We start from the raw sequence: 66,427 nt of genomic DNA on the forward strand, positions 1-66,427 counted from the left end.
TCTTCTTTACTAAATCATCTGGATTACAGTTTTCACTAAATGGACACTAAAGTCAACTTTATTTACACAGTGCTTTTACAATGACGATTGTTTCAAAGCAGCTTCACAGTGTCAAACAGGACAATACTGCAACAAAATTTGATTGGGCTGTACAGTCGCTCTGAAGAAAACAGAGATGTTATCAGCTTATTTTAATTTATCATATTGTGACAATGTGGGCAGATCAGAAATAAAGTTGATGCAGTTCATTTAGTAATTAATTTTATTTCGATATTTAGTTGTAAACTTTTGTTTACATTTTAGTGTCCCCAACTGAGCAAGCCAAGCCAAAGGCGACAGTGGCAAGGAACCAAAACTTCATCAGGGCAAACTAAAAAATAAACTACTATGGTAGAATACCACAGATAGGGGGATCCAAATCCTCTCTAGAGACCAGGATGTCCTAGAGCAGGGGTCTTCAACTAAAATTGCTTGGGGTCCAGTAAATAAACCTTCCTCACTGGCCGAGGTCCGGACAATTATATACCTAAAACATGAATTGATGTCTTTTTGCCAGACTAAAGAAATTAGTGTAGATTTAAAAAAAAAGTGTCTTTATTGAACAAAATATAGTATGTTCTTATATAGATAAACATGCCTTTTCATATTGTAAGAGCAATAGTTAATCCTTTGATAAATGTATCTCATTTTGAGGTTGTTCTGTTTAAGTTGCATTGGTACAAAATATCTAATTCAACCAGTAGCCATGTCTGACAAAAAATGATGAATGAAAAAATGCCTTCATCTCTAAATCTGTACTGAAAATACATTAATTTCAACATTACTAGCCACTAAAGTGCTTTTTCTGCTGAACTGAGATAAACAGTAACAATCAATGAACACAAACTCTCCTGGTTAAAAAACAAAACAGAAATCTCTTATATATAGCCTATATATAACAGAAATAATTTTATGTTCATTCACATGTATAGTCTCTACCTAACTAAATGTAGGCTATCTTCAGCACAGCTCTCTCTGTGCTTCAAATTGCAATGGTAAAAAATCATTAGAAATATTATCCAGAAACACAAACAGGTAAAAATAAAGTGCCACCAGTGTTGGAAAAATGAAAAAAGTGCAAGAAACATTTTATCTCTTTAGTTCAACTGTTCCTTTAAATCCAGAAAAACGTAAATAACCTGAAATAACGTTTCGAAAGGCTGAGCTGAGAAAGACGGAATGGTGTGCAAACTCACCCGTTAACATGGGAGCCGAAATAAAAACGGACACGCCACGAGCTGCATGATTTATTAAATGTATATTATATTTCCCTCAAATCATCCATGTACATACATACTTATTTCACCCTGTGCTAAGGTACACCCATCGTACAGTTCTTCTGTCAGAAGTCGATTCAAAACTGAGCTCGCGCATATGTGTGCGTCTGGTGTGAGATACCTGAGACGCACGCGGAGCTGAGCTTCGCGTCTGGTGTGTGCGACCCCTTTAACTGTCAACGCAACCGTGGCAGCATAAGAAAAAACGGTTCTACTGAGCTGCCTGATATAAATGTGATTATTTGTTTTAATTTTTAATTTTTTAAATTGCATTTGGCATTTAGTTATTTCATTACGTCAAAAGGCTTCGCGGTCCGGATGGATGCATCTCGCGGTCCGGATCCGGACCGGAGTCCGCCAGTTGGCGACCCCTGTCCTAGAGAAATGGGCTACATTGACTAAGAGCTGTCTCAACATGTCATTGTATGCTTGACTGGCACTAGTTTCTGCGGTGACTTTCATCATGTTTCAGTTTACTTTTTACATGGCATGAGAAAGTGACATAAACCCAGCAAAGTGGGAGTGTGAAACTGGTTTCCAGAAATACGATATGAATATGATTTCAAACCACATATGAAAGTAGATCAAATAGGATTTGTTAAAATCACGCTTCATGTGATTATTTGATATATTTCTTTTACTAATATGATCAGATTCCAATCAAATATGCACAATAATCACATTTGGACTGACAAAATTAAACTTTATATACCATGTTAAGACAAGTATCCATTTAGTTGTATAGTTTCATTATGTTCTTTTTATTACTAGTCAAAATAATCACTTCATACTCTTTTTAATAGCATGTATATATATTTCCATCCTAAGTGCAGCCCAAGTGAGCCACAAACTGCCTCAGCTGAAATATAAATACATAAATATATTTTTGTTTGGTACTAAAACATGTCTAAAAGTGCAAAAGGTTTCTATGAGGGTTTGGTTTATAGGTAGAGTAGTTAATGTATGGGGAATGCAATATGTTATTATAAAAAAAGTTTTCCAGAGCCCTTAAAGTCGAGGATCTGTCCTCATTTAGGCGGTGTGTTTGGAGATGGTAATCTGCAGTCAGTCAGTCAGCAGAGGGCGCTGCTCCGTCCGGCCGTCAGCACTGCAGTGACGTCAAACACATCCAGAGAGGAAAACACTCATGTGAACAGAGCAAAACCTGACAGACAGTATATGGTTCGTCAAAGTTCCTGTTTTTGATACCGGCTGTCTAGACAGTTATTGTGTCTGTGTGTGTGTGTTTGTGTGTGATCTGAGAAAGCTCTTATGATCGCTGACAGCTCACTTCACTATATAAACACTAATAAGATAAGAGCAGATTTTGGTATGTGGCGATATGATCCAGGAGCACTGGATGAGGAGAAGCTTTCCTTCAGAATATTACACTCTCCAAATCTCCTCATCTCGCCAAATAAGGTTACACTTTATTTTAAGGTGTAATTATACATTTAAGTACTGATTAATATTAAGTAACTGTGTGAACTTACTATAGGGTTAGGGTTAAATTTGTTGTAGGGTTAGTTGCATGTAATTATGCTTTTTAGTTTATACTACAGAAACTGCATGTAACGTGTAACAAGGACACTGTGAATGAAGTTACCCCAAATAATTACTGAGGTACATTGATGGTAATATCATTATTCTTTGATACGCGCCATGGTACTAAATAGCTTTTCACATTGTGCCTAATTCTGTCATCATTTACTCTTCCTCAAGTTGTTTGAAACCTGTGTGAATTTCTTTCTTCAGCTGAACACAAGGGAAGATATTTTGAAGAATGTCAGTAACCAAACAGTTAACTGGAGCCATTGACTTCCATAGTAGGAGAAAAAAATACTATTAAAGTCAATGGCATTACTGACATTCTTCAGAATATCTTCCCTTGTGTTCAACTGAAGAAAGAAATTCATACAGGTTTCAAACAACTTGAGGAAGAGTAAAGGATGACAGAGTTTACATTTTAAAGTGAATTATCCCTTTAACCCTGGGTATGGAAAAGTTGCACTTTAGAAGCAGGTTTAGCCCCATATTTAACCCGGGGTTATGAAACCCTGCACCAGAGCAGAATTAGAGACGCTTTTGAAGCGTGAACCCCACATTGCAGTGCCAAACGTATACAGTGTGAATCAATGCTGTGCAATCATATCACGCCTAAATGCTTAGCCACCGACAGCCAATCACGCTCCTCGTATTCACAAGCTTTGGACAGGCATGGAAACACTGCGTGTAAAACAGTAGTTTCAGCGTTTAAGGGGAAAATTGTTGGGGGAAAATGCCAAATGTTGAAAACGACAATTTTAATTGAAAGGGTAGGTTATTTTATTATAAAAATCTGTTCAGTAGGCTACAAACTTGATGGCACAGTTGGCGTTAGGCATATGCCGATATCAATTTTTCATGTTGCGATTAATTGCTGAAGTTTTAACACGACATACAATATTATCACAATATTGAAATAAGTTGCAAAAAAAAAGTGTTACCATAGCATAACAGCTTTAAGAACTATTTTTTTTAAGAACAAAAATAACTGAATGTTTAAATAGAATAATGCACCAAAAATATATACAGCTCTGGAAAAAAAAAAGAGACATAATAAACAAAATAACAATAAGAAACAATGAGAAATCATGTTAAGTGGTCTCTTGATTTTTTTCAGAGCTGTAAAAGTACAATTTCCAGATTAAAGTGCAAAAGAATTAGGCTATAAAGAACAACAGGTAGGCTAACAAATAAGGTCTCATTATTTAATGCTTTAATTAAGATTGAGCAACATCTACATTTGTTACAGAAAGTATAATGTTTTTGTTAATGTTAGTTAAGAAATACTGATCATTGTTAGTTTTATCTTAGGTCCATTAAAAAAGTTATTTTGATTTTGATTTTAATGTAACTAAGAAATCAACATTACTTAGAATGGTTAATTCTTTATAAGTATATTTCATTGTCAGTTTGGTAATAATGAATTAACATGTTCACTAATGAAGTCGTATCTCAAAGTTTTACTGAACAATAACAAATAATTAGAACAGTTCTAATTATTAGGGTATGTTGTAGTCCAGATTAAAACTTAAAAATGTTCAAGTTTGAAAATAAATAGCCTTTTAAGTCTTTAAGTATTAAGTATTTGGTGCTGTGATGAACAAAATTGAGGCCCAATCTGCCTACTTATACTACGTCCTAAAAGTATGTACTCTTTTTGTGAAGAAAAAGTACATACTTTTGAGTGTGTAGCAGAAGAGTATGCAAGCTTCGGGACTACTTTGCCATCTTTAACGGACTCTGTCGCTTAGTTACGTGCATCCCGTCACCGTTTATCTGCTGTCAATCATCGTCAGATTCGTCACAGTTCAAATCCTCCACATTCAGTTTAATCTCCTGCCGTATCGGAGAGAAATTGAGCTGCTCGTTGATCTGCCATGTGTGTGTCTTTAATGCAGAGTCTCTCTCCTCCTGTGTTTGCAGTTGAAATATAACGATGCATTTAAAAGTTAATGGCCAAACATGTCATTACAAAAGTTCACAATGCTGCTGCAGGTGAAATATAATGTGGACAACACTGAATAAATATATTTTTGTCAGGTTAAATATTGATAGGGTCACTCAAACCCCTTTATCTAAACTTCTCTACTTAACCGTCGAACTCGCACATCCGTCATGTTTGTAGTTTTTTAACGCTTTTTATCCGCGTTTGTAGTTCCAATCGAATCCTCGTCCAACTCGCAATGGGTTGTGGGCAATATCAGCCGTTTGAGTGCCCATCGATCCATACTACGAATTCGGACCAGAAATAGTAAACCATCCGGGAATCTTTGGCATACTCTTTTCAACATACTACGATTTGGGACATACTAATTCTATTTTCGAATACTATTTAGGATGGATAGTATGCGAATTGAGACGCAGGGCAAGATTACAAAAAACGGATGGCTGTTTAAAAAACTAACTACACGCGGTTTTTGTTTGTTTGCGGGTTTCCGGGGTAAGCGCTGCATTCTGCAGTTCATCAGCGCCCTCTGCTGTCACTGAGCGGCACTTCAGCAGCGCGTCTCCTTCACTCGTTCATGAGCTTCTCATTTACATCTGAGCGCGTGCCCCTTTGAATACAGCGGTGTTGAGCATTTATACAGTTGATGGGCAAAGTATTCTTGAGTGCATTATAAAAAAATTATTAATTATTAATAAATTATTATTTACAATAATTGAATGTGCCCACAATATCGTGCATATTCATTATCATGATAAATCGCATTATCGAAAATCAGCACATGTCTAGTTTGCGTTATATAATATGTGGATGTGCAGTGCTGGGGTTATGTGCATGTGTGTTGTGTTTGTCCAGTCAGTGACACTCCTGAGGTTTGGCAATGTACAACAATGTGGAAAGTCCGTTTATGATTACCTAGGATTAAATGTTATCCCTGGCTAAATTATGAGCAGTGGAATGGGAAGAAAGAGAACCCAGGTTTCTGTCAACTAAAAACAGAAAATCTGTGTGATCGGGGGCCGGTGTTATCTGTACACGAAAAAACGCGAAGGAAAAACGTTTTCATTTTGTGTACATCGTTGTTGTGTAGACGTACCTTTGGAATGACCCAGGGTTAAAGGTGCTGTATGTAAGATTGACAGCTAGTTATTGAGATGGGTACTGCAGTCCATTTTCCTTACGCCTCTTCCACAGACTTGATGCTCACACAGGTTCCCTCTTTAAAGACATGCGGCATTATTGAGCACAGTTGACCACACTGTGAGTTGATCAGTTGATTTATCTGCGATTTAATGTGATTTTTAGATTTTTTGCTAGATGCGGAGGCTTTTGAGGTCTGGTAGAATCTGTGATCTCTGACCCAGTTTGTTTTCTAGGCTCCATTGAGGCGATACCCTGTGTTTACGCTGTGTTTTCCACCACCTGGCAACCCTTGGTGTTGAAATACTATTGGGTGAACTGGCGGCGAGTGGTATCAAACAGACCAAAACAAAGACAGACATTCTGACACGGAGCACACATTTCAATGGAGAATAACTCTGAACTATTTCCTAAATATCTGCAAATATATGATGGTATTTTTATGCTTCAGTACAGTCAAAAACGTACATACTGTACCTTTAACTAGTTCTGCTGTAAAAACCCTAATAACTCATCCCGCAACATTACATATAGGGCTGGGCAATATGGCCCAAAAATATTATCACAATATAATTTCCCATATCAGTCGATATCGATAAATATCACGATAAATGTAAAATCTTTATTTCTTTAGTTTAAAGGCATATTTTTGCTCCTGAGTGAAAGATGTAGGAAACAGACAGCTAACTGTGGTTTAAACTATCCTTTATCGTCAAAACATGACAAACACTTCCCAAACAGGTGACCAATTTATTAAAACTGAGGTAGATTGTAACGAAACTGCTCTGAGACAGAAGGTTGGAGATCCAAACGCAGTATTTATTGAAGGGTAATCCAAAGTCGTAGTCCATAGAACAGGCAAAAGGTCATAACAGGAAATCAGTCCGAAAAGGCAAACAAAACAGAAGGAACAGGCAAAAGGGTAATCCACGGAGAAGGCAAGAAATCAAAGACCAAGATACATGAAAAGAGGGAAACGCTCAGAAATGCAGTTGTGACACTAAATAAGACTTCGCCATGAATGACAGAGTGAACAAGGTATATATAGGCAGAGGTAATGAGGTGATGAGACACAGGTGTAAACAATGAGTGCTAATGAGTCCAAGGATTATGGGTAATGTAGTTTGTGATGGAGTGACAGTCCGGGGTGGAGTGCCCTCTGGTGGTGATCACAGGCACTCACACTGGTGAATTGAGACATAGATTTATTTATTAAAATATTAATTGTGGTCAGCATTTTTGTACTCTACACTGTATATCAATAATATCAGTACTTATTGTGGAAGTAGTAAACGCAATCTCTCTACATCATATTTCTTAGCAATGAGGTGATAACTTCACTGTAATTACACCAACAAGCTTCACTATACCTCTCTCTCTCTCTCTCTCTCTCTCTCTCTCTCTCTCTCTCTCTCTCTCTCGCGCGCGCGCGCCGCGCAACACACACCTCAGCGACAGTGGGCTGGTCGCGAGAGGAGGGAGAGAGCAAAGTTCAGTATTTGTGGATCTCCAGTAAGGGCTGTCTAGTCTATTTTATTCATTTTAAACATCGGATGACATTATTTCTCTTTTGATACAGGCGATGCCGAGTTATTAATACATCACCAAAGACGATGTACAAGTCCGATGTTTTAGTGATTATAGTTTGGAACAGTTAGCGTTAGCTTGTTGTCAGTCACCCACCGCACCTAACTAGGTAATAAGCCTGTGTGTGAATGAAGGTAATGTAGATCTACCGCTGTGCTGGGCTCAATGTTATATGGAAGAACATCGAAGAAGCACGATCATTTAATAATTAAATACCGTGTGGTGAACGTGAACCTATGATAAGCAGTCCACGCACGTACGTCGCTGTTTTATGTCGGATGGGATCGCCAAAATATCTCCAAACCACTGAAGTTGAGCGAACTAACTTGTCAGCGATATCTGTGTCCTCTGAGCTGGTTGTGGGCTCTGAGTTTTCGTCACTATCGCTCATTTTTCTCGCTCCACTTCACTCCGATCCTCCTGTCAGCCACTGACTGTAAACAGCAGCACGTGCAGCGCCCAGAAGCCCGGTCTGCAGTACGCATGCGCAGCATACCACGTAAGCATTATATCGAGAATTTATCAAACTCTTGTTATCGTTTTATCAATTAATTATATCGTGATAATTATCGTTATCGTTTTATCGCCCAGGCCTAATTACATATATGTAAAATATAGACTCCCTGACATACTTAAGACGAAAAGAGAGGATAAACAATGTGTCTTGTTCCCATAATCCCAACACTAATCCTTTGAGATGATCATGATGAGATTATCATCTGATATAGACCGAGTGCTTTGCTTTGTTGTCCTCAGTCTTCAGCATCTGGTCCTGTAAATCAGCAGGAATAAAGCGATGTAAGAATAAAGAGTGTGTTTGAGGGCTTGTCATGTCTGTGTTTGGGTCCTTTGTGCTGCGAGCGGCTCAGATGCGGCAGGCTGACGTGTTCGGCTGCGGCACCAGGCTTCGCTCGGCACTGAGACGCCTGCAGACACGAACCCACGGCGGCTCGAGAAACGGATAAATATGATCAACCTTTCACTAAATATTACATCAGGGGAAGGGAGTTTCCTCAGAGAGGTTGTGCTTACTGTAGAAGAGCAGAGTTGGGTGTGTGGCACACTCCTCTCACAAACCCATAGAAGAATCTACTGTATATATATAATTTAATAATTTATTTGGTAAAAAAAAATGATGATTGTTTAGGATTTTTTAGTTTTCATTAGAATTAAGCTCTAAATGCTCTACTGTAATATGTGAAGTTTGTTTTTGTTTTGTGTGAGTGCATGTGTGTGCTTCAACGTGGGTGTGAGTGAGTGTGTGTCAAAATGTCCTCACAAATATGGCAATATCTGAAATCCTTGTCCTTGTGGGGGCACTTTTTTGTCCCTGTGAGGAAAACAGCTTATGAATCAGACTTCAGATTTAATATTTTTATTTTTTTACAAGGTTTTCTGTGCCGGATAGTACGTGTGATGGATAGGTTTAGTGTAAGGGGAGACAATATACAATTTGTACAGTATAATAAACATTATGTCTATAATAAGTCCCCATAAAACATGGAAACCCAACATGTATGTGTATATGTGTACGGTAGCATGTGTGTGTGTGTGTGTGTGTGTGTGTGTGTCCAGGCTTTGCAGATTGGGGACACATGGCTTTTTAAAGTCACTGGACAGATGTTGTTTGAAGCCTCTAGCAAGACAACATCACTCTTGAAGAAAGATGAGAGAGAGAGAGAGAGAGAGAGAGAGAGAGAGAGAGAGAGAGAGAGAGAGAGAGAGAGAGAGAGACTACTGTATATACAATAGAGAAATACAATACTCATGAGGAACAGCGACAAATGGACAGAAACACAACCTTTGTAAATCTTCTCTGCTTTTCTCCTTTTCTCTAGCTTGCGTCCTTATCTCGTTAATAAACCTGCCATTGTTTGCTTTTGTTTCTCTTTTGTAAGTCACTTTGGATAAAAGCGTCTGCTGTAATGAATGGAGGAAAAACTATTCATACATAGTTGTTAATTTGATCAGATATTCTCTAATGTCTTGAATGATTCTAAGATGGTCTTATATGACTGACAGCTGGGGGTGTGGCTATGTAAATGAGAAGCAGTGGAGGAAGAAGATATGCATTTGTTGAAGGTGTGGCTATGCAAATGAGCTTTCACAGTGCCATGAGATGCATGTGCTGGAGGTGTGGCTATGCAAATGAGCTTTCACAATGGCATGAGATGCATGTGTTGGAGGTGTGGCTATGCAAATGAGCTTTCACAATGGCATGAGATGCATGTGCTGGAGGTGTGGCTATGCAAATAAGCTTTCACAATGGCATGAGATGCATGTGCTGGAGGTGTGGCTATGCAAATGAACTTCATGGAGATGCAGACAGACAGTGGGTCATGTGCCTTCTTCCCCATCTCTCTCTCTCTCTCTCTCTCTCTCTTTCTCTTTCTCTCTCTCTCTCTCTCTCTCTCTCTCTCTCTCTCTCTCTCTCTCTCTCTCTCTCTTTCTCTCTAAACACTGACCGTTTGCTCTCCATCAGTAAAAATGGCAACAAACTCTGAAGTCATCTGCGATTCTGAGGTATGTCTGCAGTCTGTGCACTTGAATTTGTGTCTGTTGACTTTGCATTTACAGTGACGGAGGATCTTAGTAAAGAGTCTGAAATTGGGAATAACACGAGCTGTTTGCTGACCACAGCAACAGAAGCCGGCAGACGTGAATGTGAGGATGTTTGGGTTTGATTTCATTAGATGTGGATTTTAGTCCAATCTGGCAACTGATCAGCGTTTGTGTGAACTAAACTGCTTTTGTGGAAAATGCACGATTATCTGAATGATTTTATTGATGATCAGCTGATATGTTTTTATTTATTTATGCATTTATACTTGATGGCCAATATAAACATATTTCAATCCAAGTTACAAACATTATATTTAAATTGGTTAAATGTGCAAAAATATATTTACAAGCAGAAAAATGTACAGTTTCAAACATGAATGCACATTATTTTTGATATTTTTGCTTGGGTTTATGTTGTGTATTAATTTGATATTGTGCATCTGTTTGAGACTTTCACTGGAGACACACACACACACACACACACACACACACACACACACACACACACACACACAAAGAGCTCCGCTGTGCTGATTCACACAACAGCTCCATTGACACACTCAGCTGCTGTCACACACACACTCACACCTACAGCTCACTGCAAATATATCAGGCAGCACTCTTGCTGAAGTACAGGTTGTGTGAAGCACATCATACTGAACAGGTCGCTGCAGCCGTAGATGCTTCAGTAGTTTTCTTGGCCTGTCCGTGTGTGTGGAGGTCCGACTCACACCCCTTTCAGCCCGACTCTGACCTCCCAATGTGACCTGAAAGACAGTTCAGGTGGCTCTCACCCTAGATAGAAACCCGCCATCGAAACAATGTTAAATCAATGTTAATCTGTCAGTGTTAACTGCATTGAATCAACATCATGTTTGCACCTGCAATTAATGTTGAAAAGTTGAAATTTCATCCAAAAATCAATGCTAATGGCATTGAATCAGTGTTACAATGTGATGTTAGTTCAACATCATGCTTACACTCTCAGAAAATGAAACACAACAGCTACAACTGACTTGAAGCCACACAAGCTGAAATCAACTGAAGATAAAAAGAAGACAGTGCATATCTCAATCTCAGTTATTTTTGATAATTAACAGAGATTTAGATGTCGATGTTTTATTGTACCTTTTTGGTCACCATTTTGGTGATCAGTGTTTCCTTTTGTTGGGCAGTTTGACTCTTGGCTTATGTGAGTTTGTGGTCTTTGTAACAGAGTTTACCAAAACACATAGGCCTAATTTGGTGCAAAGAAAGCCAGAAACACAGCACATCAGGTGATATATAGTTTTACGCATCTTAAAGTAGAATAATTCAATAATCTTATCCCTGACCTAAATCTATTTGTTATTAATAGATGATATTTACCTACAATGCTGTCTTGCCACAGATCAGACATTCTGAATTTTGATTTTTAAAATACATTACAGGAAGTTACATTTTTTTAGACGCACACACACGAAGAATCAGCATATGAGTCTCAACAATAGTGACATACTTCATGCTGAAAAGAGTAACACTGATTCAGTGTCATTACCATTGATTTTTGGATGACGTTTCCACATTTTTTCAAAATTAATGCTCAAACATGATGTTGATTCTATGCAGAAACATTGAATGTTGAAACGTTAACATTGATCTAACATTGTTTTGGTGGTTCCTTGCTCTCTGGGATGCTATTGGCTGACATGAGGAAAAAGTCACAGTGTTGCATTCTTCAGGAGGTCAACTTCATTAAAGGGAAACACTCAGTTTCAGTCAATCTCATGTCAATCTTGAGTACCTATAGAGTAGTATAGCATCCTTCATATCTCCGAAAAGTCTTTAGTTTTGTCATATTTATAAAAGAAATATGGGCTGTACCGAGTCTTTCCGGAAAAAAACGAGCGCCTGGAGGCGTATCGAGTGGGCGGAGCTAAAGAATGACGCGCGCAAAGCGGAGACGTCCTTTAGCGTGGAAAAGAAAACGCTACCCTAAATAAACCATGGCTATCGATCAGATTCAGCTAATACAGATATGATCCAGAATCAGATCCGGAGGCTGAAATAAATTGAACAGGAGCAACAGCAGCAGCAGGACGTCCGTCTCTGTGGTATGGACTGTATTTAGTGGCCTGTCAACATTTGTGTATGTTTACTCGCAGTTTATGAGGACATGATTCGGTTTATGGACTATTGTATGCGACTAAACCTTAGCAGTAGCAAGCAAAACGGTTTTGCACGTCAGACTAGTGTAACGTTATACAGAGAACAACAATGGAGTAACCGTTAGTCAGACATTTGAATGACGAAGCACGCTTTGTGATAACGCTAGGTTGATATTTGGGTGGTTTTACAATAACGTTAAACAAACTGACACCTATAGTGGTCAGCTAAACAAATGTATTTAAACACACACCATAGATCGTATGCTCCATTGATAAATTAACTAACGTTATACACGATCGTGTCATTTACTGATGTTTACTTGCGCGACGATAGCCAACAGCATAGATATTTGAAGCAGATTTACTCACCGGCTGCTTCTAAAGCACGACCGTGAACCTTTATCGTCACCGCTCCGTCAAAAACACACTTCTTTGGTAAGTTAACTGTTGATTTTGTGAAGTCCTGACAGCAGTGACCATGGAGATCCACTTTTGCGACACGACTGAAGCGTGATGTGAAGCTTCCTGTCATTTCTGCGTTCAAATCTGTTCAAATGCAGCGCTGCCTTCCCAGAATGCTGTGCTGAAGCGTTGAAGTCGCTTGACGTCACCCATAGGAATAAAGTGGAGCGCGGCGTGGACTATAACGACAGAAGTGTTCACGGACGACTGGATCTGCAGCTGAGCGAGTGTTTATGGGCGTGCATGTCCTCTCTCGCTCTAGTCACGCGCGCGCGCACCCTACCGGGAGAAGAGCCCGTACGGCCCATACAAGGACCTTCCGCTCTATTAACGTCAAGCCGACCCATACTCGAAAAAAACTCTCCGAAACTTGTGAGAAACCGGAAGGAGTATTTTTAACACAGAAATACTCCATCAAACGTCCAACATTAGTTTTTGAAACTTTGTCTATGTTTAGGATGGGAATCCAAGTCTCACAGTGTAAAAAGCTCAGTATGCATGAAACAGCATTTCACCCCCACCCCCACCCCCCCTTTAAACTACCAGAAAATATTTAATCCGCAAAAACGTTCAAACAGCAGCTTGGACGCGGTGTGTAAGCCTGATCTTGATTGTTTGAGATGTGAGAGCAGGACTGTGTGTAGCACCTCCAGTGAGCTCGTGCTGAACTGCAGCTCTCAGACAATCACAGCAAACGGTGTGAACTTGCAGCTTAGTATTGTTGTGTTGCTCACTGTCTATCATTTATTAAACAGTTTAGCAATTAGCCGAACAATTTCAGCCTTGAACCTGTTTCCCTGTGGGCTGGTTCAGTAGCATTATTGTGGCGGTTTGTGTGTGATATCTGTGTGTGCCGTTCAGCTGGATTCACACTCTGTGAGATGAGCGGAGATGTTCATGCGTGGCTGAGGGGATCTGACCACAGTGACCTGACAGACAAGCGCCGGAATGACCTGTTTTCTGCACCTCTAATAAAATATACGTCTACTCTTTTATTCAGATGACACTTCACTTCATTTGCCTTTGAAACGGAAGCAAAAGAAAGGTTTTAAATCCTTGCTTGCCTGCATGTCTGTGACATTAGATCTCAGATCTCTTTAAACTTAAATGAGATCAAGACTGAAGTTATTGGTTTTGGGTTGCTAATCTAATTTAAGGTAGTGTATTAAACCATCTGTGGACAAAGATGGGTTGTATGTTATTCCTACTTTAAAGGAATAGTTCATCCAAAAAAAGAATATTCTGTCATAATTTACTTATCCTCTAGTTGTTCCAAACCTGAATTTATATCTTTCTTCGGCTGAACACGCAGATATTTTGAAGAATGTTGATATCCAGACAGATGATGGGACCCTGTGGACTTGCCAATTATCAACATTTTTCAAAATATCTTCTTTTGTGTTCGGCAGAAGAAAGGTATTTATCCATATTTGGAACAGCTTGAGGATGAGTAAATGATGATAACATTTTCATTTTTGAGCGAACTATCCCCAAACTATCACCAAACTTCCCATTTAAGTTTGACAAATAATTCAAATACAACAGTGGCTAAGTCTTGTCTTTCTTTTAAGGACTCTAGTTTTAAATTATTATTATTATAAAAACAATATATGCCTTATTGGAATGTATTGTTTTATATGTCTTTAAACCATTAAGTAGACTACAGATATTACTTACTAAATTTGGTAAAAATTGTTGGTAAATCTTTTTCTCAACTAGTTTAAAAGTTGTCAACTTAATAGAAAAAACTGCAAAATCATTATTTGACACAAAATACTTTCCGCTTTAATATTGCGGCACATTGTGGATTTCTACATGGTGTGAAAACCAAAAACTCTTCATAGCAGACTGCACAGACTTCTACAATCTTAAATCTGAATCTTTTGTTTCTTAGTCACAGAAATTAACTTCTGAAGGGGGTAGTGAGATCTGGGGCATGCTCTGAAATTCCTTAATCTTGGTCTTTAAATCGTTCTCAGCTGCGACTGAGTTCTGTTAAGACTTTAATACCGATTATAATCACACACTTGACTTTACCTCATGCCAGCGGCTGGCCTCTTACCACAGCCCAATTTTCACCATGAGTAAGAAGCTGAAGTGAGTAGTAATCAAATTCATAATTTACAATCATTCTAGAAACTTGTTTACTTGGTTCTACACATCAGGTTCAAGTTCATCAATGTAAATGAAACCAAAGGCCATTGCTTATCCTTTGGCTCATAAATGAACTCACTGCATGTGAATGACATTTAGATTTTTTTGTGAACTAGTCCTTTGAAATAAGACAGTGTGTGTGCAATCTCATAAAAGTGTTGTGCGTGATCTACTGACAGTGAGCAAATTAAAGCAGCCGGATCATTTCTATAATGGCCAACACAATCTCCCAAGAACAGCACAAATTATCATGTTTTAAGACATGTTTTTAGTTTTTTGTAGGTGGGTAAATAATGGCACAAACACCAGTAAACTGACGAGTGCAAATCTTCTAAATCACCTCACATGATTCATTTAAAGGGGTGGTGTCATGCGATTTGACTTTTTTAACTTTAGTTAGTGTGTAATGTTGCTGCTTGAGCATAAACAGTATCTGCAAAGTTACAGCGCTGAAAGTTCAATGCAAACGGAGATAACGTCTTTTAAAGTTACGGCAGTTTATTGCCTACAAAACCGGCCGGTTTGGACTACAACGAGCTTCTTCCTGGGCTGGTGTCATCATAAACCCTCGCTAGTCTGATGTGACTTCTGCCCGTAATGGTAAGGGGCGTGGCGTTTCCGGCAACCTGTGCTTGGCACTTCAGCCAATAAAAATACAGGAAACTACATTTGGCCATCTACACTCTAAAAATGGCTGGGTTAAAAACAACCCAATTGGCAACCCAGCGCTGGGTAAATATTGGACAGAACACATGCTGGGTTAAATTAACCCAGTGGCATTTTAACCCAGCAGGCTGGGCTGTTGAGAAAACCCAAAATGTAGTCAATTTTTTAACATTAATGGATTTGCTATTCTGGGTTATTCTTGCTGGGTTGTTCTTAAAAAAAATCTCCTGTGCATTGGCCTACTGTAAAACTAGACAATCATGAAAGAGCAAATGAAGAATGCATGTTTAGACTGTTAAAACAATCATTTTTATTGCTTGACAAATAGTACAATCCACAAATGTGTTAAAGTTGGCAACAATGACAACTACAAACCTAATATATTCTGTCAGTTTATTCACTTTTATATCGAACTTTTATTTTGACTGTGTTCTGTGTTCATGATATGACACGCGCCCCCGTCATTCACACAGAGACGCAAAACATGGAAGAGTAACGTTAATATTTAAATAGTATTTAATACACAGACACTGGTATATATTCGGCTACAGTCTGGAGCCCTGCGTGACGCGACCGAACGCAGCTGCGGGACCGAATATAGTCTACTTGTGAGTCGATGCTATATAGATACTATCGTCACATTTTGAACATTTCAGTATGTACTTGGTACCGAAGTACCGGTAATTCTGACATCCCTACATAAAACCATGTTTAATTCTCGTAAGGGGATCATGGTTCTGTGTAATCACAAACTGTATTAATCTATCGTCTCACATGCCTAACGTTACCTAAACTAACACGAGTCAGTTACATTGCATCGGATTCTGAGATAAAACTTTTGTCGTCTTAACGTCATGTAAGCTTAAGAATTGTTGCTGCGAAGAAAAAAAAAAACTGTAATTATTCTAATTAAAATGATTATTAATGAAAACATATGAACTTATCTTAAAACATCTGCAACCTTTTGCATTGTCCTTTCAAAATGACAGTTTGGGAGCGAATTTAAACGAATCAAGGCGGGAAGCACGTGAAACAACCAAGCGCTGGGTAGAATCAACCAAGCATTGCGATTGCGACCCAGCAGGTTTAACCCAACGACTGGAAATTTGAAACTACCCAATGGTGTTTAAAATGTGATCAAATAAACCAACAAAAATTACCCAACAGTCTTAACCCAGCATTTTGGGTTAAAAAATAACACAACATTATTTAGAGTGTAACCAATCTAAGACCATTGCGTTTTTTGGAGGGATGGGCTTCAGAAGCAGGAAGCAAACGAGCCGTTCAAAGGACAGTGGAGACAGCGGTGTGGAATAAAGGGAGAATAGAAGAAAAATATGGCGTTTAAAAAAAAGAAGTATTAAGATGTGTTATACTGCCCTCCATAAACACAACCAAGCCTAGAGAAATACCACGGAACCACCCCTTTAAAAACTCTCCTCCCATAAATGTTGCCTCTGAAAGGGAAACTCCTACAAATGCAAATGCAATAAAGTCAGTTGCAAAAATAACCCTGTCCACGCCTTTTCAGCGCTAATTTACTACTGTGTGTCTTTATTAAATCCTGGCAGTCGTTTGTAACGGCAAAAGAGAGTTTTCCCTGGCGTAAGCTGTTAGTAAATCTGGCCCATTGTTTCAAACAATTACAGAATTTGGAGAGTGTGTCTTTGTACATGGCTTGAGGAATTATAATCTCATCCTTCACGTTCTCAAAAATGAGCTCCCTGCGATAGGCACACACAAAAAATCCCATCATTCACTGCAAGGCATGTTATTGATCTGTGGAGCCCGCTAAATGAGCAGTTCCCCCAACATCAGAACATGAAGCACTGTGAAACTCATGAAGATGACCGCAGTGTGCTGTAGCAGCCGTGTGGATCTGGTGTCCTGGGTCAGGTTTAGTGCTGTGCGATGGCCTGTGTGTCGATAGCGCTGCGGTGGAGGCTGCTGCTGATTGGTGCCCTGGGGCCGCGGGGCAGCTCGATGCAGTGAAGGGCACCGCGTCCCTGGCTGTCAGGATATAAAAGCCTCGGCTGATGAGTGGCCCACCGGGTCTTGAGTGGGAAGGGGAATGAGGAGCTGGGTCCGACAAGGCAAGAAGTTTAGATTGTTTCATCCTGCCAGAGGCGTTTCAGGTGAGATTTGTGTGCGTGTTGGGATGAATGTGGAATACGGGCATCATTATCTTTTGGGCTCACTGTCCTTCATTTATTTGACTTTATTTCATTTGTGCTGGAGTGGATGTCTTATTCTGCTTAGTCTTTTCCACTAGAACAATCTGAGAACATATTTAATGAATAAGACGATGTTGCTGATGTTGCCAGCTCCGCGTTGTTTAAATATCAAACGCACTGGCTCATCTGTTCCCCCATGGGTGTGCTGGTCTGAAAACCAGGAGTGTTCAGGAGCATTGCTGGAGCGTTGATGTGTTGAGGAACTGAAAACCACTGACCATTGACCAACACAAACCTTTTTTTTTGTCATTAAACTAGCAAAAGTGGATTGGGACACGCTCTAAGTGCACCTGCGTCATGCGCTCAGATGTTTTTTTAGAACAGGGCCCATGATGACCAAACTCCAGCACATCTGTAACGTCTCAATAATATTAACTGTATGTCCAAGTAGGCTGAGCTAAAATGTTGATGTTAGACTTGAGACAAACTTAAGGAATAATGCTTTACCATGAAGACATTTCAGCATTTTCATTACCTTACATCACATCACATCACGGAAAGCTAGCGTTTTGGCATTATACTGCCCAGTTTGTTTCTGGAGGCCGTGCCTTCAGTATCGAGCAGTGATTTGAAATAGGCCAGTGAAGCCTGTGGTGATGGAGATTGAACATTGATCTCTGCAGCTCACGTGCGATGTAAAGCAGGTCACCGTCACCTAATCTGTGAAGCTCTTCATTAGTGCTGTTAGTCAAGTCAACCGTTACTATTGCTATTGTTTTAGCAGTATAGCATAATTATAAATCACTAGATTGATTTATAGGTTTATAATCTCTAGTCCCGCCTCTTAAAGCCATCAGACTGTGATGATCATCATAGTTACCCTCTACCAATACTCATTTTCATCACTAAAATTCAAAGGGCCGGCAACATTTTTTTTTCTTTCATTTTCTGTTTTTTTTTTTTTTATTATTGTTTGGCTTTAATTATTCATAATGACGCTGTCAATTAATGCTAGCATGTAGGTTTCCTCAGAATGTGTGCATTAGACATTTGACAGGTTGTTTCATTATTACTGGCATAAAACATTTGGTTAGGTGTGTGTTGGCAAATTCTGTTCAAACACCAACAAAATGTGATAATGTATTGGTATCATGTGATGGTTTTTGACTTTTTGCATATACGGTAGCATATTTAGTCCCTAGGACACACTGAAATGTCTCTGTCGTCCATGCTACATCTCTACCTGATGATCCTGAGAGTAGCTCCAGTGGCCAACAATGTTGCGCACCAGCATCTTCTGCTTTTATGTCCATTGGCTGCATCAATACCTGTTGCATTAATGTAATCGTTTCATCTTTTTCTTTTTCTTTCACCTCCCTCGCCATCCTTTCCACCAAACATTACTCCCATGTAACATTCATGCCCTTGTTCTCGGTCTGTACCCGCTGTGCACCTCCTCTCCTCCCCTGTCTCTTGTGGTTGGAGATGGCAGAGTGCTCAGTAGCTCCAGTAGCGATGGAGGACAGTGACCGTGAGACCGACTCGGCATCAGATGAGCAGGACTCTGTGCCAACGTCACCTGAGCCCAGGATGCATGAAGTGGAAAAGGTACTGGTGCATCTCTACAAGAGTTTTCCCCCCTCCTACTTTGTTGGGTCCGTTTGAGCTCTTACGGCTTAGGATGACCCCAGATGACTACCCTTAGATGTAGGCATTACATGAGGAGACGCTATAAAGGCAGTCCTGTTGTTGCCACATTTTGACCAGCCGTTCCTCCATCTCTGTTGCCCACTGGACACATACAGCTACTTGTTTTTTCCCAATCTCCGTCTCCTTGTAAACTTGTCTCTCATTGACTATTGTGGAAGTACTGATAATAGTCGTAATCATCCCGATTTAAAATCCTCAATATCACGTTTGATATTGATATTGTCAGATTAAAGGGTACATAACACACAGTTTCTGCCAGTCTCATGTTAAACTTGAGTACCTATAGAGTAGTATTGCATCCTTCATATCTCAGAAGAGTCTTTAGTTTTATCAGATTTATAAAAGACAGATACGCCGTACCGATTCTTTTCAAAAATAGCTGAGCTTGTGCAGGTGGGCAGTGGGCAGAGGTAAACACACACACACACGCACACACACACACACACACACACACACACACACACACACACACACACACACACACACACACACACACACACACACACACACACACACACACAATACACTATGGCATTATCCCTGTATATTCACTTGGTGAATTATTGGTGGTGTTCGAATTGTATGCACTTACACACCGATTACCAACAAAACACACACATTTGATGCAGTTTCACTCACTGCCTGCGGTTTCCACTCATGACTGGGAACAAACACACACACTTGCAGAACTATTACACTATTAAACACTATTTCCTTAACACGGGGTTATTTTGTAAGCTGAACAGTTATCTTTCCCACACAATCAGAAACACTCTTCTTTAGTGACATTGTTGATTTCATGGTCTAAAACACAATGCCAGTGCCACCAGTGGCTCCCGTAACCTGAACGCAGCTCAATGATGGACGTGCTCTTGCTCTCGCTCTGGTTGATGTCCGCACATGCATTATCGGGAGACCAGCCCATACAAGGAATTCCACCCTTTATGATGTCTAACAGGGAAATACTCTAAAAAACTTTCAGAAACGTGTTTTCAAATCCTGAAGGAGTGTATTTGGCACAGAAATACTGTTTTGTTTTTGAAACTTTGGCAATGTTAAGCATCAGAATCCATCTCTTTACCAGTGTAAATAAGTCAGAATGCATTAAATAGCATTAGACCCCAGATCAGATCAGACCCTTTAAGATTTGGTCTGTAAACACTTCACTTTACCAGATAATCCGGGGGCTAACATTGGAACTAAATGATGCCCTCTACGTTTTTTTTTTTAATCTGAATGTCAGGAGGGGCAAATTGGCCATAGATCCAGCTAAAACTCCAGTACTCTATTCTTGGCTTAAGACAGAAGTTATGTCAAACGACCAGTCAGATTAGGCCAATCGCAAATGCAGTTCTGTAGAGCCAGTTGTAATGAAGGTTATGCTGTAATAGCATGATGGCAAATAACGCTGTATTTATACCAGGGAGACCAGTGGGATACACAAAGATGCTTTGACTCTAATGGAGAAGAGGAGTACATCCGCCCAATCCACTGCAAACTCACACTTGGCTCTGAAATGCACCATCACATCAAGTCTTCAAGGGCAATGCAAATCTCACAGTTTTTTCTTGTTGCAATCGGAAACAAAACATATTACAGATGTCAAATGAGTTGCAAAAGCCATTTAATGTTGACTTTAAAATATTTTTCCTATTAGATGTGGCTTTGAACTCTTATATGGCACACATCAGTTTGGCAGTAGAGAAACCATGAAAATGAATTCAGTGAGAAGAACTGTCTGTCTGTCTAGTGTTTCCCTGCCTTCGACTCGAGACACTGGGAGCATCCCTGAGACCCTACGTAGGGCAAGCAGTTTGGAGAACGGATTCAGTAATAAATGTTATAGACGGACAGCAGGCAGGACTCATATAGGACATCTGTTCAGTTCAGTGTTTGTGTCTTCCAGGTTGTAGCAACAGATTGACCATATGACCATCAAATCATGCTCATGCCTGCATCTCAAACACAGATTCACTGCACCACAGTACATTATGTAGCTGGACAGAAACCTGAGAGGGTCACGTGCAGTCTTTAGTTTTGCATCACAGCCTTCTCTGAACAGGTTTCCCAAGATAACTAGGCCATTGTTAGAGTTTAATGACAGTAATGCAGTTAGATATGGTTGTCAGTCATGTTTGAGTGTTTAATAGTGTTCTGAACTCATTAAAGGTGGGGTAAGTGTTATTTCAATACTGTTTTACAAAACGGACTCGGGCTGAGTCTAATAACAAACTTATAGCCAATCAGTATGTAAGGGGCGTGTCTACTATTGACGGTGAGAAGAAGAGAGAGCTCAGTCAGTGCAGGTCATTATTCAAAACACACGAGTCACACAGGACAGACATTAGCTGAGAACTGTCCGGTTGTTAAGGCTGACGTCACGCGGCAGTGCTTCCGGGTCCAAACGCTCTGTCTTATACCACAAGAAAAACTACAAACGGTGCTAATATACACACACAATGTGGTGTAATACTACAAAAAAATTATAATAATAACCTTTTTCTCCATACCAAAATTCCAGATGGCCAGACAGTGATTGATCTTTTATAAATTGTTAAAATATTAATGTCTGTAACGCTGTGACCATAGAGAATGTTGTGTAGACTGTAAGTATTTAAAATGTTTAACTTTTTTTAATCTTTAATGTTTAATATGAAAAAATAGCGCTCTTAATGGGCGTCAATGGCATTCTCAAGTGAAACGAGTTGAGGCTTGGACCCAGAAATGGCGTTCCTTACGTCACGACTTAACAAGCGGATATATGCTGGCTTTTGCTTGACTGTGCTTGTGTGTCATGTTCACTTTTTTGCGATCGTATTGTGTCTTACTTCAGCGATGATAAAGACCCATTTCCACACCGTATGGGGCATCTAAATCTCCTCAATGTCTGTTTCAAGATCAGCTCACAAAATGTGTCTGACAAGTAAGATATTATACTCCTAATAAATGTTTGTTTCCTCTTTTCATGACCTTTATAACCCTCGTCCGGTCATAAATGTAATATGTTGTTAGCTGGACTGTCGCGCTTGTGTAGGCTACTTTCGAGTTGTCATGAGTACGTTTTTTGTTTTTGTGATGGAAGGGGTGACTTTTTCATTGAATATTCGACCTGGATTAGTAAAACAGATTCTGCTGTAGTTGTTGCCTGAGTTACATATGTGTGGGGCGGAGCTATCATAATAGGGGCGAGACTAGGAGTAGGGGCGTGTTTGTTTTGGTGATTGGAAATAACATCGGTTACCAGAAAGCACTTACCTCACCTTTAAGTTCACTCCTCAGAAGCTCATTAAAGAGCATAAACCAAGCCTTTCCCTTTGCTGATGTGTTCTTTAACGTTGGGATGTCTGCTCACGTGTCTCGTCAATCTGCTGTGGAGCGACTCAAATCTGGAGTGTGTCTGCACTCCTCTATAGGGGTGTGTGGAGCAGGAATCTTCACTCTTTACTTTCACAACAGCATTGATTCTGTCATGATCAATGCAGCAGCTCGTGTGCAGGGAGTATCAATGGCATCCGTGTTGTGTCTTGATGTCTTGCGTCTTGTGTTGACACTAACAGCAGTGGTGTAGACGTTTGCGCTCCAGTTTTACTACTCATTTACTACTAATGTCATTTTCTATACATAATGTCTTTCCAATCTTTTACCATGGTAACCTTCATTTCTGTCTAAATGTTTCACTGATGGAGATTCCATTTACTGCGTTATTCTCTAGTAAATGAGTGTTTACCATGGTAATATTTTGTAAGGACATGCACAGTGTTTTGTATCTAACCACTAAATGGTCTATTCTCTTTTTGCTTCTCTTCTCCTTGACCTTGACTTTCCCTATTAAACCGCTTCTGCACCCACCCATATGTTCTGGCCCGACCCCTAACTTGCCCAATCCCCTCCTGACCTCAGCACTTCCCTAAGGAAGACTCGGAAGACTCGGAGCTGGAGCACATCATGGGACATCACCCGCCCAGAGAGGGTCACCCATTCTCCCACCACGGGCCCCAAAAGGTTGATAGTGAGGGTGAGGCTCACAGCAGGCCTCACACCCCAGGAACACCCACCTTCCTGAGGCCTGCAGCGGCACCCAGGGGCCCCGGAGAGATAGACCAAGGGGCTCAGCGGGGCCATGTGGACTTTAGCCTGCCGTCTCCTATCAGCCCATCCAGGCCTAAAAGCCCCTGGGGTCGCTATGACCCCTATGACACTAATGAGGTAATGAATGCCGGGTAGAGAAGGTCTGATTTCCATCACGAGCGTCCGTGCACAAACACCTTGAAATATCATTCCCAGCAACTTCGAGAATGTACCATGGTATTCTTTAAAGTTTCTTGAATGGTAATCTTTCAGTACCGCGGGACTTATCAAAGTACGTTTTGTGAGGGATATCAGTAGCCCGGTTATCGCTCTTAGTTTTTGTTCTGAATTGGATGCATATTTTCATTCTTGAGATTGTGTTTCGTCTGTCACTTCCTTTTTGGAAGGATGGATTTACATTTTAATGGCATGTTTTTGAGCGAGTCCTGTTGGTGGTCTAGAGCATGTTTGTAAAAGATGATAATTAAAGGCGTGAAGCCCTTTTTGGGTTTATGACGCTCCACCCCACATTTACTTCAGTCCAAAGCCTGGCATGTGTGGTTTGCCTCCCAGAGAGAAACTCTCACAATGTCTGTCAGCTCCTTCTCTCTGTTATGATAATAAGAGATATCGCCTACAAACTGAGGGCGGACATTTCACTACGCTAAATTTGGCAATACTTGATTCTTGGGTCATCTCTCTATGAACTTGAGTCTTTGAGATTTTTTTTCACAAAATGAAAAAGATTTTGTTTATTTTAGTATTTTTATTTTATTTTTATTTAATCATATTAATATTATTTGTTCTCTCTCTCTCTCTCTCTCTCTCTCTCTCTCTCTCTCTCTCTCTCTCTCTCTCTCTCTCTCTCTCTCTCTCTCTCTCTCTCTCTCTCCCTCTCCTCTCTCTCTCTCTCTCTCTGTAGGACCAGGACAAGGAGTATGTGGGATTTGCTACTTTGCCAAATCAGGTTCACCGCAAATCTGTGAAGAAGGGCTTTGACTTCACTTTAATGGTAGCAGGTAATTTCAACTTCACATCTGTGAAAATTAGCTTCAAAACAAACTGTGTGAATAGTGTGTGTTCTCCTTTTTCTGCATATAAAAGGTATAGTTCACTCAAAAATATTTTAGTGAACCATCATGCTGTTCAAAAACGGACTGCTCTTTGAGGCTGTTGAGCTCAAAATGGCAAAAAAGCATCATAAAGTGTCATAACATTAGTCTGTATGACTCAAGCACTCTTATGGAGATATAATCTGATATTCACCGAATATCTCCCCCTCCACTCCATTCAGACATGTAGTCAGTTTGAAGGACAGTGACGAGACAAATCTGTGTATTGACTTCAAACTTGGTGCGGCACACGTTTGTTAGAAATGAAGACAAGATTTACGTTTTTTGGGGTGAACTGTTCCTTTACTATCAAGGGTGTCACTGATTGAAGTTTTTGTTCCTCACAGGAGAGTCAGGTTTAGGAAAGTCCACGCTGGTCAACAGTCTGTTCCTTACAGATCTCTACAAAGACCGAAAGCTGCTCAATGCTGAAGGTGAGTTCATCCCTCGCCGTTGTTTGCTGTGAGTGTTGCTGTATGTTCTGATGGCTGTTTTGTTGGCAGAGAGGATCACTCAGACGGTGGAGATCACCAAACACACAGTGGACATTGAGGAGAAGGGCGTCAAACTGAAGCTCACTATCGTGGACACACCAGGATTCGGGGATGCTGTCAATAACACTGAATGGTACATACATGGCGTCTTTGATTCTGCATACAGTAACATGATGCATGCTAATCTCATGATATTCACGTTCTATAAGGCCTCACACCGAATACTACAATGATATATAAATACTTGATGCTGACATTATCCCAGCAAGCAAAAAAATCTCACCGTCTCGGTTAACTATAGACCTGATATAGTCCGGCTATGAGTAACACGCTTCTTGCCGAAATAACCTTGTATTTGTTTGCATGTCATTTCTTACCAAAATAACTTTAGATGTATGATATTCCATCATGTAAGCAAAGTCAACAGTGATCACAAGGTGTTTGCTTTCATTTCTTCGACATGTTCATATTCTAGATCAGTGGTTCTAGATGACTAGTCTATTCTAAGGTTAGACATCTATAACATTTTCGCTGACAGCCTAAATTTTGCCTTGTTTTAGCCTAGACGTTTGGACTGTGTTTGGGCAGCTTTTAGATCTCCTTTAAATGCAAAAATGCTTGCTGGGACACCTAATTCACAAGTCACGTAAACATCACAATGTGTAAACGGTATGTTTTCAGCTGGAAGTCAGTGGCAGACTACATAGACCAACAGTTTGAGCAGTACTTCAGAGATGAGAGCGGACTGAACCGCAAGAACATTCAGGATAACCGAGTGCACTGCTGTCTCTACTTCATTTCACCCTTCGGTCACGGGTATGTGTGTCGTCAGATCTGATCAGCCCTTTGACTTCTTCATGCCTGTGTGGTGTAGTGGCTGAAGCTCAAGGCTGGTAGCTGCTATTCAAACTCAATAAGGCCAGCTATAGCTCATCTTACTCATCTCTATAGTATGTGTACTGTAAAGCATATGCTTTCATGCAAGACATAATCCATCTTATAATGCCTATTTCACTCACTTTAATGTGCTTTTATATGTCTTTTGTATTTGGAGAGCAACTAGATCAAGCTTGATGTTGGTCTGAAATACTAATTCCAGACTCATGACTTTTAAAGTCATACAGTATAAAGCAACAGTCCTACTTTAATGTCAGTCATGTGGCACAGTGTTCTGTCTCAGAGAGAGATATACCAGTTAAAAAGTAACCACAATGCATCTGTGCCCTCTGCTGGTCATGTCTGATCTGTGACAGGAAGGCAAGCCAAGTCAACATGTTGTTATTTTAGCTATTACACACATAAACACAGTTACTCCAGCACCAATGACAGAGAAATCAAACAGCTAGCAATAATTTGCTCATATACGTCTAGTTTGTGCTGTTGTGTGGTGATTATCGTCACTGTGTGTTTGCATCAGTTTAAGGCCTCTGGACGTGGAGTTCATGAAGGCTCTTCATGAGAAGGTCAACATTGTTCCTGTACTAGCTAAAGCTGACACACTCACGCCAATGGAGGTCAAGAAAAAGAAAATCAAGGCAAGTGTCCAAGTTGTCAAATGCTGTCACGCGTGTTGTTTGTGTATCAGCCGTGGGCTTATTTCAGTTTCAAACCCTTCCTGCTCCAGCAGATTCGAGAAGAGATCGAACAGTACGGAATAAAGATCTACCAGTTTCCAGACTGTGATTCAGATGAAGATGAGGACTTCAAACAGCAAGACCAAGAGCTCAAGGTTCGTGTCCTGAGCCAGTGAAAGAGAGAGAGAAAATGTGTGTGTGCTTTGCGGAGTATGCATAAGTCCAGTCAGTTCGTTCAACAAAAATAACTGTTAATAATAATAATAATAATAATACAATAATCAAAATAATAGTTTTGCTGCTGTTTCAGTTAAGCTGAGTTTTCTGCTGATTCTGAGTGACAGAATCTCAAAACAGAAAAAAACAGCCATATGCAGCATAATGAGCTATAAGCAGCAAAATATGGTCAAGTACCATCCAACACACGTTTCATTGCAGTCTTCAGTATTCAAACTTATTTCAACCCTTTTAGATTTGTTCATTCCAAACCTCAAATAAACTGAATAGGTAAAAACACACCCCTTATCATGTCTAAAAGGCTTATTTTATCGGAGGATTAAGGCCCCTTTTGTACCATTTGTGGAACGTGCCATCCCTAAAGCTTGATCTCCTCCTGTAGGACAGCATTCCCTTTGCCGTGATCGGCAGTAACACAGTAGTGGAAGCGAAAGGCAAGAGGGTTCGAGGACGTCTGTACCCCTGGGGAATCGTTGAAGGTATGATATCCAAGAACAAAAGAGTTTCCACTATGTCAGTGAAACATACAGGCGTTACAACATTATTTGATGATAATTTAATAGATTGGATATGTACTGTGTGTTTGTGTGTGTTTGCTGGACAGTGGAGAACCCAGCACACTGCGACTTTGTGAAGTTGAGGAACATGTTGGTACGAACGCACATGCAAGATCTGAAGGATGTGACCCGGGAAACCCACTACGAGAACTACAGAGCCCACTGCATCCAGAGTATGACCCGCATGGTGGTGAAAGAACGCAACCGCAAGTACGTGATTCAGGCTGAAGAAGCGGCGTTGTCACGCTGTATCAGCTTTTGTTTTGAACAACCGTGGCCCCAAAAAGTATTTAAAAACTTAAGTCACATATGATATCTACATTAAGACAAGAAGAGTCATTTTTACACACTGAATATAGCACCTTTCCACAGCTCAAAGTACATTTCAGGGAAAACAAAGATTCAATACAAAATACAACACACCAAGTCCATATGATCGAAAATACATTACAAATAGATATGTTTTTAACTGGTCCTAAAAGTAGACAGAGAAGAGGGTACAAAAACTTCAATAGCTTACAATGACTTCAGTCATTACTAGAGAGTTATCATGCTTTTCGTTTTCGTCAAATAACTAGTAATTCCTTCAGAAGGATGTAGTAATAATTCAGTCATTACTAGTGGGTTAGCATGATCTTCACTGTAGAAATCATTATATATTGTGTTTACTGTCATTAATTGTTCTTAGTAATCCACTGGGAGGAATGAAAAATAGTTATTGATTAGCTAATAGTGAATTACCTCATTCAACTGAGTGCTATTACTTACTAATATATTAATCAGAATTTCTTGTTTGTTAATAGCAGTTATGAATGTTAATATTGTGTTACTCATTTGCTCCTGCGTACTGAGAACTCTTAATAACAGGACAGCGGAGGAGGATTTGACATGAACCCCATCAATATCAAAGCACAGGTCTATTCTTATGGCTGGTGTAGTAGAGCCGGTCAACAATATTTCAGTTTTGTATTATTCAGTTTAAGAAATTTGAGGGACAGTCAGTGTTTGATATCCCCAATATATGCAGTAAGTAAATATGGAATACACGGCATATCAAAGGTGGTGGTGCATGGACGTAACGGTGTAAATAAAGTTCAAACTTACATGGCTATGTATGATGTCACCGAGAGCATGCATGTCGATGATTAAAAAAAAGTAATGGACCAAAAACTGAACCCTGAGGAGCACCATGTGTTAGAGGAGCAGAGGCGGATTTGTACCCTTATAGTGAGGATATCATAGTACCATAGTACAATACCTTTTGTTGTTGAGGCTTGAGGTGAGCCAGGGAAGATCTTAACCAATGATGCCAATTTCAGAAAGTCGAGGGAGGAGAATATCACAACATGGTCTCTTTGGAAAAACGTACCTTTGGCAATATTTTTGCAAAATACGTACCAATACGTACATATCACTGAAGTTTCCAACAGAAATTTCTTACACATTAATGATTACAGGGGATGATGATAGATCAATGACTTCAGTTTTCACGTGGCTCTTTGAACAATATTGTCCTTAATTATTTTATTTTTTTACAATTCTGTACTTGCAATGCTGAGAGCTTGGGTTTGAATCATGTGAAAGTCGAGTCACAGTTAAAGAGCTCAAAGACGAGTTCAAAACACAAGTTAAACTGGCATGGTTACGATTGCATTTTTTCATATTTGCTTTTGTTAACACTATTGGGTAGGATTAGGGTTTAGTGCCAACCACTGGAAATTTCAGTCCAGAACTGCAGTGATATGTACAAAAACCAGATTCATTTTCATCTGTTCCTGAAACGCACTTTTAGCGCCACTCACTGGACATTTCACTCTGAAACTGTCATGAAACGTGCAGGACACAATGTGTTTTTTGTTTTGCAAAAATTTTGCCACAGGCAGATTTTTCCAATGAGCCTGGGCTGGAATATCATCACAGGCAGTGTCAAACTCGGTCTTAGTTCAAGGAGAATTAGGATGTTTATAAACCTAGAATCGACAGACAGGAGGATGTCATTGACCACTGAATAAGAGCTGATTCTGTGCTGTGTGAAGGCCAGAATCCAGACCGGAACGGTTCAAAAACACCATTTGCAATTAGGTAAGATCATACTTTGGCTAATATTTTGGCTGTGAATGAAAAATTGGAGAATAATTTGTAATTGTTAATATTTAGATGATTCTAAGCCATATTTCTTATGGATGGCAGGTGCTAGGTTATATATGGAGAACACACATTTAAAGTAAAACAGTGGGTGAGGAGTCAAATAAAATTAGACTTCATAATTAGTTAAGGTGAAAGAGAGAATATTTTGAGTGAGCTGCCAATGACTCAATCTTTGGCAAAGGATTCAGGGATTGCTTTCAGTTTGTCTGTATAAAACTGAAGGAAGCCATTGACAAGCTCATGAGAGCCAGAGATAGCATGTTCTGGAGAGTTAGTGAACTTGTTTATCATAGTAAAAAGTGCTTTGGGTCTGCATGTAGAGTTCTTAATAGTGGAAGAGAGAAATAAGACGTGTGAAGCAGTGACAGTTCTGCGGTAATCAAGGAAACCCTCTGTTTATAGCAGAGAATGCAAAGCAAGTTCAGTTTTCATGTACAATATTTCAGGCAATGACTTTTAAAGTTCATAGCTCAGAGTTCGCAGTTGAACCAGGATTATGCATGAGTGGATGAAACCAGCCTAGTTTTAACAGCAGCACGCTTCTCAGGTCTTTGGGAAATAATATTATTATAGAGGCAACACATTTCTAATGGACAGTGAGATTATAGAAAGCCTGACAAAGTAGAGGCCCTTTGGAAACAGTAGTGGGTTCACTGAACTGATTTTACGGTAGGAAGGTATTTTTCCATACCTGATAGAAATTGTAAAACTGAAGCTTATAAACCAGTACCACAGATATTATGTAATAGTGAGTTGGAAAATGAACAATTCGTTGGAAGCATTCCAACACAAAAATACTGCGCAATGTAATGAATTCTTGCCTATGTATTAAAATCCCCAAGTATAATAACAGATAAAAATCTAGCACAGACAAAAAGAAAAGGCCCCGATAAACCCACAGCAAAGTTATTTTTCCTTCTTCATTAAGGTGTAAAAAGAACTTTGAAAATCCTTTGCTGCGTTATACTGTCAGTGAACATCCCAACACCATCCACACTGCTGAGAGCCACGTTTAGGTGGATATGTTAACATGTGCGGCACGCTTTCCTCTCAATAACAGAAAAAAACAAAACAAAAAACAATTGTGAGAAAACAGCAGTTCAGAAAGCATCTACTCATGGTGATGTGGATATGTTTGCATGAGCTCTGCAATTTGGCTCTCTAGTCAAGCAAACGTCTCGGTTACGTATGTAACCCTAGTTCCCTGAGGGAACGAGACGCTGCGTCGAAACGCTGTGAGAACGCCTCTGTTTAAATGCGTCGTGAAGCGCCTGTAGAACCATTCCATCGGAAAAAAGATCGATCGTCGGCGTGATGACGTCATCGACCGGAAGCTATAAAACGTCCGTGAAAACAAACAGGAACTAACTTCTGATAAAGCCTGAAGTAAGTGATCACGGACACGCCGGGAGTATGGCAAAGCGACGCAGCGTCTCGTTCCCTCAGGGAACTAGGGTTACATACGTAACCGAGACGTTCCCTTTCGGGGAACTCGAGCTGCGTCGAAACGCTGTGAGAACGCTTATACCCACATCGCCATAGGACCAAGTGTCTCGTATGTGTGAAGCCGAAGCGCACACGGTTACGAGAGTACCTGTGCCCCTACAGTAGATGCCAGGTCTAGTTCGTAGAACCTGACGAAAGTAGAAGGAGACGACCAACCGGCCGCGTTACAGATATCATGGAGGGAAGCCCCCGACAAAAGTGCTTTAGAAGCAGCCATACCCCTGGTTGAGTGCGCCCGGACAGCCAGTGGAGACGGCTGCCCGGTAGCTTCATAAGCAAGTGAAATGGCCTCGACCACCCACTTGCTCATCCTCTGCTTGGATACTGGGGCCCCCTTCTTAGGGGGTCCAAAGCAAACAAACAATTGTTCAGATTTTCTCCACAGGGCAGCTCTGTGGACATAGGTATCCAGTGCCCTCACAGGACACAGCAGATTTAATCTTTCCTGGTCTGACGTCATAAATGGAGGAGGACAGAAGGCTTGCAGAGTGATGGGGCCCCGTGGGCTCGTAGGAACCTTGGGGACATAACCCGGCCTGGGATGCAGAAATGCTTTCACCATCCCTGGCGCAAACTCTAGACATGAGGGCTCTACCGACAGAGACTGAATATCTCCTATCCTTTTAAGAGATGATATGGCCAAAAGGAAGATGGTTTTTAAGGTGAGGAACTTATCCGAAACCTCCTCCAGAGGTTCGAACGGAGGTCCGGACAAGCCCCTCAGAACAATGGCCAAGTCCCATGCCGGGACCCTCGAGTGCATAACTGGCCTCAACCTTAATGTGCCACGAAGGAAGCGTGTAATTAGAGGGTGTCTTCCCAAAGACACTCCACTGCAAGGGACGTGGACAGCACCCAAGGCCGCCACGTACACCTTAAGTGTGGAGGGGGTCAACCCTGCAGAGAACCTCTCCTGCAGGAACTCCAGCACTGTACCAACCGGGCAGCTAACTGGATCCCACTGGCGTTCTCTGCACCATGCTGAGAAAAGTCTCCATTTCAAAGCGTACAGCTTCCTTGTGGACGGAGCTCTGGAGTGTAGGATGGTCTCTACGACCTCGGCCGAGAGACCCTCCTCTATGAGCCTAGCCCCCTCAGAGGCCAGGCCCACAGTTTCCACATCTCTGGGCGTGGGTGCAGGAATCTCCCGCCCGCCTGAGAGAGTAGATCCCTCCTGGTCGGAATCTCCATCGGAGAGCCTTCCAGGAGAGATATCAGGTCCGCAAACCACACTCGGGTCGGCCAGTTCGGAGCCACTAGAAGTACCTGGGCCCCGTCCCGGCGTACCCTCTCCAGAACTCCTGGAAGCAGGACAATCGGGGGGAAGGCGTACAGAGGCAGCCTCGGCCACTCCTGTACCATGGCATCCAGCCCCAGCGGGGCCGGATGGGTCAGAGAAAACCACTGCGGGCAGTGAGAATTCTCCGCCGAAGCGAACAGGTCTATCTCTGCCTTCCCATAAACCTTCCAGAGGAGCTCCACCACCTCTGGATGGAGTCTCCATTCCCCGGGCCTCGGCCCCTGTCTCGACAGGCTGTCTGCTTCCTGATTCAGGGCCCCCGGGATATATACTGCCCTGACTGACAGCAATTTCCCTTGGGCCCACAGGAGGATCCGATGTGCCAGTTTGTCCAACGGACGAGACTTCAGACCCCCCTGGTGGTTTATGTAGGCCACCACGGACGTGTTGTCTGTTCTGACTAGTACATGGTGGCCCCTGAGGTCGGGCAGGAACTGTTTCAATGCAAGAAACACTGCGAGCATCTCTAGCCGATTTATGTGCCAGTGCCGCTGATGCTCCTGCCATAGACCCTGGGACGAGCGACCACTCATGGTCGCCCCCCAGCCCGTGAGAGAGGCGTCTGTCGTTAGCGTTACGCGACGAACAAGAGCCCCCAACACGGGACCCTGAGATAAAAACCCCGGGTTTTTCCACATGACCAGAGCACGTAGGCATCGCCGCGTGACTTTGATCGTGCGGAGCGGATTTCCCCTCGGGGAGAACCCTTTTGTCTTGAGCCACCACTGCAGTGGCCTCATGTACAGTAGGCCAAAAGGTATCACGTTGGACGCTGCTGCCATGAGACCTAACAGTTTCTGAAACTGTTTCACAGTGACGGCTTGGCCTAGCTTCTGTTCTTTGGCGGCTGCCAGGATCGATGCTATGCGTGTTGGCGATAATTGCGCCCGCATAATTACCGAGTCCCAGTTCACACCCAGAAAAGTGGTTCTCTGAGCCGGAGAAAGTACACTCTTCTTGGCGTTCAGCCTCAACCCCAGCTTCGACATATGGGCGAGAACAGCATCTCGATGCTGAACCGCCATCTGCTCTGTATTCGCTAGAATCAGCCAGTCGTCGATATAGTTCAATATGCGGATGCCCTGTAGACGCAGCGGCGCCAGAGCTGCATCCACACACTTGGTGAACGTGCGGGGTGACAGTGCTAGACCGAAGGGAAGTACACGATATTGGTATGCCTCTCCCCCGAAGGCAAACCTCAGGAACTTCCTGTGATGTGGAAAGATGGAGACATGAAAATACGCATCTTTGAGGTCTATGGTGACAAACCAATCCTCCGATTTGACCTGCGCTACAATCTGTCTGAGTGTAAGCATCTTGAATTTGAGCTTGGCCACCGAGCGATTCAATAGCCGCAGATCTAATATCGGGCGTAAGCCCCCATCCTTCTTCGGCACGATGAAGTAACGGCTGTAAAAGCCAGACTCCCTGCTGGGAGGGGGAACCCTCTCTATAGCCCCTTTTTGCAGGAGTGTCTCTACTTCCTGTGCCATTACCAGAGCCTGCTCCGGGCCCACCTCTGTAGGCAGGACACCGGAGAAAGGAGGTGGCCGACTTCCGAATTGAATGGCGTACCCCCTTTCTATTATCTGCAGGACCCAACGAGATATATTTGGTAGACGTTTCCACTCGTCTAGAAAATCTACTAAGGGAACCAGCCTCTCGAGGCTGGCCTCTGGTGTATTTTGAGCAACAAGCACAGTGCCCTGAAGCGGCGGACCGGCAGGGAACAACTGACTTGACTGCTCGGGGACCCCCCGAAGGGGGTGCGGACCACCCTCGGGTGGCCCGCGGAGACCGACTGCGCCCCGGCATTGCGGCAGGGTTGGCAGCGCGGCCCCCCGAGGGTGCCGTAGGGAAACGGGTACCGTAGGCAGGGGTAAGCACCGTTTCCCTACGGGGGGAACCACCCTCAGCGTCCTGACGCTTCTGGCGTCAGGAACGCTTCGACGAGGCCTTCTTGGCGATCAGGACTGTCCGCAGATCAGCCCTGCCCCTCGAAGGCCTCGTCTGAGAGCGCCGCCCCTCGTCCCCACGCTGAGGGGGAGCTCGGGCAGCGACGCTCTGCTTCTGCTGAGCCCTGTAGGAGGAGCTCGTACTCGGCTTGGGCTGCTTGGTGGTATCAGCAGCAGCCCCAGGGACCTGGACCCGGAGAGGGAGGAACTGCTTGAGCGCCGCAGCTTGCTTTTTCGACTCCTGGAACCTCTCGGTGACAGTGTGAACTGCGTCACCGAAGAGGCCTCCAGGAGAAAGCGGCGCATCAAGCAGAAAGGCTTTCTCCCTCTCCTTGATGTCTGTGGGGTTTAGCCATAGATGCCTCTCCGTAGCCACCAATGCTGCCATGGAGCGGCCAACACATCTGGCCGTCTCCTTGGTGGCCCGGAGAGCTAGATCGGCTGACGATCTTAATTCAGCGATAATATCACCCCCCACAGCATCACTACCGTCCAAATCCCTCAGCAGGTCAGCCTGGTATGCCTGCACGATAGCCATCGTGTGCAGGCATGCAGCCGCTTGACCCGCCGCCGAGTACGCTTTACCCACCATCGCCGACGTTGTCTTTAGAGGTCTGGTGGGTAAAGTCGGGGCCTTCAGGGACGATGCCGAGGAAGGCGAGAGATGGCTCGCAAGCGTCTCTTCAACCTTTGGCATCGCCCCATAACCATACTGTCTCAGCCCGCAAATGTTGCTGTAGACCGAAGTCTGCGGGCTGAAGACACGATATGAAGCCGGTCTCTTCCACGATCTTGCCACCTCGGTGTGCAAATCGTGGAAGAACGGCAGGCCCCGTCGCTGAGGTTCTGATGCGCGAGACGGCAGGAAGCGTTCGTCTAGCTTACTATGACGTTTTCTTCCTGCCTCAGATCTTTCAGTGGGCCAGTCGATGTTTAACCTGGCCACTGCTCGCGTCAAAACCTCAACTAGCTCCTCACTAGCAGGGGACTGAAGTGGCGAATCTTCAGTATCGATACTTTCAACGTCCACCTCCTCAGAGCTGGACAGATGAAGTACCGGCGGCTCTCTCGGGGGGGAAGAAACCGCCATGCGTGCTTCCATGCCCCGAGAAGAACCGCTGGATGGAGCAGGTGAGGGCAGAGATAAGGCAGCGCCCGTCTCTAACCCCTCTGCAACATCCAATTGTGATCCCCACGACTGCAGCCTCCGCTCCGCCTCGGCGGCAGCGGGACCAGAGCCGCGGGGAACACGAGCCGAGGCACCCTCCTCGAAGAGTGCCCGGCGGGAGCGCAGCGTTCTCAGTGGCATACGCTCACAGTGCTCGCAAGCAGCCCCCTCGAGGGCTGCCTGGGCATGCTGCGCTCCCAAGCATGCAACACAGAGAAGATGTGTATCCCCGCCCGTGATGTAGCGTGGGCAGGGAGGAACACACTTTCTGAAATTGCTGCTTTCACTCGCCATTCTATCTATCTTATTTTCTCTTTTTTCTGTTAATATATTGAATATTTAACAAAAAGGGTGGAAAATCTCTGCTTTCTAGTATAATAGACAGACAAAAACACCAAATAGACAGACAGGTTCACACAGATCGCTTGCTGAAGGCTCAGAAGCTAGTTCCTGTTTGTTTTCACGGACGTTTTATAGCTTCCGGTCGATGACGTCATCACGCCGACGATCGATCTTTTTTCCGATGGAATGGTTCTACAGGCGCTTCACGACGCATTTAAACAGAGGCGTTCTCACAGCGTTTCGACGCAGCTCGAGTTCCCCGAAAGGGAAGTCACATTTTTTTATACATTCATTTTGGCCTGGTTTTGTTCAAAATGTCACCTCACAAGTTCGTTCTTCGATTTCGCTCAGGGCCTTAAGTAGCTCTCAAATCTTAGAGAAAATATCAGTATGGGATTTTGGATGTCTATAGCTAGTGATGTTTTTTTCAACCATTTTAAACTCTAGGCATTCAATGGAGGAAGCATTTTAGTAACTCAGTGGCTGATATTAAGGGTGTTTTTACACTTGAGTCCTCTTTAAGTGTGAATTGAAGTTGAACAAGAGGTGAACCAAGTGAAAAAGGACCCAGTTTTCTTCACGTTCACACTCTCACTGTACCTGAAAGTGGACTCCAGTCCTTTTTTGGCCCACTTAAGTAGGAATGTGTTCATACTGCTTCTTTTTGGATCTAGTCCGGTTCAATGTTGCGTGGCTGAACCTACGGCCTTCAAAATTGAATCCCATTCACTTACATTTTACTTGCCTCACTAAACCAAGATATTTGTTTGTAGAGATTATTATTATCATTTTGTAATGAGCTTTGGAATGAGCTTATTTCTAAGTTGTTTATCTTTTACACAAAAATATAAATGTTGTTGCAATACTACATCCATATTCTTGTACTATATCACACAACCACCTTTGTAAATTACATTTATTTTGAATTGTTTCCCTTGAATCTTGTTTTTTTATTGCAGAAGGAAATGATAACATCAGCATAGAAAAAAAAAAACAATAGGACAAATACAATGTCCTCGTAAAACCATTTAAAACTGACAGGGCACGCAGCCGCGTCTCTCTTACAGTTTGGATGCTTTTGAAATTGCAATAAACAAGTGTAAGTTGTGAATAAATCATTTGTAGAGATCTGCCAGAAGAAGCAGCTATGAAGCAATGATGAACTGCCAATTTGTGCGGAGGCATCTGATTACATCTGAAACTACATTGGAATTCACAAACGTAAAAATCAAGTGAGCCCGTTTGTGTTCGGATTTCATGTTTTTAGCGAACCGTACCATAAAATGAGATTGAACCGTACCCAGACCACCTCCCGTGATGCTCTCGGTTCGCTTCACTAGGGTCTGAGATCATGTTCACATATGGACCGAAAATCATGTGAACTGCGCTCAAACCCTTGAAAAGGACCAAGTGAGAAAACACCCTAACATGCTCATGGCAGACCACAGCCAGCCCTCCACCCCTGTGACGTAAACGTGGTGTATTATAATGCATGAGTTCAGGTGGTGTAAGCAGAGCAAATCATTGGGCACCTGCCAGGTTTCTGTCAAAAAATGCCTGCACAGGTTTGTGTCAGTAATTATGTCATTTAGCACTGATGCTTTAGTGGTCAAAGAGGGAATGTTGACCAGAGTACACTGTAAATCTGAAGATGTGAGTCCATGGTTGCCAAAGTTGGGCTCAATAAATAGTGACGTCAGATTTCTATAGCTGATATCGAGATTTATGGGGACCATGGGCAAAACCTCCAAAGTTTCTTCCACAAAATGGTGTATGTAACGTGGATGGCATAAAATTCCAGCCTGTTTACACAATTCAAGGCAAACAGAAAAATCCAGAGCAGTCGAGAACTGAAGAGCCATGTCAGAAGGAACCAAAAAGACAAATTACCAAAGTAGTTACACAGAGCGACATGACCAATGATTGCTCAGGACTCAAACAAACAACCTATCAATATATCTGCATTAGCCAGAACGATATCGAAATCACATCTACAATCCACAGAAAGGAAGGCTTCCCACCCACACCAAGGAATAATGATGCCAATACAAATGATAAAGAGAGCGGAGACTCACTGTATCAGATGTTAGGGGTGCAAAGAAAGTAGTCCAGGCCAATCTTTTACTCCCAGTAAAAAGCATCAAAAACAACATCAAAAACAACCAAAAACAGCATCAAAAACAACCAAACAGGACACAAGCACACCTAACTTTCTCACACTGGAAATCATACCGTTAGGTTAAACTAAATGATGGTCCAAATCATGTCCATTCCTTTCCACCTTACAGGGTTGCCTGCAAACTCTAGGATGCAGCTGAATATTAGGTCATTAACACACATTAAGTGTTTAAGATCCTACACAATGGATTAAATAACAACAGATTACTTTTCATACTACACTGCCCGGCCAAAAAAAGGTCACTGTTTGGATTTAAGTAGGCAAATGCTTATGACTGGATCTTTCTTGCAGTGATTTTATGTTTCTGGCATGTTAAATGTTTGGCAACAGTTCTTCTAATCCTTATTGTTGGAGTTTGTAGCTTTTCATTTCTTAAACAAAAGTGTAGGAAGACACATGGAAATAAACGTTGTGATGTTGTTTCCATCAAGAGGTGCATCAATTTTTGGTCAAGATCTTGTTTTGTCAATGCGAGAGTCCAGCACTCTGTAAAGTCTCCTCCAGCACATCCCAAAGACTTTCAATGAATTTAGGCTCTGGAGGTGAAAATTATTCTTCATGCTCCTTCACAACCATTCTTTCACAATCTGAGCCTGATAAATCATGACATTGACATGATGTGTCTTCCTACATGGTTGTTTAAGAAGTGAAAAGCTACACACTCTATCAGTTAAGTTTAGAAATAATAATCACTTCATTAATGATCCAATCATAGACTCTAAATTCAAACATCAACTTTTTTGGGGCTTGGCTTGGCTTGGCAGTGTATGTTCATTTTATGTTAGAGAACAGGTGAACATGTTGCATATGAAGCACCAAACCGTACCATGTTCTTGTACAATGCTTTTTGGGGCTACAGTAAACGATGGCATTTGTTTTGCTGGTGAAACTGACCGTACGTGCATGCATGTGATGTTTTGCTCCGAGCAGCAAACTGACCAGGGAGAGCGGCACCGACTTCCCCATTCCCATGGTGCCCGGTGTCACCGACGAGACGGAGAAGCTCATCCGAGAGAAAGATGAGGAGGTACGGCATTCTCCCAGCCAAGATCAACACGAGCAAACGGCACATCACGAGCAGCATTTGGAGCCTGAGCCGTGTGCGGATCCTCAGTCGGAGCCCGAACCCGCCGCTGACCCCGCAGGGTCCTGACGGCTTCTGATAGGGCTTCATATAGTTGCTCACACTAAACCTCATGAACCTCAGATCAACCCTCTAGAGCAGTGGTTAAACGGGCCACTGGCGCCCCCTGTAGGTTTGTCCGGAGCACTGTCAGGCAGTTACACCAGAGCACAGGCTGTGTGAGGCTCATGATCTGTGTGTGTGTGTGTGTGTGTGTGTGTAATGCGTTTATAAAGCCTGCACATCTCTGGCATGATGCACTTTAATCCTGCATCGCATTATGGGTGAATCTTACTAAGAAATGTCTAGAGTATGTAAATCGAACCCCGAAAGGATAACGTGATGAGTATTATTATTTGTAAATTAGGCCAGTTGTTAAGATTTGTTTTGTTTTGTTTGCAATTAAGAGCATCTTCCCTAACTTAACCTAAAAAAAATGATTACTATTATATAGAACTAAGTCGAACTGTCTATTTAATTAAATAAGTCACAATTAAATTCAAAATGATTTATACTATAATTATATAATGAGCTATAATACTATAACCCACTTTATATTAAGTGTCTTTAACTACTGTGTATTGAGTACTTATTGTGTACACTGTAAAAAATAATTCAGGTCTCCAATTTATTTACATACCTACATGTAAATACAGCTGTCCGTAATTTCTGTAATTACATATACACTCACCTAAAGGATTATTAGGAACACCTGTTTAATTTCTCATTGTTGCAATTATCTAATCAACCAATCACATGGCAGTTGCTTCAGTGCATTCAGGGGTGTGGTCCTGGTCAAGACAATCTCCTGAACTCCAAACTGAATGTCAGAATAGGAAAGAAAGGTGATTTAAGACATTTTGGCCGTGGCACTGGGATGCAGTGCCATCTAAGGGCCCAAAGATCACAGCAATCCAGAATGGTTTTCTGGCCTTGACCCTTACGCAGAGATTGGTGCCAGACGGGCCGGTCTGAGTATTTCACAATCTGCTCAGTTACTGGGATTTTCATGCACAACCATTTCAAGGGTTTACAAAGAATGGTGTGAAAAGGGAAACACATCCAGTATGCAGCAGTCCTGTGGGCGAAAATGCCTTGCTGATGCTCGAGGTCAGAGGAGAATGGGCCGACGGATTCAAGCTGATAGAAGAGCAACTTTGACTGAAATAACAACTAGTCATAATCAAGGTATGCAGCAAAGCATTTGTGAAGCCACAACACACACAGCCTTGAGGCAGATGGGCTACAACAGCAGAAGACCCCACCGGGTACCACTCATCTCCACTACAAATAGGAAAAAGAGGCGACAATTTGCACAAGCTCAGCAAAATTGGACAGTTGAAGACTGGAAAAATGTTGTCTGGTCTGATGAGTCTCGATTTCTTTTGAGACATTCAGATGGTAGAGTCAGAATTTGGCGTAAACAGAATGAGAACATGGATCCATCATGCCTTGTTACCACTGTGCAGGCTGGTGGTGGTGGTGTAATGGTGTGGAGGATGTTTTCTTGGCACACTTTAGGCCCCTTAGTGCCAATTGGGCATCGTTTAAATGCCACGGACTACCTGAGCATTGGTTCTGATCATGTCCACCCCTTTATGACCACCATGTACCCATCCTCTGATGTCTACTTCCAGTAGAATTATGCACCATGTCACAAAGCTCGAATCATTTCAAATTGGTTTCTTGAACATGACAATGAGTTCACTGAACTAAAATGGCCGCCACAGTCCCCAGATCTCAACCCAATAGAGCATCTTTGGGATGTGGTGGAACGGGAGCTTTGTGCCCTGGATTTGCATCCCACAAATCTCCATCAACTGCAAGATGCTATCCTATCAATATGGGCCAACATTTCTAAAGAATGCTTTCAGTACCTTGTTGAATCAATGCCACGTAGAATTAAAGCAGTTCTGAAGGTGAAAGGGGGTCAAACACAGTATTAGTATGGTGTTCCTAATGATCCTTAATCCTTTATATTTACACTGTTGACTACCATACCTACCCATACCTTGACCTACCCCTAGCACCAAACCTGTCCTAACCTTACCCGTATCCCACCTCAATAGCAGCACAAGTGATTTCGGGTAACATTTTTTTTTTCGGTATTTAAATGTAGAATTACACTCTAACATAGACACCTTAAAATAATGGGTTACACTTTATGGTAACACTTTTTTTACAGTGTCCTTGTTACACGTTACATGTAGTTACTGTATTTACTATAAATTATGCATAAATTATGTAGCTACCCCTAAATCACACCCTAATCATGTAGAAAGTACATGTAATGAATTATTATTACACATAATTACACTAACACAGACACTGTAAGATAAAGCATAACTCACTTTATTTCAAGGTGACATTGTCACAGAGTAATTATAAGTGCAATATTTTTTTTAATAAAGTTTTAATTAATAATAATTAACTACATGCACATACTGTAGGGTTATGGTAGGATTAGGGTTCGTTTAGAGTTAGTTGCATTTAATTAAGTACCATTTAAAGTAATAACTGTATTACCTAAAGTGTAACAAAGACTGTAAAATAGTGGGTAAAACTTTATTTTATAGTGTCCTTGTTACATAGGCTATGTTACATGTACTTAACTATGTTACATGTTACATTAACCCTAATCCCATAGTATGTATATGTAGTTAATTAATATTACTCAGTGCTTAAATGTATAATGACACTGTAAAATAAAGTGCTACCACATAATGTGTTTAACACAGCATTAACACAGTAAGTACATTGTATCTAACACGAGTACATAAAAGTTAGACACCTAAAATAAAAAGTGGACAGTACTATACAACTGTTTTATATAATGTATTGCAGTAATAAGAATGATATATACAGTATATGTAGCGATACAAAGCTTTTATAAAATTTTCCTGTAGGACATTTTATCTGAGTATAGGCTAAACTATATTTTGTACTTATTTCAGTAATAGAGTATAGGTATTTTTGTATATATTTTGGAAGATTTGTAGATTGGCGTAGTCTTTCTGAAGCAGTTGCTGCATTAAATGAGTTGGAATTGAATGATGAAATATATGAAGGCTCTGCTTTAAAGTGGTTATCTGTTATGGATTTATTGCTCTGGAATCAGTCTGTGATTAAAGTCTTGTAAACACTGGTCATATGATTTGACATGGCACATCTGTATTCATACACACTTTGAGCTGTTTATTCTGGTAACTTATACCATGGCACAGCTTTGAATAGCTCCAGGTTTGCTAACCTCATCCCAGCGGCTCGGCTTTACAGAAATGCCGCATCAGCCCAAGGAAGTTGTTCCACACAAAACAAATCATTACAGGGATAAATGTCTTGAGATTAAAACACTGACATATGATAGTATGCAAGGAATAATTGACTCGGGACTGTTGAATTGCTGACAGTACCTGAGGTGCGGTGGGAATTCAGTCACCAATCACCACTTATCATACTAGTCAGAAAATGACAAATGTTAACATGCATTTACAGTCGAACACAAAATACATGGTTTAACATTTTATTCGCATGAATATTTAACATATGATTTACATGGAGCCGTGCATACACTGTATAATCAAGTAGTATTGATTTTAGGTTATATGCATTATGTAACACTGCCATCGATCTCCTGCAAACCCTGATCATGTAGACGTGCTAATATCCCCGAGCTCTCGTACTGAAGGCATCCGAGTTATTGATTATCTGCTCACGTGACTTGAACCCGGCTGATATGATTGGTTAGTTTGGAGATAGCCGATCGACATCACCTGACTCATTGCAGCCTCACAGACTCATTGACTGATCAGTTTTGGTGATCTAATTGTTTGTTTGTCTTCTTTGCAGTTGAGACGAATGCAGGAAATGCTGCATAAGATCCAGGAGCAGATGCACACGCAGAAAGAGGCGTATTAACGGCGCTCGCTCGCTCAGCCCTCTCGACCGGCACCTTCACAGCCACATCAGGAGCATTACTGCGGCCCGTGCCAGTCTTCACATCTCACTAACATGTCTGGGTCACATTTCAGAATCATAATAATAATAACAATAAATTAATTAATTAATAGTAAATTGATTAGATTTGAGGTGAAATTTCACCCAGACATGTTGATATGAATAAAGGTTCAATATTGGCATTGATGTTCCATGAAGGTTCTTTGGGAAGCCTAAAAGCATCTTCTATGGCAAACCCCTTCTGTACTACGATATTGTTGTTTCCGTTCTGACTGACACTATACTTAATTAAACTTAACTATGTTCTTGTTTGAATATAAAAGTACAGCGCTCATGTGAAGGCGTCTGGTTTAGGGCTGGGAAAGACAACAGCCCTTTAACCACTTTGCTTGTTGTCCAATGTGTCTCTACCCCAAGGTTGTTTTATAATTGCTTGATATCATAGGATAGACACGATGGACTTATTTAATTTTTTTTTCTACAATGTGTAACTTTATTTTGTACAATATTCATTAATTGCATCGGTTATAATGTATGTCTTTGGTTTTGTTGGTATTTCTATACAAAGCTGCAAAATGGCTTCTTTTAGAAAATTTCTAAATGAAAAAAAAATTTATTTTATTTTCTTATTGGAGAAATAAAGTACTGTAGAGAGATATTTTTGTTAACACTGCTAACACATGTATTGTTTCTCCTCTGGATAAGATGTTCCTGGCCTTGAACTCATTCCACAAGTGCATGTTTAAAGAAGAAACGTCTGATTCTGTGCTTTTGGCGCGTTCACGTCATGTCAGAATCACAGTTTAGTCGTCACTCATTAAACCCGCGGATGTCTTAGTCAGAGGTTGAAGAGCTTTGCCGTCTGGCTGTGAGCTGCTGCTGTCATGGGGTCAGCTCAGAGAACTCCAAACTGACATTCTGACAAAACATGAACCAACCAATATACTTCTGCTGTTTCAATTGTGGGAAGGGTGCTCATTGTGACCATATCTGTGTTACAGTCCATAAAAATAAATTATATTTCTCCTGCATCATATATATTTTCTTGGGTAATGTTGCTGAAACAAAGAACACTTAGTAAAAAGTGTTGATAAAAGCAAACCTTGAAATAAGAAGAGTTCTGAAAAATGTTGGGTCAGAGGTGAATGAATAATCCCCTTTACTTTGACTTATGTTCTATTGTTGCTCGTTATTTCTGTTCTTTTTTAAAATGATATTTCACAAGACTGTAGGCTCAAGTCATACACAGAATATTTATATTAATTTTAATGGCTTTTGAAACTGTATTAGATATGTAACAGAAATATACTGCATACTGCTTTGTTTCTGCAAAAAGCAACTTCTGATAAAGGTTAAGCAAGCTTACTTCTATTTTTAAAAATCACATCACATCAGATTTAAAAATCATCAGAGATGCAGGCTTCTGAATTGAGCGCTGATAACAACTTGGGTTGTCCTTGTCCTCTTTAGTCCAGATGACATGGCGTCTCGGTTTCCAAAAAGATCTTCAAATTTTGATTCGTCTGTCCACAGAACAGTTTTCCACTTTGCCACAGTTCATTTTAAATCAGCCTTGGCCCAGAGAAAACGCCTGCGCTTCTGGATCATGTTTAGATGTGGCTTCTTTTTTTGACCTATAGAGTTTTAGCCGGCCACTGCGAATGGTGCGGTGGATTGTGTTCACAGACATAGTTTTCTGGAAGTATTCCTGAGCCCATGTTGTGATTTCCAGTACAGTAGCATTCCTGTATGTGATGCAGTGCCGTCTAAGGGCCCAAAGATCACAGCAATCCAGAATGGTTTTCTGGCCTTGACCCTTATGCAGAGATTGGTCCAGATTCTCTGAATCTTTGGATGAATTTATACACTGTAGATGATTATAACTTCAAACTTGCAATTTTTCTCAGAGTAACTCCTTTCTGATATTACTCCACCATTTTTCACCACAACATTGGGGGAATTGGTGATCCTCTGCCCATCTTGCCTTACTGCCACTCTGAGAGGCTCTTTTTATACCCAATCATGTTGCCAATTGACCTAATAAGTTGAAAATTTGTCCTCCAGCTGTTCTTTATATGTACACTTAACTTTTACGGCCTCTTTTTCTACCTGTCCCAACTTTTTTGGAATGTGTAGCTCTCATGAAATCCAACATGAGCCAATATTTGGCACTTTTAACATTTGATATGTTATTGTAACAGAGTTTGTTGATGGAAGGAAGGAGGCGGGAACCGGCGAACATTCAACAACTTTTATTAAATAAACAAAAAGTCTCAGGTTATGCATATAACCCATGTTCCCTGAGAGGGAACGAGACACTTCGTCATCGTAGATGATACATCGGGGAACGCCCTCGGTGTGACTCTGCTGAAGCTCATTTGAAAAAGCCCAATCTTGATTGGTGTTGCGTCATGACGTAACGAGTGACGGCATACCCTGAGGTATAAAGGGACGCCGGCACAAGCAGATATAGCTTACTGCGATGAAGCGGGCGCTCTGTCGATAGGCGGGGCTACGAGACGCAGTGTCTTGTTCCCTCTCAGGGAACATGGGTTATATGCATAACCTGAGACGTTCCCTTTATCGAGGGAACTCGCACTGCGTCATCGTAGATGACACATCGGGGAACAAATACCCACTAGTCCTCGCCTATCTTGAGCCCCTTGGTATGGACCGATTCAGTGCATACTCAAGAGGCGAGCACCCTGGCACCTGGCGTCACCGGGAGGTGCAGACTGTAATGTCTAATGAAAGTATGCCGGAGTGGCCCACCCGGCCTCTTCGCAGATTTCCTGCAAAGAAGCTCCCGGAAGGAGGGCTACCGAAGAAGCCATGCCTCTGGTAGAGTGAGCCCTCACGGCTATCGGTGAAGGCAAGCTGCGCACCTGATAAGCCATGGCTATTGCCTGGACAATCCAGTTACTGATACTGGTTTTGCCGCAGGCAGCCCTTTCTTGGGTGGACCAAAGCACACTAACAACTGGTCTGACTTCCTCCACTGGGCATACTTCTCCAGATAAATCCTCAATGCCCGGACCGGGCAGAGGAGGTGAAGCCTGCCCTCATCTGCCGTCACATGAGGCAGGGGATGGAATGCCTGGAGAACCACCGACCGTACCGTGTTAGATGGCACCTTGGGTGCGTAACCCGGGGTTGGACGCAAGATGGCCTTTACTCTGCCTGGGGCAAACTCCAAGCAATTTGGCGTGACTGCCAATGCCTTGAGGTCCCCCACTCTCCTCAGAGAAGTGATGGCAAGGAGAAAGGTCACCTTAAGCGTGAGGTTCTTGGCCTCGGCCAGCTCCAGCGGCTCGAAGGGGGCCTCAACCAGCCCTTCAAGCACTACTGCCAGATCCCAGGTTGGAATCCTATTAGTTCCTAATAATCCTTTAGATGAGTGTATGTATATATATATATATATATATATATATATATATATATATATATATATATATATATATATATATATATATATATATATATATATATATATACATACAGGTCCTTCTCAAAAAATTGCATATTGTGATAAAGCTCATTATTTTCCATAATGTAATGTTAAAATTAAACTTTCATATATTTTAGATTCATTGCACACCAACTGAAATATTTCAGGTCTTTTATTGTTTGAATACTGATGATTTTGGCATACAGCTCATGAAAACCCAAAATTCCTGTCTCAAAAAATTAGCATATCATGAAAAGGTTCTCTAATCGAGCTATTAACCTAATCATCTGAATCAACTAATTAACTCTAAACACCTGCAAAAGGTTCCTGAGGCTTTTAAAAACTCCCAGCCTGGTTCATTACTCAAAACCGCAATCATGGGTAAGACTGCCGACCTGACTGCTGTCCAGAAGGCCATCATTGACACCCTCAAGCGAGAGGGTAAGACACAGAAAGAAATTTCTGAACGAATAGGCTGTTCCCAGGGAAATGGGCTACAGGTACCGCATTCCCCAGGTCAAGCCACTTTGGGCTACAGAGAAGCAGCACTGGACTGTTGCTCAGTGGTCCAAAGTACTTTTTTCGGATGAAAGCAAATTTTGCATGTCATTCGGAAATCAAGGTGCCAGAGTCTGGAGGAAGACTGAGGTTAAGGAAATGCCAAAATGCCTGAAGTCCAGTGTCAAGTCCCCACAGTCAGTGATGGTCTGGGGTGCCATGTCAGCTGCTGGTGTTGGTCCACTGTGATTTATCAACGGCAGGGTCAATGCAGCTCGCTATCAGGAGATTTTGGAGCACTTCATGCTTCCATCTGCTGAAAAGCTTTATGGAGATGAAGATTTGGTTTTTCAGCATGACCTGACACCTGCTCACAGTGCCAAAACCACTGGTAAATGGTTTACTGACCATGGTATTACTGCACAGCAAAATCCTCAGTGTTAAATGTACACTGCTGGTGTTTATATGAGTCCACTATGAGCCCACACTCAGAGTGTTAAAAAGTAACACTGAATCAGTGTTGATGTTAATGAGATAATTAAGTGATTGAGCATTAATGATAAACACCTGCTGTTAATAAGCTGTTACCTGACGATAACAAGCAGATTCTCTAAAGAAAAGAGAAACACAAGAACTACAACTGACTTCAGCCACAGCTTTAGATGAAATCAACTGAAGATAAAATAAGACATATAATCTCTGAAGATCTCATCAGAGGATTAAACAGCTCCACAAACAGCATTACCAGCTTCACACATTACTAACCAGACTGACTTTATTTCTGATATACATCTAAATAAGCACTTATTGAGAATTAATAGTTTTTTATGTCACCATTATGGTGATCAGTGTTTCCTTTAGTTGGGCAGTTTGATGACTTTTAAATGTTAGTGTTTCTCTGACTGCTGTATCTGGGTTTGCTATGGCAAGAAAAGCAGAGAAAACACAATCAGATGCTGTCGGCTGCTTGATGAGTGGAATATGATCATTGTGTAGTGGTTTAATTAGCTGATCTTATGACTAAGAATGAGTGATATACTATTATGTGCTCAATTGGCCTGCCAACTCTCCTGACCTGAACCCCATAGAGAATCTGTGGGATATTTTGAAGAGAAAGTTGAGAGAGACAAGACCCAACACTCTGGATGAGATTAAGGCCGCTATTGAAGCATCCTGAGCCTCCATAACACCTCAGCAGTGCCACAGGCTGATCGCCTCCATGCCACGCCGCACTGAAGCAGTCATTTCTGCAAAAGGATTCCAGAACAAGTATTGAGTGCATAACTGAACATAATTATTTGAAGGTTGATTTTTTTTTGTATTAAAACCACTTTTCTTTTATTAGTCGGATGAAATATGCTAATTTTTGGAGATTTTGGAATTTGTTTTTTTGGGGGGTTTTCATGAGCTGTATGCCAAAATCATCAGTATTAAAACAATAAAAGACCTGAAATATTTCAGTTGGTGTGCAATGAATCTAAAATATATAAACGTTTAATTTTTATCATTACATTATGGAAAATAATGAACTTTATCACAATATATAAGGACCAATATATATATATATATACATATATATATATATATATATATATATATATATATATATATATATATATATATATATATATATATATATATATATTGGGTTTTCATGTTTTATTGGGACATTCCATAGACATATTGATTCTTACACTGTACAAACAAACCTATCACACAAAACTTGCTGCATTTTTACATTTTCAAAAATACTCATTCTATGATTCATAAGCTTGTTTCCTGATGGGGACTTCAATTTTGTCCCCATGGTGAGTTCCTATGAGTCAGTGTGCATTCAGGTTGAAGTCCCTACCACGATAGATATACACACATAAAATAATTAAAAAATCTAAGAACACACGTATAAGAATGAGAAAATCGAAGAATAGGGGCACACATATATTGTATTTTATTGATATAAAACTCAGTTGCAGAACTTTGAGATTTGGTGGACGTGAGGCCAAATCTTTACAAACAGCAAACCTTCTTTATCAGTGTAGGTGGGTGTCTGTTTGCGAGAGCAAATTTAACCCCAGTGATCCTTGAACACATGATCCAGCCAATCAATGCATCAGTTTGGACACAGAAGAACAGTTGAAACCGTCTATTTTGTTTTTATTTAAATGGTTCCAGTGCAATGCATTTCAATGCATCTAGGCAGCAAAACATATTAATAAGGTCTTGGATGTCAGCAGAAAGTCTATCAAACATTTAATGTTACGATTTAACATCTTCACAGAGTACCTTAACAACACAAAGCTGCCAAGAGCGCACTCTGCATTCACTTTTTATAGTGGCCTTTTACCTCAAATCCTTCAGTTTAGCCATGAGGACAGGACTGCAGTCTCTCTGTTGACGGGGGTGAATAAGGTAAAAGATCAGTGTTTTATAACCATGTTAATTTGACCCCTACATCATCCCCCACCCCCACCCATTTCTAGTCTTGGAGATTCATTTGAATGCAACTATATAAGAATCGTACAATAATGAATAAGATGAGAACATGACATGATTCATGACACGATTAATTTTTCTCATGATCAAAACACTTTTTCCTTTAAGTGCTGGAACTGTTTTGTAGACATATTAATTGAATTCCTTTATAAAAAATAAAAATAAAAAAATAAAAAACTTTTTTCATAGTGCTGTTGATAATTTAACCCATATAATAGCAAAATTGCTTAAAAATGATGTACATAGATATGATTTGAATCCCCCAGTCATATCATGGCTTTACTGTTTTGGATCAAATGTAAGCTTTGGAATATTTTGAAAAGTTACTTGTCTAAAATGAGAACATCCTCCGCATTAAAATAAATATTCAGCACAGCTTAATTAACCTTTAGATGTGCAGATAATATCTCATCTCAACATTTTTAATGAATGATTATGCTATTTTTAATTTTCTAATTACATTTTAATATTACTATTTGTGGGATTCAGTTCTTTGAGCTAATTTTCTATGGTCTATGACATTATGCTGAAAATCAAAGTTTTTTGGACATATTCATGTTTTTATATTTGTTAAGTAAAAAATTATACTTTTTAGTTTGAATTAAAATTATAAAATTAGACCCTTGGTACAGAGGGACCAGAGTGGCATGTTGCTACTGTTATTATGTTTAAATGTAATACTTATTGTAATTCATGAGGTAATTATTCAACATCTCCATGAATTCACCGCTACATTTGAGGCATATTTGCTATTCATTAAAACCTGTAGACTCATAAAGTGAAATCATTAAATTTGAATTCTTAATGTTGATATTAGTACATATCTTGTATTAAAATATGGGCAATTAAATATGTAAATATCCATATGTATAAAAATATCCACAAGTCACAGAATATGTTGCTTTCAGATGAATGTATTTTACTGGGATTCTACTTTATCTGTTTTTTTGGTTTGGGTGTTGTCTCTCCCCAGCTAGAGGTCTATCTTACCCCTTTCAATAATTTAATATTTTGTGCTATGACAAGTAATGTCTATTCTATTAATTTCATACCATAACACGTGGTGGATGCATCATAATCCTGCACATGCTAAATAATTGTATCAGAATTTTGCATGTAAAAGTAAATGCCTATCCATCTGTAGAAACACCCCATCTCTACTTGTATACTTTATTACAACTACAGAGAAAAGTTTGTTAGTGCATTGAAGCAACGATTCCAAAATACTCTCAAAAACAAAATAATTAGCTTCTTACCACAAGGTTACTGACATTATTGAGCTGAAAATCAGCAATACACAAACAAATCATGTCACAGCTTTAGGAAGAAGACCAATAGTCCAGACGTCTCTGCTCACCAGGAGAGAGGTGAGAACTACCATGGAAAGCAGAAGAGGGCTATTCATTCACTAGCAGCAGGAGAGAAGAAACACCAAGAAGTGTAAGAGTGCTCATAAAGAGGAATGAGAGAGGATGAAAAAAAGGGAATGATGCTGGCAGGAAATAAAGATCACAGAAACACATTTGCCACTTCACTTACAACTGTGGAGCGTTTAATGGCTGCTCTCTACGCTCACGATTCCTCACGGATCATGACATTTCCACTGCCACTCCTGTGTCCTCGGACAAGATGGCCGCCGAGCCCGTGTCCTCGGACAAAATGGCTGCCGAGCATGTGTCCTCAGACAAGATGGCTGCTGAGGCTTTGTCCTCGGACAAGATGGCCACCAAGCCTGTGTCCAGAGTCCCGTGTTGTCTCAGCAGACCTTCCAGAGCTCCAGCTGCACAGACACTACACCAGAGTCACCAGCCTTCACGGTTGGTCAGCACAGTTTTCAGCCGTAATGAACGCCCCATCTGTGTTCCCTGTTGTCATTTGTCATGAGCGCAGCAGAGGAAGACATTATGGCTTTCCCTAGATGCTTGAGACTGGCTTTAAGTCTGGAGGACGCACCACTGATGTTAGTGCAAGCAGCTGGCATCTATGCAGTAAACCAAACCTGAGGTGGTTCCACTGTCGACAACACTCCCTGTTAAAGTGTGTTTGGGCCACACACTGCTCTCTGGCCCGTGTGCTAAGTCCGGAGAGGGCTCTGGCCCGTGTGCCGAGTCCAGAGAGGCTCTTGCCTCTGTCCCGAGTCTGGAGAGGGCTCCAGCCCATGTGCAGAGTGCAGAGAGGGCTCCGGCCCGTGTGCAGAGTGCAGAGAGGGCTCCGGCCCGTGTGCAGAGTGCAGAGAGGGCTCTGGCCCGTGTCCCGAGTGCAGAGAGGGCTCTGGCCCATGTGCCTAGTCCAGAGAGGCTCTTGCCTGTGTCCCGAGTGCAGAGAGGGCTCCGGCCTGTGTCCCGAGTCTGGAGAGGGCTCCAGCCCATGTGCCGAGTCCAGAGAGGGCCCAAGCCCGTGTGCTGAGTCCGAAGAGGGCTCTGGCCCATGTCCTGAGTCTGGAGAGTGCTCTGGCCCGTTTTCTGAGTTCGGAGAGGGCTCTGGCTGGATCACCTGCTCTGCCTGCTCCACTGTGAAGGTCTCCTAGCCCATCTAGTCAGCCATGGGGGTCTTCAAGACCACCTGCGTCGCTGTGGTCGTCTTCAGCCTCGTCTGCTCCACTGTGGTGGTCTTAAAGACCGTCTGCTCCACTGTGGTGATCTTCAACCTCGTCTGCTCCACTGTGGGTGTCTTCAACCTCATCTGCTCAACTATGGGGGTCTTCAACCTCGTCTGCTCCACTGTGGGGGTCTTCAACCACGCCTGCTATGCTGTGGTGGTCATCTGGACCACCATGAGGGTCTTCAACCATGCCTGCTCTGCTGTGGTGGTCGTCTGCTCTACCATGGGGGTCTTCAACCATCCCTGCTCTGCTGTGGTGGTCATCTCGTCCACCATGGGGGTCTTCAACCATGCCTGCTCTGCTGTGGTGGTCGTCTGCTCCATGATGGGGGTCTTCATCCACGCCTGCTATGCTGTGGTGGTCGTCTGCTCCACCATGGGGGTCTTCAAACACATCTGCGCTGGTGTGGTGGTCGTCTGCTATGCTATGGTCGCCTGGACCACCCTGGTCATCTGTCCGGCCTTTGCCATCCTGGTCATCTGCCAAGCCTGCTCCACCCTGGGCTCTAAACCATGTTCACTCTGTCATTCATTGCATAGTCTTGTTTGTTGTATACTGCATTTCTGAGCGTTTTCCCTGGTATTGTGTCTCACGGTTTTGGATTTCTTGCCCGTTCCATGGATTATCCGTTTGCCTGTCTCTTCTGTCTTGTTTGCCTTTTTTGGACTTCTTGCCTGTGTATGACCTTTTGCCTGCTTTTGATTGTGGATTACCCTTCAATATACACTGAACTTGGATTTCCAACCAGAAGGAGAGCGGTCTCAGGGCGGTCGTTACACTACAAACAGCAACAAAAGAATAAAGCACTGTTCACAATTCAGACCCTTTGTTTAAAATTCTATTTAAAAAACAAAAATTAAAAACTATCTAAAAATATTACGTGTAATTTTGTAAAATCCAATTAAATTAAGAAATAAGTAAAAATGAAACTGCTAAAACAAACATTCTTAGGGGATTCAAAGCCCTTTACATGGAAGAGGGGAATCTCCTCAACCACCACCAATGTGCAGCTCCACCTGGACGGCAGCCATATTGCGCCAGAATTCCCACCACAAACAACAGCTGATGGAGGAGAGGAGACAGAGTGATGAAGCCAATCAGTATTTAGGGATGATTAGAGGAATCCATGTTAAGTGGTCTCTTATTTTTTTTCCAGAGCTGTATATAACATTTAAAACATTTAATTGATTAGGGATTTTCAAAGCATAGATCTAGAGATATACCAGTTGGTGGCCTAATAATAATGACAGTGTTGTCAATATGGCCAAAGCACACTGAAAAAATACAGAGCTGTAAATTAAAAGAACTGATTTAATCTGTGTATTGTGAGAATAGTTTCTTCAAGCAGTAGCTAAATTGATTCCACTTAACATCTGATTAACTCAGTATTCAGTATATGTTGACAGCATGTGTAAACAGATAAAGAAAAAGCTTGACTACTGCCCTTTTAGACTCCCGCCCAAGCGCTCAAACACAAAACAATGTGTAAAAGCACGGCTGGGGTCAGGGTTGATACAGCAGAAACTGACACTTTGAATAAACACTTCTGCTAAATGAATAAATGTATATGCATGAGTGTATCAATGGGATGAAACGGGCTCATTATTGACACATTTACAGCCATTATTTTGATGTAGCTGAATGTGATACAGAAGGCTTCTGAATCATTTCTATTAAAAAGAGCATGGGCATTAATTAACATTGTTAACATCCAAATTACTCCATTTTACAAAGAGAGCTTAACGGTTTTTCGTAGCTCCTCTACACACACAACAGAGCCTCAAAGTCCACACGTAGCCAACAGCTTGAATGACTCTTTGACCCATTTGCTCTCAAACAGCGGCTGGCAGTGTTCTGTTGTGTGCTCATATAGACAGCGTGTACTAGGAACGGTTACGACATTCTCCTGACATAGCCGAGGCTGGACCGAATGGCCCAGAAGGCCTTATCACAGAGGACATTCACACAAGTCCTGGCCCTTACAGAGAAAACCAGAGACACACACGAGGGACGAAACTCTGCTGACACTGGTTTTCAACCTTGCTCTGTGTTTGCTTGAGTAGTTTACTTAAACTCCTACTCAGATGAGCTGATATGCACAAATCATGACCCCCACCCCTCTTGATTTTACGTTGTATAGGGTTCATGTTTCTCTGACAAAAACATGACAAAAGGCAAACAGATGGCATGATTAAAGAAACCCATCTTTTGAAGCTCATGATAAGTCACACATCTCCACATGAGGTGTGATTGCTCACAGGTCTCTAAAAGAGATAAACATGTCTCTTTATGTTACACAAAAGAACCTGAAGTCCTAAAGATGCATCGTTTAACATTAATTAAAACATTCTGAATTAAACATTTATTAGTCATTTTACAGCAGGGTGATTCTCAGGAAACAGTGGCATGTTTTATTTATTTCATTGCACATTGATAACTTGCAAGAAATCCCTTTTTTCCACCTCAGACTAAATAACTACATGTGCTTCTAGCATTCAGATTCAGAGTAGTAACAAAAATCATGCTTATGCATTAATATTTATTCATTGCAAACCAGTAATATCATTTGAAGAAAGATAGTTAGGAATAATAACTCACACATTATATCTGGAAACAAATAAACTAGACAATTTGTAAAAAAAAAAAAAAAAAAAAAAAAATGAAAGTTATTCAATGCGTTTGAATGTTATGGGGTCAATGGGGGTGAGCTGATGATTAGCTATGCTAAGTATCATTATTTACATTATTGTGTCCTGCTCCAAGAATAATATGATAAAATCATGTATCAAAGTTCAGTATCCAGTTAATCATATCATGCAGAGCACACAGATGCCCTTGTTTCCAGAGGAAGTCCAAGCAACATTTTGAGAAAGAGTAACCTGAAGAAAATAAAATGACTTAAAATAATTATGTAAAAGAGCTTAGATAAAGTGCTCAGAATGGTTAAAGTCTCAAAGTCAAACCTTTATTTGTCAAAAGTGTAATAACAATGACAGTGTTGATGACAAAATGTGTTTTTGTGTCACTTAAAACTGAACATTTTTTTTTTTTGGGGGGGGGGGGGGGGGGGGAGAACGATTAAAATGTCCTATATGTAAAGGAACAGATGTTAAGATCACTGAGATTTTTTTGCCTCATGGGACAATCACAATTAACTGGATTAAAATAAATAAAAAATAAGCATTTATGACTGAATTAACCAGTTTATATTAAGTTAATAAAAAAATCCTATGGGTCAGATCTGGAGGAAATAACTCCTCAGGGTACCAACTGCAGAGTTCTCACTTGTGTCTTGAGAATAGTAATGGATAGACATCTGCGACATTTTGATGTGAATGACATATTGTGAAAACTCAAAGAGCCTGAAGCAATCTATTATGTATGTGCATATGTGTTTGTGCGGGCCTCCCCCGTCCCCTCAGAAGGTAACCTTTGAACCCTGTGGTGAGGGGGCGAGGGGTTGAGGTTCAGCTCCAGATACCTGCCCCCTCCCTCCCACTGAGCTTTATAAAAGACAAATCTCTGGACCTGCTTCTTCAGTCTCGTCCCAGACCAACTACATCAACAGGTAAGCAGCCCGACCTCAGACTCTATAGAGTAACTCAGGATAAGCAGGAAACATCTGGACCGTTTGGACTGTTTGCAGAACAGCACATTTGACTGAATTATACCTTTAAATATAACTGTTGTTCATTGACAGAACAGGTTTTGTAGTTGATTTTAAATAGTCAAATTACCAAAAGTAATTGTTTTAGTTTGAAGACTAATGACGAAGTCTTAGTGATGAAATATGATGAATTAATGTAGACATGTATCCCCTCAAAGGCATCTGGCCACCTTTCTGTTCCTCGGCTGCCTGAAAGTAACAATAGGCTGCTAAATTTTTAATTTGCATCAATGTGTTCAAGTTAATCCAAGGATTTCAGATTATGTAGTGGTTGAGAGCTAATCTGGTTGTGAATCCTTTGTAACTCTGTCTAATCCGGGATCAATTAGAGTCTAGTCTAATAGGCTGACATATGTCCCGAGTGCTCTGAGTATAGGTTGCATGTTCTGCAATAGTTGAATCAATCTAGAGCAATCACAGTACTAAAAGTTTTAATAACATTAGAATTAATTACCGGTATGCTGAATTGTGTCTACTCTTCATTTGGTAAAAAAATCTCAGACCTATGAGACCGTGATTGTGAGCTGCTTTAACTATATTACCAATATCTGATGTTTGTTTGTTTTTGACCCAGATCCACGATGAGGTTCGTAGCCCTTGCCCTCACTGTTTTGCTGGCAGGTATATAAACTCATTGCTTCTTTCAAAAAACAAAAACAAAACAAAGATGTACAGCTCTAAAAAAAATTAAGAGACCAGTTACCATTGATTTGTCAATGTTAAGTGGTCTCTTATTTTTTTCCAGAGCTATATTTTGTCAGGAAAAATGCTTGTTTTTATCTACACCTTTAGTTTTTGTTCTTGCTTTAAGTTGTAAGTTTTTTTTTACCACTTTATGCCTGTGGGGTAAGAAAATAACTTCAACGAAGAAACCTAGTCTTAAAATCTCACACAATTTAGCTTTCCAGTTCAAATGATCAGAATGCTATCCCTTTGTTTCAAACTCAAACTTATGAAGAGATATTTCCTTTGTCCAGGTTGCCAGGCCCGTTTCCTGCAGGATGAAGCCCCATCACAGCTGGATCACGTGAAGTCTGCACTCCAGCTTTATGCAGATCAGCTGAAGCAGTCCTCACACAAGGCCCTCACTCACCTCGATGACACCGAGTTCAAAGACTACAAGTACGGAAGCAAAAAAAAAAACCTTTATTTCATCTAGAGCAAAGAAGCATGGTATTAATTTTAAAGTCAAATCGAAACAACCCATTTAACTTCTGTAATATGACAAATAATATTCTCAAACTAGTTTCAAAGGAGTCCTGACCTAATGCATGCCATTGAGTGTACCAATCTTGCAATGTTTAAGGGCAATCTTTAATTTTTATGGAACACCATATCAATTTTCCAGTTATAAACAATGCTATAACCAACCTAAATCCTCATTCTGTTTAGGGAATTCCTGGGCCAGTCCATTGACAACGTCCATGGCTACTTCCAGGCCGCCTTTCAAGGCATCACCCCAGTTGGTACTCAGGTGCTAGAAGCCTTTGCTCCCATCCGCCAGAAGTGGACCGATGACATGGAGGACCTCCGCAAGCAGCTCGAGCCCAAGCGTGATGAGCTCAGGCAGGTTCTGGAAAAGCACTTCGAGGAGTACAGAGATGTGCTGAAGCCTTTCATTGAGGAGTACTTGGTCAAGCAGCGTGAGCACATGGAGGAAGTCAGAACCAAGCTGGAGCCGGTGGTCAAGAGCTTGCAGGCGAAGATTGAACCCAACTGGGAAGAGACCAAGTCCAAGCTGATACCCATTATGGAGATTGTGCGTGAAAAGCTGACGGCGCAGCTGCAGGAACTGAGGACCCTTTTGGAGCCCTACATCCAGGAATATAAGGATCAGATGGAGAAGGGAGCCCTGGGGTTCCGTGAGAGCGTGCGATCTGGGGAACTGAGGAAAAAGATGACCGAGTTGGGCGAGCAGGTGAAGCCTCACTTCGAAGCTATTTTTGCGGCTCTCCAAAAGTCTCTTAGCAAGGAGTAATCCAACCCTTTTTTACACCACCCACCTTCCCCTCCTTGCCTCACCAACACCTCGACCCATCATCTGGAAGGCTTATCTCAGAGCAAAGCTAACCGTTACTCGAAGCACATGATACACAAATACATTCATATGCACTTTTTACACATTTCCCACAATTACAGGACTCACATTCTCTATAATGGGCAAACACAGCTATGAATAAAAAGAACACTGAAACCTGTTCATTCAAAAATGCCTTGCAAATTTTTTTGTTAAGCTGCTTTTTGTTAACTGATTTTCAATGTTCAATGAAATAAAAATAAAAATTCATACTACATTTCTTCAATGTCTAAATGTGTCATCAGTGCCATATAATGTTATTACATATAACAAAATAAACATATTTTAAAGGGCTCATGATATTGATTTATGCTGTTAACATGGGTTCACTTATATTAGTATTACATCTAAAATTTTGCAATCACTATGACAGTTTTTTCAATACCTTTAACAATTACCCTAAACTCTTAACGCAGTAAGCACACCATCTGTCTGTGTAGGTAAACAATTAACACATTTATTGTTGCTTTGACACAAAATGCATAGTTAACAAAAATTTAAAATGCTTGAACTTCTTAAACTTCCAAGACCAAGACAATGTATTTTTACTGCCAAATTTACCAATGCTTACACCATGATAACACCATGTTCTAAACCTAACCTTATAGGCTAAAGTCAAAGTGAATATCTGTTCATATTGTGAACTGAAACACAGATATATCCACTATATTTTATTCCATTGCTATTGAGAAACAGCTGATTGAAGTTATGCAAATATATAAATCACAGCTGATTCCCATCTAGGAATCGTCCAGGTGTCACATGACCATATGGTATACATTACAGTTTTACATTAAAGTTTTTTACACACAAATACTGGTACTTGTGACACAATGGCCACAACATGTAACTCATGCACCAACCCCCTGAACCTATTCTGCTAAACTACAAGCACAAATCCTGCTTTACACTTAAATTGCAGTTCTAAAACACACTTTTTTTAAACACTAAAAACAATTTTCTGCATTTGGCACAGTTTTCATGCAGACAATCTTGTTTTCACAAGGAACACACTGCCATTCAAATACGCACACTGTCTCATCACAAGGGCAAATACCCGTCCCACAGTTTTACAATCAGCAAACAGAGCTTTAGCATAAAAGGGCAACCGGTGAACTCTTCTGTTTTGGAGCAATGGATGCCAAACATTGGAAACAGAGGCAGAGCCAGCCCAGTCAGCAAATTTCCTTTGGCCCAGATCTGGCCCAGATAAACAGCTTAGATGTGGCCCAGATTAGATTGTGTTTGCCGGCCCAGATCTGGCCCACTTCTTCTTTACCACAGCACAGCCAAAGCAGTGCCATAACTCCACCAAACGTGAGCCAAACAATACAATTATATGTGGCCCTTATGTGGGCCTTATATGGAATTTAAGTATGGCTGAGTTTTGTTCAAATCTAATGGCCCTTATGTGGCCCACATGCAACTTTGAGCATTATGTAAAAGTCTTATTAACTCCATGGTAAATACAACACTCAACAACAAAAATGTATTCAATAATTTACTTTTGACAAATATTTACAGTTAATAAGAAACCATTTATATTAATATAAATAACATTCAAAGTGTGACACCAAATTTCAAGTGTGTATTCTGCTAAACTAGCAATGAGAGTTAAAGCAGAAGGGAGGGGGGGGGGTCACAGTAACTTGCTGAAGATAACAAACAACTTCACAAGAGAAAAAAAGTCTCTAATTGTAAAGAACCGCTCTGAGACAGAGCGTAGGAGATCCAAATGCAGTATTTATTAAGAGGGTAATCCACAATCATAGTCAAAAGCAGGCAAAAGGTCATACATAAGCAAACAGTCCAAAAAGGCAAACAAGACAGGAGAGACAAACGGGTAATCCGGGAAAAAGGCAACAACCCAAGAGACATGAAACTGAGGAAAATGCTCAGAAATGCAGTGTACACAAAACAAGACTTCACAGTGAATAACAGAGATAACCAGGCAGAAAACAGAATAATAAGACACAGGTGTAAACAGTGAGTGCTAATGAGTCCGGGCAAAGGATAATGGGTAATGTAGTTTATGATAGAATGACAGTCCGGATTGGAGTGTCCTCTGGTGGTGAGCACGGGCACTCACACTGGTGAATTGAGACACTAATCAGTGTTGGAAGTGTGTTGCTGGGACTGGCGTTGTTTCAACCGACTGCACCTGCAATAAAAAGTTACATTTAAATAATGTTAACAGCAATACAACCTGGAAGCTATAGGTCTGCATAATTACTATTAAAATAAATGTTAAATTAAAGGGATAGTTTAAACAAAAATATAATTCTGTCATAATTTTTTGTCACTTTTTATCAATGTAATGCATCATTAGCCAGGTTGAGATTTGATTTTATTGATTTATGAATTTATTTCTTGCACCAAAAAAAAAACAAAAAAAACTATATACACACACACACACACACACACACACACACACACACACACACACACACACACACACACACACACACACACACACACACACACACACACACACACACACACACACACACACACACACACATGTTGGTCTATGTGGTTTACGGGGACTCTCCATAGGCGTAATGGTTTTTATACTGTACAAACCGTATTTTCTATCCCCTTGCACAGCCCCTGCCCCTAAACCTACCCATCACAGGAAACATTCTGCATTTTTACTTTCTCAAAAAAACATCATTTAGTATGTTATTAAGGCCATTTGAATTATGGGGACATTTGATATTTCCTCATAAACCACATTTATAGTGTAATACCAGTGTAATACCCATGTAATTATACAAATTTGTGTCCTCATAAACCACATAAACAGGCTCACACACACACACACACACACACACACACACACACACACACACGTGGCGTGTAAAATGAGGGCGAGTAAATAACAGAATATACATTTTTGGGTTAACCATCGCTTTAAGCTCATAGACGTGAACAAAAAGATGTCGTTCCCCTCAAAAGATCTCATGGCCACAACACACTCGCCTTCCCAAAAGTTACTATATGTCGCGGCCTCAACAAAACTATATCCGGGTGCAGACTATCAGATTTATTATAGTCCTTCACGATTGTTCCTTGTCAGGCTGTACAAACATAATCAGTGCTGTAAGCCATGTCACACTGTAAGATCAAAACTGTCATAAATGTCAGACTGTACGATAGTTGAGGCGCATTAAAAACGGACGCATGCAAGAAAACTAGTCCGGAGTTTTAAATCATCAATCAATGACTCGTTCGGTGACTATAGTGTGCTGCAGTACACATGGGATTGAAATGGTAAATACACTCAACTGAGGCTAATTCGACACCCTCCTCAAACAAATACATAATGCTGCACAAAATAACCTTAAAAAGACTTTGAAATGCCAAAACCTCACTTACCTGAAGATATGCGAGACCGAAAACTCATGAGAGCAGATGAGAAAATAGTGCCGTATCAGTCAGATTCATTCCACTAATGAGATGCAACCACCTGAGGTGTGAAACCTCGGAGGTCAGCTGCGCTTGATTTCAGGTGTCCTGTGTTTTTCCATATATAATCCAAAGGTTTACCACAAGTCAGCCTCTCACTTTGTGCCATAGCTCAAACACATATGGCCCTTATGTGTACATTGTTATCTGGGCCATATACCTCAAAATGAGTTGTGAACCAAGAGAACATTTCCCGCCAATTTTAAAGTTATGGCAAAACAAATATGGTCACATTCTGGCCCATATCTGTTCAGCCATGCCATATCTGGGCCATATGTGCCAGATAATACCCACATGTGGCCCAAACATGCTTGCTATCTGGGAGAGGAGTGAGAGTGAGAGTAAGAGGAGGAGGACAGGGAGGACGAGGACAAGGAAGGCCAAGGACCATAATCTCTGATCAGATCCAAGCCACTTAGGTTGATCATGTGGTCCACCATGGTCTAACAATCCTCACTAGTCTTTCTCACTAGAAAATTGCAGTCCTGCAAATTAATGCAGTACTCAATCAATCAATCGATCGATCGATCGATCGATCAATCCATCCATCAATCAACTTTATTTATATAGAGCTTTTACAATGGTGATTATGTGAAAGCAGCTTTACAGTGTTAAACAGGACAATATTGCAACAAAATTTGATTTGCCTGTACATTCGCTCCAGAAAAAAACAGTGATGTTATCAGCTCATTTTAATTTTACATACAGTGACAATGTTGGCAGATCAGTATTACAGTTTTTTAGAGTTACAGGTTTTTTTTTTCCAATTGCTAACACACTAAAATGAATAGCACAGCACAATTATTTAGACTGACACACAGAGAGCAAAACCTCTACTCATGTCTCCTAAAGTCTAAACAAATGTTTAGCTTTTCACACATTTTGCAATTCAAAATGGCACTTTTTAAATGCACTGAACACGGTTCTCTGCATAAGACACAACAATCTGACATAAAGTCACATGTTTGCCATTTCAAAACACCTCCATTCAAAATCATACTACATAAGCTAATTGGCCGACACATGTGCCGCCTGGCCAAACACCTCACTGGTTAATGGTTAACACTTCCATCAGTATGGAAGCATTATGAAAAGACCACAGGTCTTATTGAATTATTTTACTATATTGCATTGTGTTACAGTGTTACAATGTCCCCACAATGTAATATATGTAAACCTGAGATCTCCAGCCAGCGGTCCCCACAATGTAAATGGATTCATAAACATATTAAATTATGTTTTTTTGAAAATGTAAAATTCACAATGTTCCCTGTGATGGGTTTAGGGGCAGGGGCAGGGGCAGTGTAGGGGGGTATAATGTACAGTTTGTACAGTGTAAAATCCATTACGCCTATGGAAAATCCCTACAATTCACAAAAACGCAACGTGTGTGTGTGTGTGTGTGTGTGTTTTCTTTAGTTTACTGTTTTTCTGAGCATATTTTTTCTTCAGTCCAATGTAAATTTATCTGTTGCGCATATGTTGCAATGTATTGCACTGACTTGTTTGATGAAAATTTACATTTTTTTCTGATTGCTCAAGCACATTTTTTGTAACTATTGACTATTTTTGCAAAACTCAAAAATATCATTGACTATTTTTGCAAAACTCTACACACAAATAAGAAAACCTTTCACCCAATTATCAAAACATTGTAGTTCTCTTGCAAAAGCGAACACAGCTAGATAAACTCTTCACACCTTCATAAAAATGGTGTTTTTGTATCAAACAGTAAACACCAGCCATCACCTACTAAGCACACAATGTGCCAACTACACACTGATGGTATGAACACAAAACACATCTGGCTTTTGCCTTCTCTGTGTTCAGATGTCAATTTGAGGTCATACTTTTGTCATAGTGTCATGTAAACATACAAAGATCCAAACTTCAAGTATTGGTGTTTTTTCACACTCATCAAAACCAAGACAAAGTCAGAACACAAAATAGTAATTTCACAAAAAAAACAAAAACAACAATCAGCCTACATCATGTCGTCTTTCTGGGTCCGGCCATAACATTTCGTCCACATCGTATGCGATATCCTCCAGTGCAAGGCACCAGGGAATAATATCTCCTTGAATGCCGTATCCAGGCCTGACATGATAACTGGTCAATATCTCCACATGCCTCCTGCATTCCCTGTAAATGTAAATTCCCCGTTGATGAGGATGACGGTTGTACACTTTCCAGGGGCAGGCAGAGAAGAACTCCTCGATGGGATTTAAGAATGGAGAGTATGGAGGGAGGTTGAGTGCCATGAAGAATGGGTGGTCTGTAAACCAGTTGCAGAACAAAGCAGCCCTTTGGAAACTAACATTGTCCCATATGATGACATATCGGGTATGCTCTGGTCTCTGAACAGTGAGCATGTCATGTAAGGTGTCCAGGAATGCAATAAAGTGTACAGTGTTGTATGGGCCTATGGTTGCATGATGGTCAACAACACTATTTTGGCTTATAGGTGCAAACATAGTTATGTTACCACCACATTGTCCTGGGACATTGATGATGGCACAGTGTCCAATAATGGTCCTGCCACATCTCCTGGTTTTACTGAGGTTAAAACCGGCCTCATCTACAAAAAGTAGCTAATGTCCCATGGCATCTGCTTCTAGTTCCAGCAATCTCTGCACAAGACAAAACAAATGCAACACATCAGGCCCATGCACAGCACTACAGTATGCTCTTCCAAATTCAGAACCAATGACACTATAGTTTACCTGCACATAGTCATATCGCAGTTGCTTTACACATTCTATGTTTCTCTCGAAAGGAGCAATGTAAATTTGCTTCATTCTTATTCTGTGGCGCGCAAGTACACGACTTAGTGCAGAAATGCTTACACGGTGTATATTTGGAAAGATGGTGTCATTATCAACTATGCGCTGCAGTATTTCGCGCAGTCTTATTGCATTATTGGCAATCACCATGTTCACTATATGGGTCTCTTGCTCTGGAGTGAACATTCTTCCTCTGCCCCCAGCTTCTGGACGTCTAGCAATTCTGTAAAGTAACAGTTTCAGTATTTTTGCATGTATGGTACTGTTGTGTTTCTCATTAGAGTATGGCAGTGCTACAAAGTACTTACCGATTCTCATTTCGAAATGTCCTAATGATGCTTGCCACAATGTAGCGCCTCAAATTAGTCTGAACCCGTTGGCCAGCTTCCCTCAGGGTCATCCCATGGTTGATGACATGGTCCACTATTGTAGCTCTGATGTCATCAGTTATTTCATTTCTTACTCTTCTTACCCTTCCTCTTTCCCCTCCTCGTCCTCTTCTTGCTCCTCCTTGTCCTCTTCCTCTAACCCTCTCTTCTTCAACTCCACGTCCTCTTCATCCTACTTCTTCACCTCCACGTCCTCTTCCTCGTCCTCTTCCTCCTACTTCTTCACCTCCACGTCCTCTTCCTCCTCCTCTTCCGCCTCTTTCTTCACCTCCACGTCCTCTTCCTCCTACTTCTTCACCTCCACGTCCTCTTCCTCCTCCTCTTTCTTCACTCCGCGTCCTCTTCCGCCTCTTTCTTCACCTCCACGTCCTCTCCCTCGGCCTCCTCTGATTCTCACTCTTCTCACTCTTACTGCTCCTTCCATTGTACTCCACACAGACAGCTTACCTGTGGCTTATTTATAGTGCTTAGGCTGATTGCAAAGTGAACTAATTATCTAAAACAGTTTTCACATGTGAAAGTGTGCCAGACAGTTGGCAAAATAGTGTTAATGAAAGCCATACATGTGTATAATTTTGCTAGGAGTGTGTTGGAAATTTGGTAATTGAGTGTAAGCAGTGAGTTGTGTTTAAAGTTCCGTAAAAAGAGTCGGGGTGCCAGTTCTCCTCTGGCCTATTAACACACAGTGTGTGATTATCATTCTGGCAACCTTACAGGTCACAAATTATATTAGTTTGGAATATTCAAAATTTCAGGGTATCACACAATAGACGGGTTTATTGAGGATGACGTGCCGGTGAGGCAAATTCAGAGGAGACACCAATGGACACTCAATGAGTACAGTAGTATAGTATTGCCTGTGGACTTTTCTGTAGGACTGTAAAAATAAAGTATGTTTCAAGTATTTAGGAAATGTATTCCCACTTTGTACTTTGTATTCCTATATATTATTTACAGTATTTTACCATTTGTTTGGCAGAACTGAAAAATGACCAACACAAGGTGGTCGGGAACATGTTCTGTCTCCTGAACAGGAAACTAAAATCATCTACATTGTCCTAGAAAATAATGGCATAACATAACACAAATTTAAATGAAAATAATAGGAAACAAATATATATAAAATAGGGTAAGCTGCAGAAATAATCTGAGGATAAACAGGGTACCATTTGAACGAAGTCCAGTAATTTTGATATAATGTGCAAGTGAGTACTATACAATCCTACAATTGATGCATACTCTCAACACTGTATAATTTATACATATTTCAGTATTATTATCATAATGATTGAGCTTCATCGGAATATCCGAAGGAATATCATCGGCCAACATTCCATTGTTGAAGTCCCTGGCCAGCCCGGAGGGAACATCACAATGTGTGCATTGATTTTGTAAGCAGATGGGATGTACACTGTGCACATTGTTTTTTGGGGAAAACATAAAATATATTTGTTACTGTGTATTGATATAAAAACAATATTTTCAATTTTTTTACAACACACTTATATTTGTACTGTATGTACTAAGTGTAACACTGAACCAAAAAAAAAAGATCTAAGTCATTATGATGAATGGAGAAGTGTTTGCCATTGAGCACATCAGTGTTCAACTGGTTCTTATAAATTTCTATTCATATGATGGTTTGTGTGTCATTTGAAAACAAAATACCACTTTGAGAAGAAATAACATTGTTTTGAATGTAGAGTTCTGAGAGTTCATAGAGTATGAGGTATGTATGTAAACAATCGAGAAAAACTGTAAAAGAGGGCCTTTTGGGGCTGATCTTGTGTGAGAAAAGAACAATATAGAGCAACACAAAGAAATTAAGAAAAATACCGGCACAAGGGAGAGGATGATGAGTACCAGGATAAGGG

General features: G+C 41.1%; 2 protein-coding genes across 2 annotated transcripts; both read left to right on the forward strand.

Annotated features, from left to right (window-relative positions):
• The first annotated feature begins 9,994 nt into the window (after positions 1-9,994).
• septin4b (septin 4b) lies at positions 9,995-44,296 on the forward strand. Its single transcript, XM_067449978.1, has 13 exons — positions 9,995-10,056; positions 19,184-19,306; positions 23,309-23,614; positions 24,399-24,495; positions 24,936-25,022; positions 25,092-25,215; positions 25,764-25,898; positions 26,500-26,617; positions 26,710-26,811; positions 27,276-27,372; positions 27,498-27,660; positions 38,979-39,075; positions 43,021-44,296. Exons 1-13 carry the CDS (start codon positions 10,021-10,023, stop codon positions 43,087-43,089), a joined length of 1,554 nt encoding a protein of 517 aa, XP_067306079.1. The 5' UTR covers positions 9,995-10,020; the 3' UTR covers positions 43,090-44,296.
• An 11,334-nt stretch (positions 44,297-55,630) lies between these two features.
• On the forward strand, positions 55,631-58,130 carry apoa1b (apolipoprotein A-Ib). The gene is made up of 4 exons (XM_067449979.1): positions 55,631-55,737; positions 56,411-56,457; positions 56,814-56,958; positions 57,229-58,130. Exons 2-4 carry the CDS (start codon positions 56,418-56,420, stop codon positions 57,812-57,814), a joined length of 771 nt encoding a protein of 256 aa, XP_067306080.1. The 5' UTR covers positions 55,631-55,737; positions 56,411-56,417; the 3' UTR covers positions 57,815-58,130.
• The last annotated feature ends 8,297 nt before the right edge of the window (positions 58,131-66,427 follow it).

This window comes from Pseudorasbora parva, chromosome 8, assembly GCF_024679245.1.
Source record: "Pseudorasbora parva isolate DD20220531a chromosome 8, ASM2467924v1, whole genome shotgun sequence".
NCBI classification, from domain to species: Eukaryota; Metazoa; Chordata; class Actinopteri; order Cypriniformes; family Gobionidae; genus Pseudorasbora; species Pseudorasbora parva.

Excerpts from the sequence above, each read along its gene's own strand:
- apoa1b (XM_067449979.1), top strand. The coding sequence starts at position 56,418 with ATGAGGTTCGTAGCCCTTGCCCTCACTGTTTTGCTGGCAG. Across the intron at positions 56,458-56,813 it reads CCTCACTGTTTTGCTGGCAG|GTTGCCAGGCCCGTTTCCTG; the intron begins GTATATAAACTC and ends TCCTTTGTCCAG. Across the intron at positions 56,959-57,228 it reads ACCGAGTTCAAAGACTACAA|GGAATTCCTGGGCCAGTCCA; the intron begins GTACGGAAGCAA and ends CATTCTGTTTAG.
- septin4b (XM_067449978.1), top strand. The coding sequence starts at position 10,021 with ATGGCAACAAACTCTGAAGTCATCTGCGATTCTGAG. Across the intron at positions 10,057-19,183 it reads AAGTCATCTGCGATTCTGAG|ATGGCAGAGTGCTCAGTAGC; the intron begins GTATGTCTGCAG and ends TTGTGGTTGGAG. Across the intron at positions 26,618-26,709 it reads TCAAGAAAAAGAAAATCAAG|ATTCGAGAAGAGATCGAACA; the intron begins GCAAGTGTCCAA and ends CTGCTCCAGCAG.